Here is a 72,089-nt window from a genome sequence, read left to right on the forward strand (position 1 = left end):
GCCGTATCATTGTGTCGTTCTTACGACCCTCCTTGTTCCACCACAACAATTGGGACTCCTTTTTGTTCTAGAACAAACGCTTCAAATAGGGAATTACAGAGAAATACCACATCACCTTTCTAGGAGGCCCTTTCCTCTTGCTGCCTTCCTCCATGTCGCCACCGTCATTTCTACGCTTGTATCGATGGATTTCACAAATAGGACATTGATCCAAGTCTGCACACTCTCCACGAAATAAGACACAATCCTCCTTACATGCATGTATTTTTTCTACCTCTAATCCCAAAGGACAAACCATCTTCTTCGCATCATAGACGGTCTTGTGCACCTTGTTACCATCTGGTAGCATATCCTTTATCAGATGCAACAATGCTTTGAAGCTCCTATCAGACCAACAATGGGTTGCCTTCAATTACAAAGCGTTAGCACCACAAACAACATCGTGTATTTCTCATTACAGCTAGGATAAAATGGTGTCTTCGAGTCTCGCACCAGTTCCCAGAATTATGCACCATTTGGTCCACATTCTCCATGAAATCCACACAGTCATCATTGAATCCTAATATGTCTGCGTCCCTGAGATAATCATCCATATCACCGGCTAGTGGGAGTCCTTGATCCGTACTATCGTCCGGGAGGACCTGAATCGTGTTTGTTCCAAACGTGATATCTCTCTTTGAATCCACACCTTAACAAGTGATCGTACACATTATCAATATCTGAGAGAAGGAGCAAAAATGTACACTAAGGGGGATAATCCACATATATCAATATCTGAGAGAAGGACAATCCACATATATCAAAATCTGAGAGAAAGAGCAAAATTGTTTATTCCAACTTAAACCCTAGAATCCACCATGCATATATGAGAAAGAGGAGGAGGAGGAGAGGGAGGAGGCAAACCTTCAAAGGATAGGGACAGACACCAACTTCAAATCACCGAGATTTGATTTGGCCTCAATAGAATCACCAAAAAAATCGCCCCTTTACCGAGCAGTCGCGGCAGACAGACACTGTCTGGTCGTGCTGCTCGGGGAATAAAATAACAGTAAACATCACTCATTATTAATGGGTTATAAGGACAACCATCACTAATGAGTGGCCCATTAGTGACTAGTCTTGTAACAATCCGTCACTAATGAGTGGCCCCGACAGGGAGCCGCCAAGGCTACATTTAGTGACGGGTTATAAGAACACCCGTCACTAATGACTTGACATTAGTGACGCGTTATAAGGTCACCCGTCACTAATTATTTAACATTAATGATGGGTGATAAGGATACCCGTCACTAATGACATATTAGTGATGGGTGAAAACTAAAACCCGTCACTAATGACTTCTACAAGAAGAGACCGACTTTCAGAATAGAGGCATGCATACAAACAAAGAGTACTTCAACAGATCCCATTCAACAGAACAGAACTGAACTTTGATGAACAACATCCTAAAGCAATGTCAGGATTTGGCAGCCGTCTTCACATTTAAGAACACAGATATATATCCAAAAACTTGAATTTAACTCAAGTCAATCATACAATATAGTTATACATACATTACGTACTTATCTAAATATCCATACATCATTACACTTGAGCATTTGCCAGAGCACGTAACCTCTGATATTTAACATAGTTGAAATCTACAATATGGTATCCTAGTACTTCATCGATATACATTAATCCATGAATTAGTGCACTCTCTTTCACTTGACATGGACGACCCAATGCTTTACCATATACGATAAATAATGTCTTATTACCTGATTCATTTTCACTTAAATGAAACCTTATATCAGCCTGAAAGTTGCCTTCAGCAGTGAAGTTCACTCCGGACCATAAAAGCTTAACCCAAGTTGCTTCATGACTTGATCTAAGATAGCATGAAAGCTAATTGCCGCAAAGGTGTCACCTAAAATATCCTACAAGCAAAGAAAATAAAATTATGAAAATAATACATGCTAACAGTCATGTATATCAAAACAACCAGATTACGTATTGCTGTACCATGTCATATTCATCAAACTGAGCAAGCCTCTCACTGATTGAAGTCAAATCATCTTCGCCCTCCTCAAGCGCTTTTATTCAAAAATAGTTGTAGTCAAGCAAAAAGAACTCATACTCCTCAAGCACTTTCAGGCACCCTTCAACGACGGTTTTCTCAGAATACAACAAAATCAATGATGCATTGCTATAGGCCCTGATAGTGATATCTCCACTACTTTCCTCCCTTGAACGCATGTCAAAAGAGATAGATAGATTCACAAAATTTCTTCCATCTAGAGTGGATTGCACCAAAGGTACAATACCACCTATCGCAGTGATTACCTCTTTGAGCCATAGGATCGGTTTCAACACCTACATCATAGGATGATATGAATTGAGCCTAATGTACTATAAACTCAATTAAATTGTTGTGTCCTAATGAGTGTTACTACGAACCTAACAATGAGGGAGAAAAAGAAAAGAGGTTACTATGATTGGTCTCGATCGTGGCCGGTGGGGGAACGTCGCTGGGGGAACGCCTAAACGGTAGTGTACGCCTGGTGCGTGAGCCGATGGGGGAGTTGTCGGGATCCATCCAAGTCCGTCACAGTGATGGCAATGACCCCCGCCACTACCTTGATCCATTGCCCTGAGCCTAGCGGGTAGAAGGGGGTGGCGGCGTACGTTGGGATGTGATGGAGGGGGAGGAGGGCGGCAGCGTTGGCGGCGAGGTGCGAATAGTGGCGACGGCGGGAGGAGGAGGTGAGCAGATATGAGCGGAGATGAGAGTGGTCGAGAGAGAGAGAGAGAAATAGGTGGATAAGAGTGGTTGAGCAAATAGGAGTGGTCGATGAAGAAATTAGTGACGGGTGATAGTGACTCCAGTCACTAATGAGTCAGGCATCAGTGTCGGTAACAACTATGACCCATCACTAATTACTTTAATATTAGTGACGGGTCTCAAAATGACCCGTCATTAATGAGTAGACTACATTTAGTGACGTGTGTCCCATATACTTGTCACTAATAACTAAGTTATTAGTGACTGACATTAATGTGACCCGTCACTAGTATTTTTAGTGACAGGTCGTTCACTCGTTGTTACTAATAAACTCTCATTAGTGATGGGTCTTGGTCGGGTCCCAGCCCGGGCCAAACATTAGTGACAGGTTAGTACTGGATACATCACTAATAATGCACTAGTGATGGGTACTGAGTAGCCGTCACTAATAGCGTGTCTCCTTTGTTGGTTTCTTACACAATGTTAACTAAGTTCGCCACCATAATACCATACATGGCCCCTTAGTGTCATACAACAAAGCCCACTTCTCCTTTAGCTTATTCTCAATCCACTCAGTAAAGGTCGTAACAGATGACCTGATCCTCCTCTGCACATCCGTATTGTACGATGATATTTTGGAATATGCAGAGCAAACATGAATGAATAAGTTATATATATATATATATATATATACACACACACACGCGGAGATAATAGAAAATGATGCATAGAAAAAAGAGAAAAGAAAAGAAAAAGAAAATTAAAAAAGAACAGAAGAAGAAAGGAGATATGGGCCAACCCGCATGGGCCTCCCCTCTCCCTCTTCTTCTCTCGGCCACCCAAGCCGGCCCGCATGGGCCTCTCCCCACTCTCACTTTTCCCTTGGCTACTCAGGCCAGACTGCACATGCCTCCCTTCCTAACACGATGCTACTCTATTTGAGGACCGAAGTCCTAGCCACCGCCTCTAGGCTCTATCTTCTATCCCTAACTGTGATTGATTTTCCCCTAATCAAATCCTTTTTCTATCTCTATTCGATTCAAACTGCCTCTAACCGGAAGGGATAAACCCAAATCATTCTCAAATCGTAACCAATCAAGACTTGATCTCTTGATTGGGGCCCCTAGCTGTTACATATATATATGGGGAGGGTCGCTAGCGGGAAGGGAAGATTGGTTTTCTTGGCTGAAGCCTTGCCGCCGCCACAGCTTGATTATGCCATCAATTTGCATCTACGCTCCGCCCCCTTAACCCGCTCTCCTAATCCGCCATCGTGTGATGGGTTTCCAGCGCCGGCCGGACTCGTTGCTCAGCACTGTCGCCATGGTCATCTCTCCGGTTGCGTTGTCACGCATCCTCAACGGTGGGTTCCAATTTGAGTTTTGAGTCTTTATTTTCTTTGTTTCCTTCGTGATGGGTGTTAGCTAGGGTTGCTGCCATCGTGCTGTACTCCGGTGTGCCGGTGTGGTGTGTGCCGCCGTGCTAGCACGACCTGGTGGCCACCCCCGTGCTATGCTTCAATTTGTTGGTGTAGCTTATGGCCTCCCTGGATTGTTGTCAAGTTGAGGGTGGTCTCCGGCGATGTGTTTTCACCGTGCCGCTATATACTTGTTTGACCTTGCGTTGTCGTTGATGTGAACCGCGTGCTAGTTCGGCCTTGGGTCACCTTTGATTTGCTCCTTGTCCTTTTCGCTCTTTTGTCGATATGCCGGTGTTCTCTAACCATCGTTATGTTACTTTTCTGATGTCGTCGAGGTGTGTTCCGACTGGCCATGTTTTCTGGTTCCACTGGCATGCTCCTCCTTTCTGTTGTTAGGTGCACCTGTTCTGCTGCGGTGATGTTTTTGCCCCCTTCTGCTGATGCCCGGCTGATTTAATATGTGTGTGCGATGTTTGGTCATTTACGGGTATCTTGTTGCCAACAGCGTGTTACTCCTCCCTTCTGTCGCCATGGGTGTCATGCGTTGCTACGGTGATGCTGTCACTCCCCCCTTTTCTGTTATCGGTTGTGCCTTGTCATTGATGGGTTTTGTTGTTGCCCTGCTGTCACCGACAGGTGTTGATCATACCGCTATTGTGCATGGCTTCCTGGTCCTGGTGTTCAGTGTCTGCTGGCTGATAATGTCTCTGCCACCCGTTGCCAGATTTTCCTCTATCATCCATTGTCAGATTCAGATCCCCCTCTGTTGTTGCTGCTGTCGGATGGTGTATTCCTGGCCGCGTATTTGATGCTGCTTGATCTGCTATCGGATGGTATTCCTAGCTGCGGGTTTGCTGGTGCATGGCTGCCTTCGCTATTTTCACCTGATGGTGCCAATTGTCATTGGCCGTGTTGTCAATTGGCTTTTTCCCCTCCTGGCTATTTGAGGCCCTATGCTTTGTTGATGCTGGTTGTGCCCTATGTTGCCTCTTTGCTTGTCATTGGCCAATGATGTCTACTGAGGCTGTAGGGATATGTGGGTTGGCTCCCTGTTATCTTGTTGATCTGCTGACAATGCTCGTGTTGCCCTGTTCGTGGAGTTGTTGTCTATTGCAGTGGTGACCTAAGGCATTTAATATCGCCACCCTTCTATTATTGCATTGTGGCTTCCCCTGCATGTGTGGTGTTGGTTTTTGTTGTTGTTTGTCTTCTGTTGCCGGTGGCTTGATGCTTTTCCCTCTATTACTCAGTTGATGAGGTTGATGCCTATTTCCCTATGATACTTTGTTATTGGCGATGCATATTGTTGCCTTTCTATTGCCGGTCGATGATGTTTGTGCCAAGGCTAAAGAGAGGGTTTTGTTGCCTTGTTAATTGTTGATGGATGATGATGCCTTGAAGTCGAAAGGTTGATGATGCTAAGCGTAGTGCCATGCTCCTGGTTATGTGTTTGCTCGTGGTATTGGTGATGCTATGCATTGCGTCGTGCTCCTAGTTCATGGGGTTGCTTCTTATATTGCATGAGGCCAATGATGAGCGATTGAGTATTTCGTGCTGAGGTCAATGATATGAGACCGATGATGCAACACTATATCTATCTTTAATTCAACACGAAGCAGAAAATAATAGGTTTTAAGGAAGTAAAGTATCCTCACGCAGGCTTTGCCATTGAAGAAACTATTGTAAGCAGCCTAACGGATTGGGGTATAATAGATAAATTGTTTACTTTGATCTTAGATAATGCGAGTAATAACACTTCAGAATGTGAGTTGTTGATAGATAATCACAAACATGAATTGTTGTTTGAGGGTGCACATTTGCATGTTAGATGTTATGCACATATCTTAAATATCTTGGTCCAAGACGAAATGAAAAATAATTCATGTGGCAATACAGAAGATATGTGAGATGTTGAAGCATATAGATTCTTCACCATCATGAATTCAAGCTTTCAATTCACTTGCAACTAATGTTGGTCTTTCTTCGAAGCATGGTATTTATCTTGATATACCAAATTGATGGAACTCTACCTTCAAAATGATTTTAGAAGCACTATAATACAAATATGTCCTTAATAGCTATGTTAATCTATATGTTCAAGTTTACCCCAAATGAGCAAGAATGGTTAAAAGTAGAAGCAATTTTTGCATTTCTTAAAGCTTTTGAAGAGGCTACAAATTGTAACAGCCCAATTTCCGGACTTAAGGAAATAAAAACTAATTTACAAAGAAAATAAAACTTTTGCAAAATTAAGATAAAACCTAAGCATATGTATATATGTGAATACATGCATATGTACACATATATAGTTATGTATGTATGAGTATGAACATATATATAAAGGGAAAATTGGTTCTATGACAACGAAAGATCACGAGTTTAGAAATATCCCACTGAACCATTCGGTACACTTTAATACTACTAAAAGATTGTACAACTTAGAAATTTACCATTCTGTCCATTTGAAGCACAAACGGCGTCAATAGTGACATTTTTGCCCCTCTTTCCTCACATCACACCTCGTTCCTTGACAGTTCGATGCCTCAGCTCAACGGCCACCCACTGGTGGGAGGGTTCCCCTGCAGCTTGGCTCACCCTCAAATCCCCATCAAATCCTTTACTCAAATCTGCATTAGATCCAAGCAGTTGTCCATCTCCATAGTGCAGCAACACGACTTGAGACAGCTCGATTCACTCTCGTTCGTCGATTCTTGATTCTTCTTTAAGAAGATGTTGCTCTTGGTCGTTGCTACTTGGACTGAGTGTTTGCTCCATTGTTGTTCTTGGAGGAGAAATAGGACGAGTCGGGTTCAGATGAGGCAGCGTGCTACGTGTACAAGAGCCGCGGCCCTTCGATGCGAAGCTACAGCGGTGTGCAAGCCACACTATCTCGGTGGTGGCATCGAGAGTGGAGGTGCGGTCATTTCCGATGGGCTCCCTCCACGAGGTCATCAGCTATCTCCTCGACATGAACCAGGAGGTAGTCCACATCATGCTACCCAGCAAGCGTAACGTGTGGCAGAGCCTCGACCTGTTCGACCTCGTTGAGGGATACATCGACGGTGACCTCGTTGAGGGATACATCTACGGCAACCTCCACATGCTCGACTTCCTTGCCTTTCTGGATGCCTTGCTTCATAGCACACACGACTCCCGACTCCCCCTCCACCTTGTGCTCCAGCGCCTTCGTGAGCACGACACCAGATGCAATGTCTAATATCTCAACGCCTGGATCCAATGGTGAGCAGCGGTGGAGGTCAAGAAGGGGCGGTCGGAGGGAGGAGGTATGCGAGCTACAAGGTGGGCAAGCGGAGGGGAGGGGTTAGAGAGCGGTGGGGAACGAGACTGGTGAGTGATGAGAAGAGCATGCCACAACGGTGGATGTCCACGAGCCATGCTCCAATGTGGTAGCGGCCATGTGAGGAAGGAGGAGAGAAGCAAAGGTATTTGAGTCTATCTTTCTTACCAGTTTGGAAAATAAAAATGAAATTCAGAAAAACAGTGACGGAAGTGGATGGAGTGGTAAATTTCTAAAAGATGCGCTCTTTCGGTGGTATTAAATTGTACCAGAACGGTTCGATGGTATATTTCTAAACTCGTGATCTTTCGGTGTCACAGAACCAATTTTACCATATATAAATATATATGAGAAAGGCTATTTTTTATATATATGTATATATAAAAATTGTTTGAATTGTTTGATTGCTTTTGTGTGCTTGTATGTGTGTATAGATATTTATATGTTGAGTATATGTGTTGCGTATATGTGTGTATGCATATACATGGAAAATACATAGCAATAAAAAGAAAAAGGATAAAAATAACACAATCGGGCTGAATTCAACGAATCTGGCTCAACCTCTCTTTTCTTCTCTTCTTTTTCGTCTCCATCCATTTCTTCTTTTCTTCTCTTCTCCCCCTGCCCTCTCTCTGCTGGGCCACGCTATCTAGCCCATGTGTGCGCTAGCCTACCAAACCGGCCCTCTTTCCCTTTCTTCTTCCTCCTCCCGTTCCCTTCTCTCTATTGTCGTTTAACAAGAACATGACCGAGATGATCACGCGATGGAGCTGCCGTGTCCAAGCTGAAGATCAAGCCGTAACCCCCAAAACGGATTCGTGAGAGTCTCTAGAAGATATGGGTGGCGCCAATTCTAGCTGAGCCTGAAAAGAACACGAGATAGAGTTTGCCGGCCGCATGGGATTCACCAAATTCGCATGAATTGGAAAGTAATCAGCTAAACACCGAGCAAGCTCATTTGAATTGCGATAGAGGCTGGACCCGATCTGCCGCCGCCAAATCAAGTCCGACTCAATTACGCCTTTCCTCTACCTCCCGTGTATATATAGCGAGCCCTAGAGAATCCCCAGAGCATCGCAAAGCTCGCAAAGCTTTCTCCCATCTAATTGAGGCAAAAGCGCCAACGCAGCCCCTATTCTCGACGAGCTCCAAAGCTCAAGTCCACCGCTCACAGTCGTTAGCCCTACCGGAAGCCCACCTACAATGACCCGTAGCCTAGACGTGTTCGTCGTGAGCACTTGGTCTTGTTCCATCGCTCGTCAGAGCAATTGGAGCACAACAATGAGGTTCTGGTCATCTCCGGTGAATGTGCCACCGCGGGAGCTCTCGGCGTTGCCGTCCCTCATGCTGGGAACAAGCAAGGTGAGATGCCAGCTGTCCGATCTTCTTTATACGATCGCAATTAGATCAGCGTACAAGTTCGGTGAGGTCTGATCTTGACCATTGGATCTCAGCTTGACAATCATGATTTAACGAGTCATAATGGCGCTATCAACAACCCTAACACCTTCCGTTAGCCATGTCAGCCGCCACGTGGTTCAGCATCATCAGCGTCTGCATGCACGTGTCAGCATCGAATTAGGATCACCTGACTTCAGAGGACTTTGAATCATTGTGAGCTGTTCAATCTCAAATAGACGGACAAGATTTAATACTACAATGACCCTATAAACCACGTTGTGAATGTGAATATGCTTGACTATAAATATTGTAGCTCCTCTCACAAAGCATTATGCGCCTCTGACTTCACCCTTATGAAGTTAGACGATCCGTATCCATCAGCACCACGTCAGATCAGTGTGCTCACATGGCAAGCACAATCATCATTTATTTTCTTTATATTTTTATGCTATGATGATGTCATAAATATTATATATTATACAATAAATAGATTTCTAGTATAAAAATAATTCTAAAAATAGGTATGATTTAAAAAATATTTAATACTTTTTATTTAATTCTATTTAATGTTTTTATATAGCCTTATAATTCAAATAAATGTTAGAAAATTCTAGAAAAATCCTAGAAATCCCATAAAATCATAGATAACTCTGAAAAATTCTAGAAAAATCATGATCATATAATTTTATCTAGAGTTCATCTTTTTGGTGTTATTTAATCTTTAGGAAGTTGTAACTTGTTAAACGTAGCTCTATTTTGACCCGTTCTTTCGCTGGATTGTTTGAAAAAGCATGATCTTGTGTGTGACGATATTTGTTGTGTGATATTTGGGTCGTTTTGGATCTTGGTGTTTATGTGTTTTCTTTTAGATTATGTTTGAGAGTAGACGCCAATGTTCCAAATGAGCTAGAAGGACCTCAGGATCTAGAGTTTGCAGGTTTAACTGAGTACAACGAAAACAAGTTGTGTTCTTGAATATATTTATCCTAGTTTTTACTTGTTTTACAAATATGTATGCTAATAATGTTGTTGGGAATCTCAAGAGTTAGGATTTACCCTAGTTTTTCTTTATCATCCTTGTTGCCATGGTTATGGAAGGGTAAATGATGCTTAGCCTTAATTTGGGATGGTTATCATGATAATGACTATGAAATTTGATAATGGTCCTATGCAACTAAAGTAAAAGATGATGGTATAATTTTTAGCAACATGGTGTAGAAATTTGAGCAAGTGGTTGGATGAGACCAGTACAGGATGTACGGTTGGGTTGTAATAGTCTTGCTCCAATATAAGAACCAGTTTATGGAGTGATCTTTTTGAGTAAATAGTACAACCACAAGTCTGGAATGGGACGAGCCTAGCCAATTAATTTGTATACTCTCAACATTGTGTAGATCATCCGGTTGTGTGAAAGGGAAGGGTGTACTTTTAGGGTTCCATTGGAACAAGAGGGTGCTTTCGTTGTTGAGGTGTATTCACATAGCAATGAATCCTTAACGAGTATGCACATGCTAAGAGGGACACTATAAAGGCTTTGTAGTGGTCAACTTAGTGCACACCTCGGAAGTGTGTAAGGTACTGACGGGTACCAGCAACAGAGTATGATCATGACTTGTGGGTAAAGTGTATGACATCTGCAGAGTATAAAACTAGTTAATCAGTTGTACTCACGATTATGAGTGGTAAGAAAAATCTCACATGATTAGAAGTTGATAGTTTGGTCGATTTGGTTAGTCATAGTGGTGGAAACTATGGTTGAGGTGTTGTTCAACCTTGATGGTGGGAACCTTGGTTGATATGTTGAAAGGTTGGTTAAGTCAAGATGGTTGGAATCTTGAGATGGTTGTTTATTTACATTTATTCATTTAATTACTACTACTTTTCAAATGTTTTTACTTAAATGTTGTTTTATGCAAAAGAGCTATATTACCATATTGTTGTCAAGCCGTCATATGCATATTGTTACTCACAACTTGCTGAGTACGACATGTGCTCACTCTTATTATCACCAAACACTCAGTTGGAGAAGGAATTGAAGAGTTCGTTAAGGATGGATCGTTCTAAGTTGCTTTCGACATCAGTTGTGCCTATGGAGTCGTTGTGAAGGATTAGAGTCTACATAGTTCCGCTAAAGCTTATTTGGATCTTAGCCCTCAAAGGTCACTTTTGTAAGACGATTAAGTGAGATATTGTAATGATATTCATCTATGAAGACACTATATATTGTGATTGATTCCTGAGCCCAACATATAGATGAGATTGGTCTTTTCTTTGGACCGATCTCAACAAAAATGTTGTGTTAGCTCAGCGGAAGCCAACTTCACACAAGTTCTTGCCCCTGGTGCTTTATATTCGCCATGCCTTGAATGACACTGCTTGGCAGACTAGTGAGGTGCTCAACGAATTGGCTGCCGCCATGAAGATGAAATTTTATAAGTATTGGGATCCTAATAAAATAAAATGAGTCTAATCCTTGCAAAAAGAAAAAGGATTATGATTTTAACCTTGCAATTGTCATTGCCACAATATTTGATCCAAGATTTGGATTTCTTTTATCATAGTTTTGTAGCAGTGTGGATCAGGTTGATGTATTTGTTAAATTTGTTATACATTGGATGAAGAAATACTGGAGAATATGAACAACTTATAAGGAGAAGCAGTACATACTTGGTGCCAACTTCTATTGAAGGCAAACAATATTGTGGGTTCACCAGTCCTTGGGAAAAAACCACTAAAAGAAGAGTTTGTGAATTTAAAGTCACACCGCAGGATTGCTCATACCCCAAAGTCTGAAATTTATACATACTTGAAAGAGGGTACCCCAAAGTCTGAAATTAATACATACTTGGAAGAAGATACTGAGGAGGATAGTGCAAGTTTTGATGTTTTGGCCTAGTGGAAAACACATGCTGAAAAATTTCCCATGATGTCAACTATGGCCTGAGACCTTGCAATTCTCCTCAGTAACGTGTCTTCAGAATCCACTTTCAGTTGTAGAGGTAGGATACTTGAGGACTTAAGAAGCTTGTTAACTCCGGAGATACTTGAAACTCTTGTTTGTGGGAAAGATTGGCTATTCAATGTCAACACTACAAGTAATGAACTTATACTATCATGATAACTTCAGTGGGTAATGTTAAATTGCACCTCAAAGAACTCTTCTTGTATTTTATTAGACAGATTATCCATATTTTTATCAATTGTGAAGAAGTGTTCCTTAATTCCTCACTGCGGATTAGATAACCGATTGTGATTCAGTACTTCTTCCTGTGAATTATTTTTTACCATGCATATTATGAAGTCCTGATTCTCATGTTGCAGCAGAGATTTCCCCATCCATGAAACTAATGTATCATGCATGCTAGGATACCTGTCATTTCAATCATATTCATCTTTTATGTTTCATGCATGCCGGAATACTTCTCCCATGTACCATGTAAATGCTTTGAATTGTCAACTCGTGGTTCATGCATGCCGGAATACTTCTCCCATGTACCATGTAAATGCTTTGAATTGTCAACTCGTGGCATTGCAGGATGACAGAACGTGAGTTTCATTTGTTGAAGTAGTTTGGATAGAGTGAAATGAAGTGAGTCACCCCTAAAGAACTGAAGGATCTGGATGTGGAAGAATATATTGTTCTATTGACACTAATGTTGCCTCTAAGCAATTTGTCAACTTGGCACAATGATGTTGCTAAACAATTTGTCAACTTGAGACATTGATGTAGCTAATGGCAATTTGTTGGTTAATGCTCACAAAGAAGTCATCAAATTTTTTTATACTTGGATATGATGTAACCGAATTAATGGCAATTTTATGTATGATTTTTTTGGATTTTCCCCATATTTTTGCTTTAAGTATTCTAGTTTCACCTATTTTTCTAAAAAATATGGGTTTTCTATTTTCGTTTTTCATTGTTTTACTTTCCTATTTTTCTATACATCAGTTTTTGAAGTTCCAAAAATAGTGATCTAATTTTTCCCTGCTTTTTTATTTGAGACGATCTGATTTTCTAAGGTACATATCACTTGTGTTGACCTGAAACAGATCCTCCTACGTCCTTATTACTTTAGCACTATAATTTATCTCACTAAACACTACTCAGAGGCGCAGCACATGGTTTGATCCAAAAGAATGGGATCCTCTGACTTCACGGTAGGATGAACCCCATTGTAAGCTTTCAGATAAAAAATGAATGGAACAGATTGTATGCTATAGTAACTGTGAGTAGTGATGCACTACCGTTGCTACACCAGAATTGCTACAGTATTTTATGTCATGGTATTGTTCACCCCTCACAAAGCATTGTTTCTCCATGACTTCAGCCATCCGAAGTTAGAGGATTTTGATCCGATCCTAGAACGTTTGAAACTGGGTTGAACAATCCAGTTGAAACCGAAAGTTTAGTCCGGTTTGGATGGGAAAAAAAGAAGTGGGCTGGATCGGTTTGGGTGGAACAGCGAAGAACGTGGGTTGGGTTGGTTTCAAAAGTTGGTTGAACTTTGAATAGGTTGGGATGGATTTGGCTGAGTTTTCACACCATTAGCAGCCCTAAGTCACTCCTCCAACTACCATAGCTATTACACACCCAACTCTAACGTGAATACCGTTGTCCCTTAGTGCAGTTGGCTGTGCCAGGCAGTGCCACCGTTGACTTGTCTTGATTTTTCCTCCTCTTAATTTGGGGCATTTGATTTTTTGTCACCCTTCCATCTGGTAGAGTGGCAAATTTGTCACTAGATCCGCTGTCATAAACTCAGTAGGACTCAACTGTCATTATCAATGAGAAATTGTCACTCTGGTAGAGTGATAAAAAATTAAATATTCTCTTAATCTGAGGTTCCCCACACCACTACTGTCTGAGATGAGAGAGTGCCAACCGCAAAGCAGAATCTGATGTTGAAATTTGAGCACCCCTATGGTTAGGAAATACTTGTAGTACCTTGTCGGTGACACAGGAACTGGGGGTCCCCGAGTCCCGAGGCCAGAACAGCAGAGTGCCACATGGCGCCCTCCGTCGGGGGTTATCTTCCCGAGGTCCGAGAAGACCAAGTTCTGGGAGAGGGTGCTCGGGGCCATGAACAGTAATCCCCGAGTACCCGAGTTCCCCGATGATCCGAGAAGACCAAGTACCGGGAAAAGAGTGCTTGGGGCCATGCACAGTGGTCCCCAAGCACCCAAGTTCCCCGATGACAAGAAAAGCCAAGTTCCAAGAGAGAGTGCTCGGGGCTGCGAACAGTGGCCCCCGAGCACCCGAGTCCCCCGAGGACCCAAGGGAAGCCAGTTCCGGGAGAGAGTGCTCGGGGCTGTAAACAGTGGCCCCCGAGCACTCGGTTCCCCGAGGACCTGAACTGTCAGTTCCGGGACAGAGTGCTCGGGGCTGCGAACAGTGGCCCCCGAGCACTCACAGTTCCCCGAGGGTCTGAGAAGTCCTTTGCCGGTGGTCCCCACAGAGACTCAGCGGTGAGGTGTCAATTGGTGAGAGGCTCGATGCTGCATTTAAGAGGGCGTGTGGCCTGTCACTTCCAACCACTCCCCCCACGCTTGCTGTCAGTCCCTGCCACGACCTAGCAGGGAGGCGTGGGGACATTTAATGCACGGATCCCATCGCGCGTCATCCGGCACACCTCGGGATAACGTCGCAAGTCTCGAGGCACACCGCCTACCGCCCTGCTGTGTCAGGCCTGCTCTGACCGGGCGGGCACACGGGTTGCTCGGAGGCTACCTGGTGGGCCCTCCCCGTAGCACTCGCCAAAAAGCCGAATGCTGACGAACAAGACCAGACGGGGACGCGTTTTCAACCCTCCCCGTCACCTCGCGCAGCAGCCCATGATGGTTGCTTTCTATTTATGGCGCCTTGGAACTCACGCCATCCTTTCTGGGCACGCTACCACCCCGGCGGGTATATAAGCGGGGCGAGTTCCCCGGAGAAGGGGATCGAGTCCTTCACGAACAACCAGACCAAAGCACGAAACACATCGACGAGTCTCGAAGAATAAGGAGCACGAAGCTCTAGACTTAGATAAATACTCTTATAACACAACAGATCCTCTGAGAGTCATTCTTGGATCATTTATAGCATACACACAGGAGTAGGGTGGTACGCTCAGTGTGGCCCAAACCTGTCTAAAAATCCCCTGAGCATTTACTCCTTCCTGCATCCAATCATTCCACCTCCACCTGCATCTCATTTACTCCCATTTATTTCACCTACGAAGCGGATTCAGAATCATCCCCCCGGCCGAATCTCAAAGGGGGTCCCTCTGGATCCCCGCTTGGGGAGTTCACCCTCCGACATACCTTATTCTGGATTCACCAAAAAAATCATTACATGTAATAAAGTAGTATCCCAGATCACCAAATAACTATATCACACATTCTTCATTGTTGCTAGTCAATTAACAAGAACAAAAGGGGAACAAAAACGAATCGTGCAAAACCGAGAAAAAAAATAGGGTCATAGCATGATTCTGGCTGTAGTATGTCTAGGGCTGCTAATAGGTCGGGTCAGATTTGGTGGAGCAAAACCATGCCCAACCCGATAGCCTCAACTCGACTCAAACCCAACATAGAAAACGAGCGAAAATTGGAAACCGAACCCACACCTATCGGGTTTTCACTCAAATCTAGATCTCTCTCTCAGTAGCCCATCAGGCGGAAACAGGGGCGCGTGGTGGTGGCGACTGTGTGGGGAGGCGCTGGCACCGGTGCGTGGTGGCGCGGGGCGACGGTGCATGGCGATAACTACGCGTGGAAGACTAAGGATCATCGTGGATGTCTTGGAGGATCAGCTACACGAGATGCGTCACCACGCCTCTGAGGGCAACCATGGCCCGCGCTGGCCCTGCTACTGTTCAGTGAGTCGCACAACCCTTACAATCTCCTGGAACAGCAACCCAGGATCACCAACCAACGCAGCTAGCTCTACAAGGCCGACACCCATAGCTTCCCTGACCTCGACGTCCACATCTCGCTCATCAACATCATGGCAGTGCATCCCTGCACCTAATGCTTCGATTGATCACTTGTATCACGTATTTGTATGTGGTTCACTTTTGGTGCAGTGGCCTGACGGAAGTGGATATGGTCATGTGGACGAGGTTGCAGCCAGGGGCAATCAAAAGCTAGGGTTTTTAGCTTACATGGGCTGAGTTGTAATGATATGTTGTGGGCTAGGCTACTACAATACACTGCTACTACCATATTGGGTGACCCACGGGCACCTACGAGTGAAATGTAAAACCCGAGCCTAACCTGATCCTATCTGGGTAACCAACTCGTCAAACCTGTCAGTGAAAATTTAGACCTGAACCTGGACCCGTCGGGAGCAAAACCCGCAGGTATCCGAACTCATGAATCCAATTACCAGCCCTAAGTATGTCACATTGTCACTTCATTTGTTCATCAAATATATCGAGAGATACTATATGAAAAACAGACAAAAAAGAAACTACATAAGTAACAGGTCGTCAAGACCCGTCACTTAAGAGTCATAAGTGACAGATCATGTTACGACATGTTACTTATGTAGCCTCGGGTCGAGGTCGAACTATAACCCATCACTTATGATAAGTCATCAGTGACGAGTCATAAAGTTACCCATCACTGATAACATTAGTGATGGGTAAAATTATGACCTATCACTAATGATCAACTCGTGAGTGAGGAGTCATTCTAGGCTAGTCATCAGTGACAGGTCACGTTACGATCAGTCACTTATGATTTATCATCAGTGATAGGTCTCACTGGGCCAGTCACAAGTGACGAGTGATGTTATAACCTGTCACTGATGACTCAGCTCTGTTATTAGAGTTGGCCAGGTACTGTCTTTTCTTACTTAATTTGTCCAACTAGAAACTAAATGTATCGTACAGATCTGAAAAGATATTATGCAGAAAGGTTATAACCATGCTATAATTGAACATTTACGCATAAAGCCCAAATGTATCAACAAGTTACAACTTATGTTTAGCCTAAGATTTGAACCAAAGAGGTATGAGACTACAAACATTTATAGAACAATGCATCAACAAGTTACTTATGTTTAGCCTATTTCATGAATTTCCATCACGCGTTGAATAAAACTGGTGTAGGGTACTACGACGTAGTAGGCTCAAATATTTTTTTATTTTTTTCTTATTTTTTCTCACCTTAACAGCACTAAAATAGGAATCATTGTACATTTCTGCTCAAGTTCGATGTAATGGGTGGTGGCTATGGACACAAACATATATTTCAAAAACGGTGCAGAAACTTCAATCTTCTAAGCCAATTTTAGCCTAAAAATATTGCCAAACCTGACAAACTCGAGGAGAAATAGATGTAACTTTTTTTTTAGATATCCATAGAGTCAAAAAATATCAAAATCGGAGTCCATATGTAAAAGTTATGTCTGTTTTACCGAAGTTACTCTGGATCATCTATTGGCAAAAACAGTTATTTTTGACAGGTAAGATTACGTCCAGTCACTATTATATAATTATTAGTGACCGATCATGATTATGACTCGTCACTTATGATATTCGATAGAAAAGATTAAAAAGATAAAATATCCGGCTTCATCAAAATACATGCAAGGGTGTTGTGGTAAAGGGGCTGCACGTGCGAGGAGAGGTCGCGGGTTCGATTCTCACAGGCGTAGAGTATAAAAACAGTGTGAAAAATATCAAGTGACCTATGACGGGTGGTAATGGCCACTGCGTTGGATAGCTCAGTTGAAAAAATATATATATATTTTAACTTTTTTTATGTTAAAAAATACGAAAAACTTTCATCAGTTTTTAGTGACGGGATATAGTTACGACCCGTCGTTGATAACCTTCATAAGTGACGGATCACTATTACGATCCATCACTAAAATGATCATCGGTAATTGGTTATCACCCGTCACCAATGACTATCATCAGTAATCAGAGCGTCACCTATAATGGTTTTCACCTGTCACCGCTGACTAGTCATCAGTAATCAAAAGATCACCTATAACGACTTGACGTAATGAGAGCATATATCTCTAACTTCAAGTAATGAGAGCATATATCTCCAACTCCAAATAATTGTACGGGCGGCTGAATTGGTTCTTCATTGGCCACCAAAAAACGAATGTGTGAGTCGAAGCTCCGCTAGAGAATAAAAGGACATGCGAGCTTCCAAATGTGGAATGAGTTACAAGGAATCGAATAGCTCAAGCATTGGCCTCTCCGTGGCTGTGTAAAGCTGTCCCTTAAAAATTGTACGGCTCGGATCTATTAAAAATTGTACGTCCAAAATTGCATTGGCCTCTACTGCCGTTCGGCGAGTTGCACGGCCCTTACAATCTCCTGGAGCAGCAGCCCAGGATCACCAACCAACACAGCTAGCTCTACAAGGCCGACGCCCACAGCTTCCCCGACCTCGACGTCCACATCTCGCTCATCAACATCACGGCGGTGCGTCCCTGCACCTAATGCTTCGATTGATCACTTGCATCACGTATTTGTATGTTGATTCACTTTTGATAGGTGGTTGTGACCGTGCGGCGGCCTGACGGGAGTGGATGTGGTCATGTGGATGAGGTTATGGGTAGGGGCCAATCAAAAGCTAGGGTTTTCAGTTTACACGAGCTGAGTTGTAATAATATGTTATAGGTTAGGATACTGCAATACACTGCTACTACCATATTGGGTGACCCGCGGGCACCTGTGGGTGAAATGTAAAACCTGAGCCTAACCTAATCTCATCCGGGTACCCAACTCGTCAGACTCGTGAGTAAAAATTTAGACTCGAAGCTGACCCGTTGGGCGCAAAACCCGCAGGTTTCTAAACTCATGGGTCCAATTACCAGTCCTAAGTATGTCACATTATCGCTTCATTTGTTCATCAAATACATCGAGAGATACTATGTGAAAAACAGATAAAGAAGACACTATATAAATGATAGGTCGTCAGGATCCGTCATTTAAGAGTTATAAGTGACGGGTTATGTTACGACCCATCACTTATATAGCTTGGGGTCAAGATCGAGAACTATGACCCATCACTTATCACAAGTCATCAGTGATAAGTCATAAAGTTACCTGTCACTGATGACATTAGTGACGGGTGAAGTTATGATCTATCACTAATGATCAACTTATGAGTGACGAGTCATTCTAGGCTAGTCATCAGTGACGGGTCACGTTACAACCCGTCACTTATGACTTGTTATCAGTGATAGGTCTCACTAAGCCAGTCGTAAATGATAGATGATGTTATAACTCGTCACTGATGACTCAGCTCTGTTATTAGAGCTGGTCAAGTACTGTCTTTTCTTACTTAATTTGCCCAACTAGAAACTAAACATCTTGTGCAGATCTGAAAAGATATTATGCAGAAATGTTACAACCATGCTATAACTGAATATTTACACCTAAAAGCACAAATGTAAACACTAAACTTATAACCATGATATAGCTAAGATTCAGACCAAAGAGATACGAGACTACAAACATTTATAGAACAATGCATCAACAAGTTATAACTTATGTTTAGCCTATTTCATGAATTTCCATTCACACGTTGAACAAAACTGGTGTAGGGTATGATGGCGTAGTTGGTAAAAATATTTTTTAATTTTCTCACCTTAGCAAACACTAAAATAGGAATCATTGTACATTTTTCTCAAGTTTGATGTAATGAGTGGCGGCTATGGACACAATACATATTCCAAAAATAATGCAGAAACTTAAAAGAGCAAGAACTCAATCTTCCAAGCCAAATTTAACCAAAAAAATTTGCCAAACCTGACAAATTCGAAGAGAAATAGATGTAACTTTTTTAGATGTTTGTTGAGTCAAAAAATATCGAAATCAGAGTCTGTATGCAAAAGTTATGCCCGTTTTACCAAAGTTACTATGGACTATCTATGGGCAAAAATAGTCATTGATGACGGGTCAAGATTACGATCCATCACTATTGTACAATTATTAGTGACGGGTTATAATTATAACTCATCACTTATGATCTTTCAAAAAAAGGTTAAAAAGATGAAATATCCGGTTTCATCACAATACATGTAGGGGTGTGGTGGTAAGAGGGTTGGACACGTGAGGGAAGGTTGTGGGTTCGATTCTCACCGAACACGAGTATAAAAACAGTGTGAAAACCCATGATGAGTGGTGATAACCCCTACATTGGGATGGCTGGGGTGGAAAAAATATTTTTTGATTTTTTTCATATTAAAAACATGAAAAATGTTCATTAGTCACTAGTGACGTGTCAAAATTATGACCTATCACTTATGACAAGTCATAAGCGACGAGATATGATTATGACCCGTCATTGATAACTTTTATAACTGATGGATCACTATTATAATCCATCACTAAGATGATTATTAGTAACTGGTTATCATTCGTCACTAATGACTAATCATCAATAATACGTTCAAAATATCACCTGCGATGATTATCACTCGTCACTGAAAATCCTTTTTAAGTAATGAGAGCATATATCTCTAACTCCAAGTAACGAGAGCATATATCTCCGACTCCAAATAATTGTACGGGCCGCTGAATTGGTTCTTCATTGGCCACCAAAAAACGAATGTGTGAGTTGAAGCTCCGCTAGAGAATAAAAGGACATGCGAGCTTCCAAATGTGGAATGAGTTGCGAGGAATCGAATAGCTCAACCATTGGCCTCTCCGTGGCTGTGTAAAGCCGTCCCTTAAAAATTGTACGGCTCGGATCTATTACCATTGCTCGACTACTTCCTATCTTAGCGTGCTTTTAGTGTTAGCTTCTCCTCTTCTTCTTCTTCTTCTTTTTCCTCCTTTTCTTCTTCTTTTTTTGCGAGGTAACTTGCTTTTCTTTAATCCACCATATCTCTGTATGATCCAGCCAGGTATCCTTGAGACATCTTAAGGCCGTTTCGAATAAGGGGAGCGGATTTGATTCTGCTCGTCATGAGTCCCTCCCTAAACATTCTTCCCTCAAAAAGTCCCTAACAATTCCTATAGCAACCCCTTCATCTGAACACCTTCAGAAGATGGAAAAAAAAACATTGATCGGAAGCTTGTCATCACTACTAATATGTGGACGAGTTAGAATAAATTAAAAAAAAATCGGAGAATCCGATTTAAGAAGCATTGTTAGGGCTTGGGACGTTGGCAGAGAAGACAACTTTGCAAAAAGAGAAAATGCTCACATATCTCTTTCTTTTCCAAAGAAAAAAAAGAGAGTTAAACATTGACTGTTACAGATTTTATTCTCTTCAAAGTGGATCTGCTTCATCTTTCTCTCTGTCTCTGTTTTTCTTCTCTTCAACCAGCCGATTGATATTGTCAGTTCACCATTGAATCGGAGTCGATGGCCAAGTTGCTGTAGAGATGATTCGGATCGCGAAAGAGAGCGCAGAAAAATAAAGAAGAGGTTCTGTCGCCGCTCAGGTGAGCCCTAGCTGTAGATGAGTAAAGTATACAGATACGTCGTATGTACCCGTAGACTCCGGGAAAATTAGAGTAGCAGCCACACGGCAGACAGAGATTGAGTCCGGAAATGATGTGAAGATGGCGACAAGCATGTGAGTGTTTTGTACTCCATAGGATTTTCTCTACATTCCATCAGAATTATTTGGGAGGAGCAGAGCACCGCAGCTGCTTGCTTGCTCCAAGCCTCCAACAAGAATAGCTGCAGGCACTGCCCATCATTCAGACCAAGCTAGAGACGCTGCATTTGCATGCCAGCTGGTTGGCTGGATGAGCAACAAGTCACATAGTTAGAGAGAGAGAGAGAGAGAGAGAGAGAGAGAGAGGGTCAGGGGCGTGAGTTGTGATTTGCAAGTGAGTTGGCCATGTTAGAACATGTGATGTTCATCTTCAACAATCTGATGACCGCACTACCGAGAGTAGAAGGGAGAGAGGGGGGAGATGGATGGGTTCATATCTGAGACTCCAGTGGTTGGAGTAAGGTTGCTAGAACCCGCCATCTCTGCTTCGTCGGTGGAGCTCTGCGCTAGGGCAGCGACGGTCGGGGCAGAAGGGCTCGCCGGCGTCCGACGATGGTGACGTAGGCGCACGTAGTCCAGGGCGTGACGCAGAGGGCCAGGTGGAGCTTCCCGTCGGCACAGCGCCCCCTCCTCTAGATCGGTTAGGGTTTAGGTGTCGGTGGGGTGACTAGCGGCGCGGTGAACCTCGTACCGAGCGCCCCGGCCCCCACCTCTTTTTATAGCGCTGGCGACGGGGGCCCACCAGCCATAATGGGCTGGACGCCCCCGATCAGGGCGCGGGTCAAGGTTCTAATTAAGCCGTTGGGCTTAATTAGTGAGAGATCAGTCTAACATTCTCCCCCTTGATCTCACTCTACACTTTTACTTTTAAACTTTTACTTTTATCCCATTCCATCACAGATAGTTGCATAGAGCATACTTCATCGTCACGGTCAATCGCCGATAGATTTGGTAGCTACAAGCACGTCTCTGTTTTGAAACAGATTCTTTGACTTTTGGGCCCTAGAAGTCCAGGAATCACAGGCTATCCCTTAACCCCATGCCGGCTACATGTTCCTTGAACACGTTGGGTGGTAAGCCTTTCGTTAGCGGATCCGCGAGCATCCTTGCTGTACTTATATGCTCGAGACTTATGATTTGATCCCGGACTTTATCCTTCACAACGTAATACTTTATGTCAATGTGTTTGGCAGCACCACTTGACTTATTGTTGTGAGCGTACTGTACTGCCGGATAATTATCGCAGTATAACTTTAGTGGTCTATAGATGTCGTCAACCACCTTTAAACCGGGTACGAACTTCTTTAGCCAGTTCACCTGCCCCGTTGCCTCGTAACATGCTACAAACTCGGCATACATTGTGGACGATGTAGTGACGGTTTGTTTGGAGCTTTTCCATGATATTGCTCCTCCTGCGAGAGTAAACACGTACCCTGACGTGGACTTTCTATCATCTCCCGCATAATCAGAATCCGAGTACCCTACTATGTGCAAGGAATCTGATTTTCTGTACGTTAGCATGAGGCCTTTTGTGCCTTGCAAATAACGCAAGACCTTCTTTACCAATTTCCAGTGTTCTGGTCCTGGATTACTTTGAAATCTGCCAAGTAACCCGGTGACAAAAGCTATGTCAGGGCGTGTACAAACTTGCGCATACTGTAAGCTCCCGACAGCTGAAGCATATGGTACCACTTTCATTTGATCGATCTCGTATTGATTCTTTGGGCATTGAAAATCCCCATATCTATCGCCCTTGACTATGGGTGCAGGTGAGGCACTACACTTATGCATACTGAACTTTTTCAAGACCTTTTCTATGTATGCCTTTTGTGACAGTCCTAATACCCCTTTGCTTCTATCTCGGTGTATCTCAATTCCCAGAACATATGCAGCTTCACCGAGATCTTTCATATCAAAGTTCGAGGACAAGAACTTCTTTGTTTCTTTCATTAGGCTGACATCACTACTCGCAAGCAAGATGTCATCCACATATAAGATCAGAAAGATATACTTTCCACTTTTAAACTTTGAATATACACAATTGTCCTCTACATTTTCTTTGAACCCAAACTGTCTTATTGTCTTATCAAACTTCAAGTACCACTGCCTTGAAGCCTGTTTCAACCCATAAATGGATTTCTTTAAGCGGCATCCCAGACGTTCTTTTCCTTTTACGACAAAGCCTTTCGGTTGTGCCATATAGACACTCTCGTCTAAATCCCCGTTAAGGAATGCTGTCTTTACATCCATTTGATGCAAGTCTAAATCATAGTGGGCTACCAGCGCCATTATGATTCTGAAGGAATCTTTACATGAGACTGGAGAAAAGGTCTCATTGTAATCAATCCCTTCTCTTTGCGTAAAGCCTTTTGCCACAAGTCGCGCTTTATACTTTTCTATATTCCCTTGGGAGTCATATTTTATTTTGTAGACCCATTTGCAGCCCACTGTTTTGGCTCCTTTAGGAATTACCTCTAAGTCCCAAACCTTGTTGGCACTCATTGATCGTATCTCATCTTCCATGGCCTCAAGCCACTTGGATGAGTGTTCGCTTCTCATGGCTTCTTCAAACGAGGTAGGATCACCTTCCATTTGAAACTCTTCAATGTTATACACTTTATAATCGTCAGGGATAGCTGATCTTCTCACTCTTTGAGACCTTCTAGGAGCCTCTACATTTGGAACATTTTCAAGTTGAGGCTGTTGTTGCTCCCCTTGATCTGTGGCAATAGCTTCCATGGGTTCCTGAAGCACAGGTTCCACATCTTCATTCGTTGTTGCCACAGGAGGGACAACCACAGGTGCTTGCATCACAGTGTCTTCCACTGTCGGTGCAGCTACAACGGGTAGTGAGAAGAATGGCTCATGAGTCAACGGAGTGGGCACATATTCCCGCTTCTCCTCAAGGTCAAACTCTCGAGCTACCACGCTCCCCCTCATCATCTCATCTTCTAGGAAGATTGCGTGTCTCGTTTCCACAAACTTTGTATGTCTTTCAGGGCAGTAGAAACGATAACCTTTCGATCTTTCAGGATAGCCAATGAAATGGCAACTAACTGTTTTGGGATCTAGCTTCCCAATGTTTGGGTTAAACACCTTGGCCTCAGCTGGGCTCCCCCACACACGTAAATGCTTTAGTGAGGGTACTCTCCCTGTCCACAACTCATACGGTGTCTTGGGCACCGATTTACTTGGTACTCTATTGAGAATATGGATTGCTGTCTTTAATGCTTCTATCCATAGACCCAATGGTAGGGATGAGTAACTCATCATACTACGCACCATATCCATCAGGGTACGGTTACGCCTTTCAGCTACTCCATTTTGCTGAGGCTCGCCCGGTGTCGAATACTGGGCTACTATTCCATTTTCTTGTAAGAACCTTGCAAAAGGTCCAGGAATCTGTCCATACGGGGTATGACGACCGTAGTACTCCCCTCCACAGTCAGATCTGACTATCTTAATCTTTAAACTGTGTTGGTTCTCAACTTCTGCTTTGAATATCTTAAATTTATCCAATGCTTCTGTTCTTTCTTTAATTGGATAAATATAGCCAAAACGGGAGTAATCATCTGTGAATGTTATGAACGAGTCAAAACCATCCACACTTTTCACAGGAAATGGACCACATATGTCTGTGTGGATTATTTCTAATATTCCTGTGCTTCGTTTGGCATTTTTCTTAATTTTCTTTACATATTTTCCTTTTATGCAATCTCTGCATTGCTCTAAGTCTGCGAACTCTAATGGAGGAAGAATATCATTCTTTACTAGTCTCTCTATTCTCCCCCTCGAAATATGGCCTAAACGACAGTGCCATAATTTCGACGACGCATCTTGAGTTCGCTTTCGTTTTCTGTTTACATCCGCAGACGAGGATACGTTTTCACTATCACATATAACATTTACTTCATCACGTAGTGATAACAAATATAACTCATTTTGTAAGATAGCAATCCCAACACATGCATTATTGAATGTTATCTTACATTTGCCATTTCCAAAATGGCAATCATATCCATCATTGTCCAAACATGAAACACTAATCAAATTCCTCTGTAAAGAGGGAACATAAAGCACATCTCTAAGAATTAATGTGAATCCATCAGCAAGCTCCAGAGGAAGGTCGCCAATGGCTTCAACATCTGCTTGGACTCCATTTGCGACTTTAACGTGTCTTTCGCTTCTTTGCGTAGTCCTCGTCGAACGGAATCCCTGTAATGAGTTTGCAACATGAACAGTTGCTCCTGAGTCAATCCACCATGTAGATTTCGAATAACTCACATACAGGATTTCATTTATGAACGTAATAATGTTCTCACCTTTCTTTGCCATTATCATTTTCAAGAATTCGGGACAGTCTTTCTTGTAATGCCCCGTCTTCTTGCAATGAAGACACTGATCTTTCTCCACTGTGAATTTCTTTTGTTGATGCTGCATGGGGCCTTTGCCCTTGCCCTTTGGAGAGTTGGCATCGAAATTCTTTTTCTTGTTATTCTCTTTCACATAGTTGATGAAACCACCATGTGAAGCTTTTATCCTTTCCTCTTCTTGCACACACATAGCAATGAGCTTCTCTAAATCCCACTTCTCGGGCTGTATGTTGTAGTTTACAACAAATGTATCAAACTCTTTTGGCAAAGAAGCAAAAATCAAATGGATAAGGAACTCATCCTTTAGAGCCAGATCCATTGGTTTGAGCTTGGATGCCAAGTTGCTCATCCTCAGTATGTGCTCTCTTATGCCACTGCCTCCACCTGAGTATCTTTCTGTTACCAGCTGCTTTATCAGCTAGGTAGCATAAGTCTTTGAAGAGCCAGTAAACTGACTCTTTATTCTGTTCAGGTACTCAGTGACAGTGTCACACTCTGAGATCGAACCCACAATAGCAGGCTCAATCGTGTTCTTTATCACTGCCAAACATTTCTTGTTGGCAGTGACCCACTTCCTATGCTCAAGGTCATAGGCCATCTTTTGGGATTGATAATCCCTATCTCTGGTTGCCCAAGCGGCATCAGCCTCGTTTGTCTCCCTCACCGGTGCCACAGGATCTGTAGGACACGGTGTGGTGACTACCCAATCAACCTCAGCCAAGATGAAGGCTAGGTCGATTTTCTTTTTCCACTCTGAATAGTTGTCACCTTTCAGAGTTGGAATCTCATTGATACAACCCATCAAGTTGTACCCTCCTGAAAATACAATTCAAATAATGTGAGAACATGAAATGACACCACAATTGCATGCCTTGATTGCAACGTTGGTTAAAATCAAAACATACAACTGTTCCCTGCACTAATTCTATATCACCGTTGGGCAAAATAGAATTAATACATGAGATTATACATTAATATTATTATAATATTGCTATTAATCAACGTTGGTCAGAATAATAACAAAATTATAATAATAATCATCATTTTCATTTCCAGAATTAAATTCTCCCGTTGGTTTGAATTTAATAATGAAAATACGCAGCGGAAAACAATTTTAAATACTTTATACTATTTTTCCAGAATTATTTCTAGACTTTATAATTTTCTGGGCAAAATTATCGTTGGATAATTTTTTTTGCATAAAAATCACACCAATAATTCAATTTAAATACTTTCTGGAAAATGCTAAACAGTATAGATACTTTTATACTGTTGAAAACGCCATTTCGGCCTTGACAGCCCATCCATTTCACTTTCGGCCCGTTACTGTTGGGCCCAGCCGGAGATTTGGCCCGCTAGCGGCCCGCGGCGGACGCGCCCGCGACGGCCGACGCGCGCCCAGGCCGCAACCTGGGCCTGGGTCGCCAATTCGGCCCATCAGCGCGCCCCCCCGCCCGCCCGCGTCGATCTCAGCCATTCATTTGGATCGGACGGCGCAGCGGCGATCTCGGCCGAACAAAACCCGACGTCGCCGCGCCCCTCGCCCTAACCCTAACCTATTCAATCTCCTCTCTCTCTCTCGCGAGACCGAGCGGCGACACGGTGGCCGGGGCGCTCCGCGGCGACCGGCGCCGGAGAGGAGAGACGGTGCCGCCGCGAGGCTCCTCGCCGGCGTGCGCGCTCCCCTAGGGGTGAGCGCGCCGCCGTCGAGTGGCTTCACGGTGGTGCCTGACCCCTTGAGCCCGCGGAGGAGGCGCTCGGGGCTCGCCGGCGTCCGACGATGGTGACGTAGGCGCACGTAGTCCAGGGCGTGACGCAGAGGGTCAGGTGGAGCTTCCCGTCGGCACAGCGCCCCCTCCTCTAGATCGGTTAGGGTTTAGGTGTCGGTGGGGTGACTAGCGGCGCGGTGAACCTCGTACCGAGCGCCCCGGCCCCCACCTCTTTTTATAGCGCTGGCGACGGGGGCCCACCAGCCATAATGGGCTGGACGCCCCCGATCAGGGCGCGGGTCAAGGTTCTAATTAAGCCGTTGAGCTTAATTAGTGAGAGATCAGTCTAACAGGCCAGTGGGAGAGGGAGCTCAGCAGCCACATGCCCTGCTTGGCCGTTTCCTCTCCTGCCTGCCACTCGCTCCCGAGGGGTCACAAGCAGCAAGCCAGCAAGGGATGGGGGGGGGGGGGGCAAAAGACGTGGCCACGATTTGCAGGATCTGTTTCGTGGCCAGGCCTGCTCGATCTGCGGATGTGGCCAGGATCGATAAACCTGGAGCTAGACTAGCGTGAGGTCTACAACTTTGTCAAATAGATAGTTTTCTTTTCCACGCAAAATCAAAAGATGGACTTCTTTAAATAAAATAAAATCCATAGATAGACTATGCGAGCACATCCGTACAGGACAATTAGAAATATCCCAAGTTCATTTTGAAAAATTATCCCAACTTCATTTTGATTATCTGAGAATCAGGAATGGTCCGCGTATGAACAACTGACCACGCAGCTCACACTTTTGTTGTCGACATCAGAAAACAAAACATGGTCAAACTAAGAACCTCACCCATGCTGCTGGAGGTCAAAATAATTAAATTAATTCATTGCATCAAGTACTTATTTGTGTGTATAATAATTGAGCTTTTTATGGTCCTTGAGAGGTATCACTAAATTATACCTTCGAAGGTACAAAAATTTAGTTCCTATGTACCAAACCAAGTTATATTTTTTGTTTTTTTTACCTCCAAAGATGGTTAAACACTAGTAATAATTAGTTAGTCGGCATGAGTACTTTTCTATCGCATTTCTTATTGTTGTAGTGGGCAAAAGTCCCTTTCCTAATATAAACTTCCAGCATTAATTTAATGTCATTTTCCGGCATTGACTCCATGCTTCATTTCACTATCACTCTTCTCTCGATGAAATGAAATTACTGCAAGATCAAAACGGTAGCTTGCTAGCACTTTCTAATTTCAAGCACCTTTTCGGTACATTTTATATATCCTATATAGTCCAAAATATATTGGTTTAAGTGAATTCTTTTAGACACCCTTTGCCACCTCCTTTTGCCGCGTCATAGACGATTCGGTGTCAAGATTTTTTTTCCTGGAAATAAACTATGGAGGGGGTTTATTTATAGTATATTGTCAGCAGAAGGATGAAACACCTAAATTTATAACTTCAAAAGATTAGCTCATTTGCTAGGGCTGACTTTATTTTTGTTTTTGGTTAAGACTTCTCCACGGATAGCAAAAGAGGTAACTGGAACAAAATTTCACAGTACGACTTGCAGATAACAAGGCAACAAATTCTCAGTCAATTTGTCAGACTCCATGAAATATAATTATCCTGTACTGGATATGTTGCTTTCTTGTAGACCCTACGACGTTGACAGAAATGAAACTAAACGGTTCCTTTTCCCTTCTACTGTAATGCAAATTAGTAGGTTGGTCACATATGCATGCAAATTAGTAGGCTGCCCCTGGATTTAGCTTGTTAAATTTTGCTATAATGTTGTGCGAATATCTTGGACATGACATTTAACTTATAAAATTAGTAGGTTATATTGCTTCCGAGCAGTTCGAGTTATGGCGTCCAATACGATGATATTTATGTTAACGAGGACCTACGTACACGAATTTGTGATTGGGTGATAACCTATACTTCCTCCATTCTCTTCTGTGCAAAAAAGAAAAACAAACTTCTAGAACTTTCATCACTAATACATATAAAATTGTTTGGATTTTGATGATAGATAATATAAAACTACCGTATCTAGACACCATAAGGTTTTTCTACATTTCTGAGGTATATCTCTGTCACCGGAAAATGAATCTCTAGATGTATGAAAACTACTCGTAAATACGTAGGATATCTCGTAAATATAGAAGTTTATCTTTAAGAATGATAAGGAAAGACTTTAGAAATCATATGATGGCCTCATATATATACATAGCCAGGGAAACCTGCGAAGGACAAACCAATTGAACTCCACTGGAAGAAAAATGATTTATACAGATGGTTCGGAAACCTATGCGAGACTTTTTTGAATCGTCTGTGAAAAAGAGTCTGTACAAATCAGATTTATATAAACGATTTTTAAACCGTCTGTACAAATCATTTGTTCAGATGGCTTGTTATTGAAATCGTTTGTACTAAATTTTCTAAAGCTAAAAGAATCTAAAAATATATTTTTCATACCACACCAACCCCCTATATTATTATATAGGCGCGGTCGCAAGTCACACAATTTTTCACATAAAATACCACGAATGCATTTTCTAGGAGTCGAACTCGCAACCTCTAATCTCGAGTGAACATTTTCTTACCGTCTCACATATTGTTTATTGCTGACCATTGTATAAAAATAATATATATATAATATATGCTCAAAACAAGTGGGACACTATTAGTACAGATGGTTGTAAACTTAGAACAGTCAGAACTGTCTGTATTGTTCCTTTTTGTACAGACGGTTCTAATTTAAAATCGTTTGTACTATTACTACCAATAGTATATACGGTTCTAGTTTAGAACCGTTTGTAATGTTCCTTCTTATATAGATGATTCTAATTTGGAACCATATGTACTATAGTTGCCAATAGTACAGATGGTTCTAGTTTGGAACCGTATGTACTGTTCTTTTTTTTCAGACAGTTCTAATTTAAAACCGTCTATACTATTTGTTCAGATGGTTGTAGTTTGTAACTGTTTGTACTATAGCGTCCCGCTTTATTGCAACTGCTCATTGCTATTTTCTCAGACGGTTCTAGTTTAGAGCCGTTTATGGTACCATTTGTACAGCTGGCTCCATAGATTCGTTTGTATATGGGCGTCCTACTAAATAGATTCTGTAGTAGTGCTATCTACAAGTCCATTGAAGTCATTCAAGCTTACAGGAGCTCTGAACCCTCGAGCCTTCTATAACTTAGATCTGTATTACCATCTCTTCCCGACTACTCACAAGGAGCCCTCCGTTTAGATCCATCCCCTTGTAAACAGTCTTAGAGATTAATACAAGGCCAACATGATGTAGAGCTCTTAACCTAAGGGAGGCCTGAACTTGTATAAAATCCTATGTGTGCTATGTGTTTCGTCTAGTGGAAGCATCCCCTACTATTTTGACAAGTTCGTAAGATTGGTTCATCAATCGTTGACAGCTGGCACCGTCCATGGGGATCATGACAAAAGGTGTTGAAACTTCTACACAGACATGCTGACGGCTTCAGCCAAACCTGCACTGAGGATCAGCTTCTCGGACGAGGGGTGATGACTCCAGCGATGACGCTAGTGACGAGGTAAGTCACTTTATAGATCAGTACACCAAAGATTAGAGCATTGAGTTGGAACCACTTTGTTGCCAAGAATATTGCGAGAGTGACGTTCGCCGCTGCTTCCGACGACATGGATTCCAATGAATCTATCCAAAGAACTCCTATGATGACAAAAACACGATGGATCTAGACTCCATCTCCAGTGGAGGTTACCCTCGGGAAGTCTTCGCCATAGGAGATGGGGATGCTGGTCTAGTCAATCATTATGACAATGATCCCACAAACATGCGAGTCCCTGTCGCTTCGGCTGCGCGAGACAACGGGCAACCTTCGCTGGTGACAACTCCTCATATCTCAAACCCTAACGGAGTCTAGGCGCTACAAATCTGCAACGGTGCAGGGGGCTCATCGCTACATATCTTCAACGACGTAGAGGCTCCTCCTTCTGCAGGAGGCCCTCATGTGACCCCCTACAACAGGTCTGATTACCTCCGATGGCATGGGCTAGATCAACTCGATGATTGGTATGGCAAATGAAGCTATCATCTAGGCAAAAAACTCTCATCTAGCCATCACCGCGAATAGCTCTAATTATAGGAAGTCTCAGTCGATCCTTCTCGTGGTGACTCAGATTCACAGAGATGCAACCCCCAGAACAAGATGGTCTGGGAAGATAACCGAGTGCCTAGACACCGCATGACCTCACTGATCAGAGATCATCCCATCAATGATTTGTGCGAGGTTATCAATCGGTGAAGACGCTCGAAGACCCCTGAGGAGGAATCAACTGCGGCTCACCAGTCTAACTAGAGGACGTCTTGATGCCGCTCGAGTAGAAATCGAGGCATATCTCCGACCCTCATGGGTAGAACGCACGTGGCTACTTGGACTGAGAAGGGCACCATCAACGGGTGCCAGACCTTTTCTCCAGAACTACGAAGGATGAACTGGCCGGCTCGGTTCCACCTCAAGTCAATCGATAAGTACAACAGGAATACAAATTCTGTTGAGTTCCTCCAGATCTAAACTACGACCATCCAAGTGGGTGGCGGAGATGAAAAGGTAATGGAAAATTACCTCCCCATAGTCCTTGAAGGGGCAGCCAGGATCTGGCTCACCAATCTACCGTCAGGGACCATCTACTCGTGGGAGTAGCTCTTTGATCTATTTGGAGCCAACTTCCAAGGTATGTACATTTGCCTCGGCACAAAAAACAATCTCTTCTGTTGCAAGATGACGGAGAAAGAAACATTACGCAAGTTCATACGCCTCTTTAGCAACTCATGGAAAACCATCCCTAAGATAAATGACCATGATGTCATCCAAGAATTTACTCGAGGGGTTAGGAGCTAACAATACGTTGAAGATGTTGCCAGGAAGGAGCCCGAGACGGTCACAGAACTCATTAAGATCATCGATAAGGCAGCCAAGGCTAAAAGAAGCACTCTTGTTCGTTAAGGAGAGGGACCAGGGCATCAAACGCCCTTAACCTAGACTCGACAACGATGTGGCAAAGAGTACGTGCAATAAGAACTCCAAGAAAGGTTTGGGCAATAAAACCAAAACTGATGAAGTTTTTGCATATTTGCCAAACACCTGTCTTGACAAGTGCTCCAGCTCATCCTGGGCAAGAATTACAAACTAGGCACTGGTGAACGTTATGGCAAGCCTTGGTGCGACTTCTACCAAACCGACAACCACAGCCTCCACCAATGCCGCCTCTGGTAGAAACTGATCAAGGCCGAGATCAACAAGGCTAAGGGGAAGAAGACCTAGGTCATAACCCAAAGTAAGGACTCCAGCCCCGGATGTAGTGAGGATGACTCAGACACAATGTCCTATCAGCTAGAAGAGAGGACCATTGATCACATATTCGATGGCTCTGCATCATACGAGTTCAAGCGGCAGTACAAGACGATGGCCCGTGAAGTCGTAGCCGTTATCCCCAAGGGTCACCAGGCTATCAAATGATCCGACATTGAGATCTCCTTCGGCTAGGATGACTTCCCTGAGAACTTCATACGGCCAGGCTATTTCCCGATAGTGGTCGATCCTACGATCAACAACTGCAAGGTCTCTCTAGTGCTTATCAATGGAGGGAATTCTCTGAACATCCTTTTCACAGGTGCACTTGAAGAGATATAGATCTCCTGATCTGTCATCAAGCTAGTTATGCAAGGCTTCCATGGCATAGTACCTAGATCTTCGGCCACACCCATCGGCTAGATATTGCTTCCCGTTACCTTCAGGAAGCAAGACAACTTCCGGATAGAAAAGATTTTGTTCGACATGGTTGACTTCGAGATGACATATAATGCCATCTTGGGATGACCAAGCTTAGCCAAGTTCATAGTTGTCGCGCACTACACCTACCATTGCATAAAGATCCTAGGACCCGAGGGAGTTATCAACGTCTGGGATTTCCCCAAGGTAGGTCTTCGCTTCGACAAGCGGAGTCTTGACATGAAGATGTAGCACCAACCCGATAAGGAGACAAAGAACTCGAGGCCTAAATTAAGCACAAATTATATATTCAGCCTAATGCAAAGCCGATCAAACAAAAGCTTTACAGTTCGCACCTGACCGGAAAGAAGGAATCAAGTAGGAAATTGAGAGGCTTACAAAGGTAGGATTCATTAGAGAGATGGACCATCTCTAGTGGCTTGCCAATCCCATCATGGTTAAAAAATCAAATGGAAAGTGGCGTAAGTGTGTGGACTTCACCGACCTCAACAAATCTTGCTCGAAGGATGTCTTCCCCCTACCGCGCATAGATCAGATAGTCGACTCCACCTCTGGGTGCGACTATCTAAGCCTTCTCAATGCTTACTCCCGTTATCACAAGATCAATATGCATCTAAAGGATGAAGAGAAAACCTCGTTTATAACTCCTTTCAGAGTATATTGTTATGTCAAGATGCTCTTTGGATTGAAGAATGCTGGCACCACATACCAATGAGGTATGCAGATAACTCCCCATGACCAGATTGGCCAAAACATCAAGGCTTATGTCGACGATCTCGTCGTCAAGACTAGAAAGAAGGCAGCTCTCATCTCTGACCTGCAAGAAACCTTCGATAACCTACGCAAGAACCAAGGCATGCTTAGCCCAAAGAAGTGTACATTTGGAGTCGACGCAGGAAAATTGCTTGGATACCTAGTGTCGTTCTAGGGAATCGAAGTTAATAACAAAAAGATCAAAGCCATCGAATAAATACAAACCCCCAGGTTAGTACGAGAAGTTCAAAGATTAACTGGGTGCATGGTGGTTCTTGGTCATTTCATATCCCGACTTAGAGGATTTCCTTTCTTCAAATTGCTTCATCAACACAACAAGTTTGAATGGACCAAAGAGGTAGATGTGGCGTTCAAAAATCTAAAGAGGTGTCTTTCGCTCCTGACCCAAACGAAGATCTTCTATTGTATATAGTGGCTGGACCACGTACTGTAAGCGGGGTATTGATGGTGGAAATGGAATTGCCCGACAAGCAAGAGAAGTGCCAGTGACTGGTATACTATGTCAGCGAAGTACTCCACGGTCCTAAGGAGCGCTACCCGCAAGTACAGAAGGTACTATACACAGTGTTGGTGGCCTCTCGCAAGCTAAGGCACCATTTTCAGGCTTATAAGATCATCATACCATCAATATTCCCACTCGAAGAGATCTTCCACAATAGAGACACCATTGGAAGAATCGCTAAGTGGGTTGTCAAACTTGGGGAATTTGATGTTCGCTTCATACCTCAGACAATGATTAAGTTGCAAGTGCTCGCTGACTTCATTGCTGAATGGAAATATCACGATTAACCCAGGAAAGTCGCAGCGACGTGTCAGATGTATGGTCACTTTTCTTCAATGGGTTGCTTATGTTTCAAGGCGTGGGAGCTAGAATCATACTTAGCTCTCCCAGAGGAGAAAGCCTGTAATATGCTTTTCAGATCGAATTTTTAGTCACAAATAACGTAGCCGAGTATGAGGGTCTGCTCACCGATCTCTGAGTAGTTTCTGCTCTTGGTATCCGCCACCTTCTCCTGAAAGAAGATTCACCAAGTTAGGTAGGAGTATTAAACCTCGGATAATACCATGACAGATTACCTCACGGAGGTGAGGAAGTTAGAAAAGAAATTCATCAGACTCGATGTCAAATATAGTCTAAGGAAGGATAATTGCATCGCTAATAGTCTTGCCCGTCTCACCTCCTCACGATCTTTAGGACAAATTGAGATTTTCATAGAAAAACTCTTGAAGCCGTCCGTGAAATCAATAGATGACACGACCAAAGGAATGATGGTCTACGAGACCTATAACCAGCTCGGGAGGTCACCAGGAATCGACGCTCCAAAAGGAGTCGTGGGGGAACTCATGGTTCCTCTTGAATACAAAGGTTCGAGGATGGATCCAATCCTTAAGTTCCTTCAAGATCGAGTTGTACCTAAAGATGATGCACTATTCAAGCAAATATCTCGTTGATCCAGGATGTACACCCTGGTGGACGGTGTTCTGTATCAACGAGGTGCCCATGGTGTACTCATGAAGTGCATCTCTCAGAAGCAGGGTAGAAAACTACTCGAAGAAATCCATGAAGGGGTGTGTGGAGCTCATGCTTCCTTCTGAACCTTGCTTAGAAAGGTATTCAGACAAGGTTTCTAATAGCCTACAACTCTCCATGATGCGAGCGAGTTGGTAAAGGAATGTACTAGCCGTCAATTCCGTAGTAAGCACAGACACCAACTCATCGAAGACTTATAGTCGATCCTCTTGTCATGGCCATTCCTGAATTGGGGGCTAGATACTCTAGGGCCCTTCCCGATAGCACCCGAGGGCTTCAAGATGCTATTCATCGCAATTGATACCTTGACCAAGTGGATTAAAGCTAAGGCAGTCAATAAAATCACCTCGATCGCAGCCAAGAAGTTCATAATGAAAATCGTCATGACAAGATTTGGCATCCCAAATAGGATCATCACCGATAAATGGTACTTAGTTCTCAAGCGTGGCGTTTATCGATTACTGCAAAGGACTAGACACTACGGTCTGCTTCACATCCATGGCTTATCTAGAAAGCAACAGAAAAGTTGAGCAAACCAACGGTCTAGTGCTCAGGGAATCAAGACTCGCGTCTTTAACCACTTATCCACCCATGCTAAAGCCTAGGCTGCCGAATTGCCTAACGTACTTTGGGCACTTTGGATAACATCCACTAGGGCGATGTGTGAAACACCTTTCTTCCTAGTCTATGAGGCTGAGGCCATGCTACCTTGTGAACTAAAGGTCAAGTCTCTCCACGTCAAACTCTACACTGACAAGGATGAAATCCCAAGAAGACAAGACAATATCAATGTTGATGACGAAAAAAGGGATCAAGTGCTAACACGATCGACACAATATCATCAAGCTCTCCGACACTAACATGACCAGAACATCCAAAAGAGATCCTTCCAACCTAGAGATTTGGTTCTAAGACTCGTAAGGAGCCAAAAAAAAAAAAATAGCAACAAGCTATCTCTGAATTGGGAGGGTCCTTATAGAGTGGTCGAATCCAATCGTCTAAGGTCGTATAGGTTAGCAACGGATGATGGTCAAGTCCTTAAAACTTTTCGAATATCGACCAGCTTCGTAAGTTCTATATGTAAGTACCTAGAATATATTTTGTAATATTAGTTGTCATATTACTAAAATGATCAATATAACTTGTCACTTTCTTTTCAATGTTGCAATCCAATGCCTTAAGTTGAGATAAGCTGCTATTCGGGTGCCTATGCCCAAGAGCGTGCTTGAAGATATGGACTATCTATTCGGGAACTAATCCATGATAACCAGTCAAGGGCTTCATATGTATTCGGTGCCAATGGCTACAAATACTTGTCGTGTGCACCACAAAATGCTTTCTCACGAAAAGGGATCTAAAACCACTTTTTTAGGGACCGTGAAGATCCTTATAGAGTCCTCGAGTGCCTGAAAGCTATTACGCTTTTTCACTCAAGTCTGACCTAAGGCAATCCATAATGTACATCCCGATAAGTGGATGTGAAATTCCCAAACTAATTGAAAGAAATGTTTCAAAGGCTAAACACATGTTTGCCATTTCTCGCATTCGTGAAGACCCACATTCATACTCAGGCATTGCGGTAGAAAGTAGGATTTTCATTTAACAAGATTTTGAGGACTTTTTACAAATATGCTAAAGAGAATGAACATCCAAAAAAAGATCTAAAAGAAGCCCTACGTTCTAGCTCGATGCCAGGCAGGAAGAGGAAGAAGAGAAGAATTAGGTAGGCCTCTCCCTCCTTCATTTTCTCCTTAACCGCTGTCGTCATCGTTAGTGTTGCTTGGGGATGAGTACAAAGTGGAAGCATTGGACTCCTCCTCAACCGTCATTGTTGGTGTTTCTCGATGACGAAGGCGAAGAGGGAGCTTCAATGGCGACACTGCAAGCCACTGCCTCCTCCTCCTCCTCCTTAGATGTCACCTCCTCTTCCCGTATCTCATCCTGAAAGTGCATCTAAGCCCCTATGTGGTTGGATAATTGATGACAAAAAAAAATTAAGGGACTAATGAGTTTATCAAAGTTATGAACAGGTTTTAGTCCTATCAAAGAAGTTAAATGACGTTGGCGTCACTCAAAAAGAAAAGAGAAGTAGCATGTAGTTACTCAATAGATTTAAATTGATTTTATTTTTGAACTTAAGTATAGGTATGCCATTCTACCAAGGGGGATGCATATAGATTGACTTGAAGATATCTCAGTGCTCAAAGTACCCATCTAGACCAAAGAAGAGAGACACAAATGACCCCACGAACACCGGGAAGTTAAATGTCTTAGTCTGGACCCAGAGTCTCCGGGTTGACCCGAATACTCCGGATTCTAGTGTGTCAGCCGCAGTCTCCAAGTTTAGCTTCGACAAGAGTGCTCTGCTAGTTTTTTTTACCCAGATTCTCTGGGTGAACCCGGATACTCCAGGTTCTATCTATCATCCAGACCCTCCGAGTTGAGTTTCGGATATGGCTCTCAGTTATGTATTTAAGTGCCAACCCAGAGTCTCTGGGTATAACCTAGATACTCCGAGTTAGTATAAAAATCAATATAATGGCTAGTTTTTTAGGGGAGAGTATGTATACCCCGTCACCCTCTTCTTTAATATGTTGCTGTTGCTGAACAACCTCGAGACAAACACATTCATAGCCATTCAATAACTCTCCTAACTCATCTAGTGCATCAAATCTTGCAAGATTTTAGAGTTAGGTTGGGAAAGTGAGACTGAGTGCTAGTGAGCATAAATTCATCCTTTGAGCACTTGAGTTCGTCATCAAGCCATCGATTCGCGTTTGTTACCCTTGGAGCTTGGAGCTCTCAGACGGCTAGGTGTCACCCGGAGAGCATCCAAGCTTATAAAGTATCCTGGGATATTTGTGAAGGTCATACTGGCCTCCGCAAGGGAAGAGGAAGCTTTGAGTAAGCCCAAACTCGATCTTCGTGGTCACTTGGTGAGGATAAGGGTTGAAAGAGACCCGGCTCTTTGTGAGCACCTCAACGGAGATGTAGGATCGTTTGATCTGAACTTTAGGAAACAAATCCTTGTCTCCTTTTATTTCTTGTATACTTTCTCGTTCTAGTTGATCTTTAGGGTAATTTGTCCAATCTATTTGTTTATGAGTTTGAAGCTGTAGGTGGTTGGTGAAAATGTCTTTAGGCTTCCTTTGAAACTTGTGGTGACCCTTAGATTCAATTAGAGTTGCTTAGGTGTTCTTAGTTTTTGTTTTCCTATTCCATCCGGACTATCTGGGTTGAGCTCGAAACCTCCGGACCCCGGAGTCTCTGGATTGACCCAAAGTATCTGGAATCAGTAATCTGCTGTGAAGTTTTAATATTCAAGAAATACCTATTCACCCCTTTAGGCAATATCACGTACATTCAATTAGTATCAGGGCCTAATATTCTACAAGGCTTCACCGCTTGGAGAGTTAAAAATGTCAACATCCGGGGAGAAGAGTCTAAAAGGTCCAGGCATCAAATCTTGCAAGATTTGAGAGTTGGGTTGGGAAAGTGAGATTGAGTGCCAGTGAGCATAAATTCATCCTTTGAGCACTTGAGTTCGTCATCAAGCTGTTGATTCGCGTTCGTTATTTTTGAAGCTTGGAGCTCCTAAATGGCTAGATATCACACAGATTTATATACAATGATTACCTGAGGAGAGGAGTGATATATGGGGCATTGCCCCTATGCTGCCTAAACTTCACATGTGTACACAAAACTATAATGTACAATTCAATACAACTTTGAGTCTAATGCTCTTAATGATTTATATATTAGTTCTTTCACCCACTGAAAATTTTATGGTGTTGCCCTTGTTTATGTCTCGATATATTTGACTTTTAAAGTATTAGAAACAAACATAGTAAGGTACTTTGTCAAGACATGATTGACTTAGATACGGTCATGCGGTCAATAAAACACAACTCTGGCTACTAATTCTTGTTATCTATATTTTTATAAAATATACGAGTTATGACAGATCTGATCGATCTCCACCGTCCATCTGAGTTGATTAAACAGTTACCGTGTAAAGCTAGAGCATATTCCTCCTCCCAAAAATATATTTAATCTCCTATTATTTTTCTTTCATATCTAGAAGTCTAATATTTATCTTCCATACATTTCAAAAATACATTAAATCTTTCATTATTTGCCTTCAAAACCTAGACACCTAATATTTATCTTCTATACTTAGATACCCAATATTTGATTCTACATATGTGAAACATGTGTGCATTTGATAGCAATATATGTGTAAACCACATAATCATACAATTATAAAACTATTTTTTAAAATAAATTTACTCACACCACTTTTAAACGTTCAATCTCAATATATGCAAATTTCCACAAGTTAATTGCACGCAACTTAAAATATATATTTTTTACTTCAGCGAGTATTACTATACATTTGGCTTTTATCGGATTTTGGGCTAGCGCTCGGTAAAGTCCTGTACTGATAAATTAAGTCCCCTTTAGAACCCGGGAATTTTGGGCATTCAACTGTTTCATATGAGATTTTTGCGTGAAACAGATGTTTAAGCAAAATGGACATTGGTCCTGAGTAATCGTATAACTGAGTGTTCTTACCCACTTTGATCCATCCAAACTCTGGAAGAGTGACGTACGCGTAATCATTGCATGGCGAAAAATTCCTTCTGTTTTAATTCCAAACTAATCTGCTCAAAGTGAGGTTACTCGCATATATACCCCTCTTGCAGTTTTGCTCCCGTATAAAACGACAGAGGAACTAGGAGAAGTAGACTTTCTCTGAAACGAACGGGCGCCCACTGTCATGGAGACGCGAGAAAGATCAGTGCGACACCTAACGTGGGGTACGCGGTGCCACTGCCACCTCCTCAGCAGTCAACAACTGAAGCTGACTTCTCTCTCCTCCAACCATCAGCAACGAAGCACCGGCAGACGGCAGTGCAAGCCGTCGCAGACACGGTACGCATGCACGCCGGCAGTTCCGGCGGCGGCCAGTAGCAGCTACGTTTCACCGCGTGCGCTAGGCAGGTAGGTTGCTCGAAATGGGAAAACGCAGGGGACACGTGGCCTCCTGCGCCATGCACAAAACGGCATGCATGCAGTCGCGTTGCCCCTCAGCTCAACACATGTCGCCGCCGCTGCTCTGCTCTGCAAGTGCGGCCACCAGGCCCCTTGCTCGATCGATTCTCGCCTAATCATTCGCCCCCGCTCGTCCGGGTCCCTACCTCCTCCCCATCTGTTCTCTCTCTCTCCCCCCCCCCCCCCATCACTCTCCATCTCTTTCTCCGCTTCCCTCTCTCTGCGTCTCTGTCCGCAGGAATCCAGTTCAATTCAGCCACACGGCAATGCTGTTCAACAGCTGTTTAAAAGCAACAGCGGGCGCCCAGGCGCCCCTTGCCTCCTCTTCATCCTCACAGGTCGAGCTTCTAGCTAGAGAGAGAGATACACAGCAGAAAGGCAGAGAGAGAGAGATGCAGAGTGTGAGGCTGTGCTCCCTTCAAGCAGGATTGGAAGCTTTGGAGAAGTAGAAGGAAAATATATCTGGGTACCAAATCTTGGAACCAGAAAGGTCACTTCTTCCTTCTTGATCCTTCGTTGCTCTTCCTTTTTTTTTGTTTTCATTAAAACTGCTTGCGTTTAGTTTTCTAGCTAGCTCGTTCTGTCCTACCCTGTGTGGACATGCTTGTTTTTTACTGATCCTTTTTCTTCTGAACGATCTGTTATGAATCTTTCAACCTCATCCGTTCAATTTTCACAGTATAATATTAATTTTACTCTTCAGAATGTTCTTTTAAAAAAAAATAAAGGATCTGATCTCTAGTATTCTTGCTAGAAAGATTTGTTGCTCTTCAGAAAAGGCCTTTTCTGTTGTATGCCTATTCATTGTGTTTGATTGCTGCTCTTCAGTAGGTGGTTCCCCCCTTGCAGGTTCTTTGCATGGTGTCCACATATATTTTTTCTTTTTTTTCCTTCCCTCTTTATCCTTCACTGTACATCTTTCTAACACTCAACAATTCATATATTTTGCTTTTCCAAATTCATGTACCCTGTTTGGGCCTGGCAATTTATCATATTTCAATTTTTTTTGTTGGCCACTAGCCAATAGCATGTATAGAACAATAATTTCCTTTTTTAGCTCTGTCTGATGTTCACATGCTTTCTTGCTTGCTCCATTTGAAGCCAAAGCAGGATTTGCTGCAATATCCTGGACAGGTTACGTCATTGTTTACAGTTTTTTCCCTTTGACAGTTGCATAATAAATTGCTAATAGAAGATCAAGCTTGTCTTTCTTCAAGTTCCCATGCATTCTCCTCTGATTATTGCTGCTCATGTTCTTTTGCCCTCCTTTCATTTCAGTGTATACTCTCGTCGAACTGAGAGGGAATCGTCATCGATGGTTGCGGTGATCTGAGCGATGAACCAGTTCGTCCATGATTGGAGCAACATGGGAGACACCTCCAGGCCACTCGGGTGCGTACTTTGATTCATTGCTCGACTCGTCGAAATTATGAAGCAGAGATATCTCAACCGATTCATCTGGTCTCTATGTGTGAGAGGGAGACTGAAGATTCTGCTGTTTGTTGCGCGGTTTTGCGTTCTTGCAGCGAAGACGATGACCTCATTGAGCTACTCTGGTGCAACGGCCATGTCGTCATGCAGAGCCAGACTCACCGGAAGCTGCCACCGAGGCCCGAGAAGCCGGAAGGATCGGCGGCTCCAGCCCCCGCGGTGGCGGCGCAAGAAGACGACGCGGGCCTGTTGTTCCCGTTCGCGCTGGCCGAGTCGCTCGACAAGGACATCTTCTCCGAGTTCTTCTGCGAAACACCGATGGCGGCGCCTGTGGCCTCCAGCAACGGCGTCGAAGCCAGAAAACCATGCAGGGACGGCCCGATTCGGAACGACAGGCACAGCGGGGCATGCGCGGTGTCCGAGGCCCCGTGCGACCTGATGCCGCCGCCGAAGTCGACGCACATGTCCTGCTCCAGGAAGCAGACGATGAGCCTGGCGGATGGCGACAACGCCGGCGACCTGTCGGAGCTCGTCCGGACCGGGACTGCGGGCAGAGCGGGGAAGGCGGCGATGGATGCGGGCGCATCGTCGATGCTGAGCACGATCGGGTCGAGCATCTGCGGGAGCAACCAGGTGCTGGTGCAACGCGCGGTGAGCGCGCGGGGGCGCACGTCCGACACCGCCCTCGGCGGCTCCGGCAGCGCGCTGCCGTCGGCGATGGGGAGCGCCAACGCGAACGCCAGTGGCAGGGGCCATGAGGCCACCGTCGCGTCCTCGTCGGGGCGGTCCAACTGCTGCTTCGGCACCACCACCACCACCACCACCGAGCCGACGAGCACCAGCAACCGGAGCAGCAAGCGCAAGCGGCTCGACACTGAGGACTCGGAGAGCCCCAGCGAGGTCTCTTTTGCACATGTAAACGATGTTTTGTTGATCCATTGTTTTGTTTAGGAAGAACGAACTGTGACGGCAATGTGATGCAGGACGCTGAGTCGGAGTCCGCCGCCGCGGCGCGCAAGCCACCGCAGAAGCTGACGACGGCGCGGAGGACCCGCGCCGCCGAAGTGCACAACCTCTCGGAGAGGGTTCGGGATTCTTGCCATCTCGTTGGCTCATGTTGGTTCGTCTTCCTTGTCTCTGACATGGTTGTTTGTTCCCAATGCAGAGGAGACGAGACAGGATTAACGAGAAGATGAGAGCCCTGCAAGATCTCATACCTCACTGTAACAAGGTACTCCACTACTCTATCAGATACGCGCTAAACCAAACCATTAATCATCACATCATAATCTGCGGAAATTGTGTTACGAATCTGCTCCGATTCCATGGGCAGACGGACAAGGCGTCGATGCTGGATGAGGCCATCGAGTACCTCAAGTCGCTGCAGCTGCAAGTGCAGGTCAGTGGCCGTGCAACCAGCTCTATCTAGGCAATAGCAGTGGCCGCAAAACGCGAGTACACGACTGACCAAATGTTTCGATGTTCTGGGGTGGTGCAGATGATGTGGATGGGCAGCGGCATCGCGGCGCCACCGGTGATGTTCCCCGGCATGCACCAGTACCTGCAGCGGATGGGCGCCGCGCCGATGCCGTCCATGCCGCGGATGCCGTTCATGGCCCCGCAGCCGGCGGTGCCCAACGCCCCCGTGAACACGGTGCCAGGCTACCGGAGCCACATGCCGGCGGTGGGCATCACGGAGCCCTACGCGCACTACCTCGGCGTCAACCACCTGCAGCCGACGCCGTCCCAGGTCCGTCGCAAGCAGCTCATTTTGAAACATATAATTTTTTTCTAGAATTTCTGGCATTCACTATTCCTGTGTTCCAATTTGATATTCGCATTTTGTTAAAAGAAACATACGTATATTTCTTTGCTGTGTTTCTGAGATGTTTGGGCAGCATTACGCGCAGGGTGTGAGCTACTACCCGCTGGGCCCGAATGCCATGCCGCAGAATCCTGCCGCTGCCGCCGCCGCCGCCGCCGCCGCACCCGGAGTGTTGCCCCCTGAAAGCGCTCCAAACGGAGGACCAGGTATTGCTATTGCCACTCTTCTATAAAACAGGGTGACCAGTGGCTTCACTCTTCTTTTGCTACGTTTAGTATTATAGCATGGATTGGATTGATGGATGTGTGTTTTGAGTCTTGAGTGTACTACAAATTACAACTATTATAACCCTCCATTATCTGCTACTATATTGCATTGCATTGCCCAGTCTTCCGTATTGAAATGAATCTTTAAAGCTACGTGTAGAATGGGGAAAGAAAGAAAAGGAACTTGGCTTTTCAGAGTTGAAGCCCAATGATTGGTAGCACAATGGACAGGAAGGTTCTGTGATGAGATTCTGTAAAGCAAACAGCGCACTTTCTTTCTGGACCTAACAAATCCTGGAAAGAGATTCTTAAGCACGTACACTCAGTTTATTAACTGTCTAGCTTGTAATTTCATATGCAAGCAATATAAAATGGACGTTAGCTGTCTAATGTTCATCGTCCGTCAGCCAAATAAACATTTTCAGGCTCAGTGGTGTCATGTGAAAACTACGTACCGTCATGATACTTTTGCAAACAAAATTTCGTAAAGAAAAGAAAATCTGATGCGATTGGACAATATAAGGTCGGATGCTACAGTAGGGTAATTTTCTACTTATTCCTCCATTAAAAAATAAAAAAAGAACTTGGATGGTGAGACACTATTTTATTTTGCAAACAATATTTCAGGAAATTTTTCGCATAAGCCAAAAGTTAGGTCTTTCTAGCTTTATATGCAGCTGGCCTGGCATGTCAAATTGTATTGCACCCAGCTTAACGTGTCGCCATCAGCATACTAGTCAATTGGTTTATACATACATAGATATGTCGTGGAGTTTATCTAATTTCTTCTTCTTGGCAGGGTAACTAACAAGAAAAGGACAAACTACATGGCTGCGGAGTTCGACAGAATACTAGCATGAATTGAAGAACACTGATTTTGACAAGTACAAAAAATAAGAAAAATGAACTGCACAGCAGGATGAAGCAGACGAAAAGCTGATGAGACAACAATGGGGTAGTTTCTCTATTACCCCATTTTGAGAACTGTGCGGAAGTTTCAGCAAGCCCTGCGGATTGATCTCTTAGGGCAGCTCCATTCCAGTATCCGTAAAGAGCTCCAGCAGAATCGTTATCCATCAGTACATGGTTGCTGCAGTGATGAGGACGTGAGCGAAACGGCATATTTGCAGTACACCTGGAGCTGCATGTATCATTGTTTGCAGTGGATGCATGTGGGATCGAATGGAAAATAAGAGTAATAAAAGGTAGGAAATAAGATAGCTGTCGAAAATAAAAAATAGGGATGTTGTAATAGTGTTAAGGAATGCTATAATAGTGTTATAAGGAATAAATTTTTAAATATCTGTTGAAGATGACCTTAACAAATTATATTATTAATACAGCATGGTTTTTTTTAGTTGTTACTACTTGGGATTGTAACCTATTAATTTGGGTAGATAGTCTCCCTGCCCATTCTAATCATTAGTTTACCTTCTCACTTTTTAATTTTAGAATAGTTGAGACGGTTAAGATGCGGTGCTTCTATTTTGCTATTTAGATTAAAGCAAATGAGGAGTTTTCAAGAGCTTCAAAACACCGGAAATAATTGTAATTGCTGGTGTTTTGTGCTTTGTGCGGAATAGAAGTGCTCACAGAGTAAATATTTTGTTGTTGCACTACTTCTGCAGAAAATTTTGTTTCTCCATTATCTATTTAGAGGTACCTAATAACATGATGCGTATTTACTTCTGTTTCTTCGTACTGTCCTTGTAGTATTATTATAACAGTTTGGTATAATTCAAAGATATACAAATTGCAATATTTAACCCTTCTATAATTATCAATTAATGTTCAATAGGAATACACCTGATGGAATATAAAACACTTTTAGGTTTAATCTAATTTATAAATAATTCATAAGCAGAAACTGATAAACTGATATAATCATATCATCAGAGCATAATCTAGATATGTGTGTGAAATCACTGCATATGACTAGATCTAATATACTCAAAATTAGGAACTACAGGAAATAAAGTACGAGAAACATAATTTTTACGTATTGGTCCTGTGTGATGAAGGTTGCTGAAGATGCTGGTTGTACCGTGTTGATGGCACGATCGATCTTGCTGATGACGTGTCGAAATTGTTGACAATGATAGCGGCAGCGCCCAAGCGACCAGGAAGACGAGCAGTGGTGAAGAACTTGAGCAGTCACGCGGAGTGCTTCCCAAAAACCTTATTCGCCCTCTCCCGGTGCAAGATCTCAAGAGCGAGAGTTTCGGAGACCTGCTCTTCTAATTACCGGTGCACGCCAACACCGGGAGTAGACTACAGCAGCAACACAATAGAGAAAGAGGTAAAACCCTAACTCTTGTATAGACTCACTACATAAGAGCATTCCCAATTTTAAGGCTACTCTCAATTAGCAGTCTATGTTGCATGTCTTCCCAAAGAGGTGAGGGTCCTTGCATATATATAGAGGGAAAACCCCCCACCTCCACCTTCATTAGCAATATAGTACTAATAAAGGGTGGGCCTCAACATAGGTCACATCTCCATAATATGGACCTTTGAGATTTATTAAAAATTATTACATGGGCTGGCCTCAATAATTCTAACAATCCCCCATCAGATCTTAAAGTCCCATAGATAATTACTAGTTTCCCATTGTTGTTTGATATTCCAGTGTTTCAGTGGAGACTGTTAAGTTGAACATCCATCTAGAACATCAAGCTACACTTATTCACAATTTGAACAATAGACTATGCTTTGAATTGCAAGTTTTGTGCAAACAAGTTTCACTTAAAGTCATAACTGATACTTGGCTGCCAGTAGACTACCCCGCGAGTGTAGCATATAAGTCCTACTCCATGATCTCTTCATGAGTTTACTAGAGATCACCCAAATCTCATAGACTGCGACCAATTGTCAAACTCATATATGTGTGTTCTTTCAAGAATTCCCTGTAGGTCAGCATCTTTGTTACTTAAAGCCAACATAACACATTAAGACATTAGCCAACCTGCCTTACAGATATCTAAGAGTATTGCATCTTCACTCGAGTGGGTCAAACAACAAAGGTACTCTCCTCTAGTTAGACCAATAGCTTATTCTTCATAGGTCCTAATTCACGGGATCTCCGATCACATGGGTTGGGTTACCACTATGGTATAACTCACATGGGTCTCATACCCATCTCCTTCGATGCATTATCTATTACACTCCGTGATAGTCCTTTTGTAAAGGGATCTGTCAAGTTCTTAGGCGTTTGGATATAAGCAAGGTTATCACTCCGAAGTTTCTCAATTTCCTGACAGACTTTAATCATCTCTTTACGTGCCTTGAGGACTTGTCATTATCCTTAGAACTGTTTACTTTGATAATAACCGTATGTTTATCACAGTTTATAAGGATAGCCGATATCGATTTCTAAACCATAGGTAAGTCCATCAACAACTCACACAACCATTCTGCCTCAACAGTCGCTGTGTCTAATGCAATGAGTTCTGCTTCCATAGTTGACCTCGTCAAGATAGTCTGTTTGCAAGACCTCCATGACACAGCAGCACCACCTAGAGTGAATACATATCCACTTGTGGTATAAATCTCATCAGCATCAGATATCCAGTTTGAATCACTATAACCCTCTAGTACCGATGGGTACCCGGAATAGTGAAGACCATAACTCATAGTATCAAGCAAATAGCGCATCACTCGTTCAAGCGCACACCAATATTCATCACCCGGGTTAGAAGTAAAGCGACTCAATTTACTCATAGCAAATGAGATGTCAGGCCTTGTAGCACCAGCTAGGTACATGAGTAATCCAATAATCTGAGAGTATCTCAGTTGATCCCTGCCACTTTTCTTATTCTTTCGAAGTATCACACTAGGATCATAAGGTGTTAGAGAAGACTTGTTGTCCTAGTAACCAAAGCGGCTCAAGACCTTCTCAACATAATGAGGTTGTGTAAGAGTAATCACATTCTCTCCTTTGATTAACTTGATGTTTAAGATTACATCAGCCTCACCCACATCTTTCATATCAAAACTTTGAGATAAGAAAGACTTTGACCTTATTAACCACGTCAAGATTTGTCCCAAATATCAGTATGTCATCAACATAGAAGCACAATAAAACTCTCTCACTCACACCATGACGATAGTACACACATTTATCTGCCTCATTGACCGAAAAACCTATAGATGTTAAAGTTCTGTCGAACTTCTCATGCCATTGTTTAGGAGCTTGTTTAAGGCCATACAAGAACTTCAACAACTTACACACCATATCTCCTTGACCTTTTACTACAAACCCATCAAGTTGTTCCATATAAATTTTCTCGTTCAACTCTCCATTAAGGAAAGCTGTCTTAACGTCCATCTGATGAACGATGAGACCATGTGAGGCAGTCAAGGAAAGTAGCACTCGGATAGTAGTCAATATTGCAACAGTTGAATAAGTGTCAAAAAAGTCTTCATCTTCCTTTTGGGTATAACCCTTGGTCACAAGTCGAGCCTTGTACTTTTCAATAGTACCGTTGGGCCTAAGCTTCTTCTTGAACACCCACTTGCAACCCACATGTTTGCATCCATAGGGTTGTTCTGTGACCTCCCAAGTTCCATTTGCGAGCATGTAATTCATTTCGCTCCGTACAACCTCCTTCTAGTAGTCTGCATCTGGAGATGCAAACGCTTCTGAAATAGACTTCGGAGTGTCATCCACAAGGTACACAGTGAAATCATCACCAAAAGACTTTGCAATCCTTTGTCTCTTACTCCTCTTAGGAGTTTCACTGTCATCCTCCTCAGAATCTTGCTCATGTACTTGTTCAATAATCTCAAGAGATGGAGTAGGTTCAGAAATTATCTCAGAAGATAGTCTAGACATGTTATGTAAATATTTCATAGGAAATATGGGCTCAAAAAACGTTGCATCACGAGACTCCATCATTGTATCGACATGCACGTCAGGTACCTCAGATTTAACCACTATAAGCAATGCTCTGATGAGCATATCCCATAAAGACACAATCCACTATTTTAGGTCTGAGCATGCACTTTTTAGTTATTGGTACATTGACTTTCGCCAAGCATCCCTAAGTGCGCAAATAAGAAAGTAATGGCTTTCTCCCTTCCCATTCTTCATATGGGGTTTTCTCCTTATCTTTGAGAGGAACTCTATTCAGGATATGACATTAAGTCAACAAGGTCTCCCCCACCATGCCTTAGATAATTCCGTAGTGTCTAACATGGCATTAACCAAGTCAGTCAATATGCGGTTCATTCTTTCGGCAACCCCATTTGATTGGGGTGAATAGGGAGGTGTCATATCATGAATAATCCCATATTTCTCACATAATAAATTAAAATCACTAGAGAAATACTCTCCACTACAATCTGTCCTAATTCTTTTGATCTTTCTATCTAGTTGATTCTTAACTTCTACCTTATAGATTTTAAAGTGATCTAGAGCCTCATCTTTCATTTTCAACAAATAAACATAGCAATATCTAGCAATATCCAGCTTCGCCAATAGTCACCACATTAGCAATCTTTGAGTTTTGCTTTTGTGAAGCCTTTCTTCCTTTGCGGTTTGGACAATCCTTGGTGAAATGTCCAATCTCACCGCACACAAAGCAAGACAGTTTTGCTGTGTTCATCTTCTTCTTCACGAAGGTGGTAATTTTATTTGGCTTATTATCTTTCCCTTTGTTCTTGTTGTGGAAGGGCTTTTGCACCATATTGGCGCTAGTCCGTCCCTCGCCTCCTTTTAGACTCACATCCTTAGCCCGAGCTTTCTCCTCAACATCAAGAGACGCGATCAAACTCTCAACAGTAATATCTTGTCTCTTGTGCTTTAGAACAGTGACAAAGTGTCTCCACGAAGGAGGTAACTTGGCAACGATGCCTCCAGCCATAAACTTGTCAGGTACATTGATCTTGAGGAGTTTGAGTTCCTTCACGATGCACTGAACCTCATGAGCCTGCTCGACTACAGAGCGATTTTTAACTATCTTGTAGTCATGATACTGTTCCATAATATACAATTCACTTCCTGCATCTGATGCACCGAATTTAGCATTCAGTGTATCTCACAACTCCTTCGCACTTTGTATGTGCATATACACATCTCAAACACGATCACTAAGAACGCTAAGAATGCATCCTACAAAGAATGCATTGGCATCGTAAACGCCTTTTTCTGCTCAGCATTAAGGGTTCCTTCCTACTTGCTATTAGCCACCCAGTAGACTTTTATAGTCGTTAGCCACATAGTGACCTTGACTTGCTATCTTTTAAAGTGCACATCAGAAAACTTGTCTAGCCTTAGTGCATCGACAAAACCACCCATTGATAAACCTAAATGCCTACAATAAGGTTTTTGGATTGATGGAATATAAGGCACTTTTAGGTTTAATTTAATCTATAAATAATTCATAAGTAGAAACTGATAAATTGATATGATCATATCATCAGAGCATAATCTAGACATGTGTACGAAATCACTACATATGACTAGATCTATTATACTCAAAATTAGGAACTGCAGGAAATAAAGTACGAGAAACATGAATTTTACGTACAGGTCCTGCATGGTGAAGGTTGCTGAAGATGCTGGTTGTACTGTGTTGATGGCATGATCGATCCTGCTGACAACGCGCCGAAATTATTGACGATGACAACGGGTAGTGCCCAAGTGACCAGGAAGACGAGTCGTGGTGAAGAACTTGAGCAATCGCGCGGAGCGCTTCTTAAAAACCTTATTCGTCCTCTCCTAGTGCAAGATCTCAAGAGTGAGGGTTTCGGAGACCTGCTCTTCCGGTTGCCGATGCACGCCGACGCCGGGATGGACTAGACTACAACGGCAAAATAATAGAAAAAGCGACAAAACCCTAACTCTTATATAAACTCATTAAAGGAGAGCGTTCCCAATTTAAATGCTACTCTCAATTAGCAATCTATGTTGTACGTCTTCTCAAAGAGGTGGAGGTCATTGCATATATATAGGGAAAACCCTCCACTTCCACCTCCATTAGCAATATGATACTAATAAAAGGTGGGTCTAAACATGTACTACCTCTCCACAATATAGGCCTTTAAAATTTATTAGGAATTATTACATAAACCGGCCCCAATAATTCTAACACACCCGGTCCGGTTAAAAGATATGTGGCGTATTATCATGCGTGGAGAAAAGTTTAAATTTGGCATATGAAAATAGTATCTATGTATTTCTCTCAATAAGCGCTTTCATAAAGTTACAATTTTCTATGTTTCTAAATATATTACAGTATGAACTGCAATAATGCATTTCAGATATCATATTGATTTCCAAAACATAAATTAACTGTGACATAATGAGTCTCCGTGGATAAAATCTTGCATTTATATTGCTTGCAAACCAAACCTAATTTTTTTCGATTTTTTATTCTTTGTCATATTCCATTGCATAAAAATGTGGGGTTGAACTTGGTGCTCAACGGATTGCAACTTTCCCAACTTTTCGCTGTGGGCGGTGGTAAATAGATTCTGTATATATTTTTCGCGACCAGGAACAAATATTGTTCCAGGCAATTGGAACGAAAAAAAGCCGGTACTGGGGAATCTTCTCATCCTATCTCCTTGCTGTTTGAGCGCGACCTGATGGCGAGACGGGGAAGCAGCTCGGCTAATCGCAGTTAGCTTATGTATGAATCTATATCTATATTTTTATAAAATATATGAGTTATAACAGATTTGATATATTTCTATTATCTATATGAGTTAATCAAATAGTTATCGTATAAAATTGGATCACGTTACTCCTTCAAATAATACATTTAATCTCTCATTATTTGTATTACATACCTAGACATCTAATACTTACCTTCCATATACTTAAAAAATACATTTAATCTCATATTATTTATCTTCTATACGTAGACGTCCAATGTTTACATTTTATATATCGGGTTTCTGCAAATGGTGCACCACCTCCTGCACTTCATCTATAACGTCGGGTTTTTCAGAGTGTACGTCACTCCCACACTTCGCCTACAACGTCATGTTTTCCTATTTTTTATGCTATATTTTTACCTTTTTAAATTGTTATATCATATTAATTACACGTGCGTGAAACATATACGCAATTATTAGTCTGTTCTAATTATCGAGGACACCAAGCTTTTTTTTTTTTGGTTTCTTTGGTTGATTAACTCTTCAAGATATAGCACCAACGTTATTCAACGAGCACTTGCAAATATTTACGAATAATTTTAGTCATTTTTGTGCTGTAAAAAATAGATTATACAGACCTTTTGCATATTAAAATTTTCTTTTGTTTTGATAATATTGAGCATTTGGTTATATTTTTGTACAACTTTTGCAAACACACAAGTTTCAACATGTTTGACACGTATGTTTCTTTAAGAACTTTTAGAATTGCAAAATATGCATGTGACCATGATTTTAAAGAAGTGAACCGACCACCTATCCAGGATCCACCTTTTAAAACTATGTGTAGAAGCACCAAATAAAGTTGGAGGGAAAATAAATCACAAAAATATTATGAAAATATATTTAAACTCGTAAATATTTTAAAAATTGTATCTGTGGATTTTTCATAATTTGGAGTGTATTTGAAAATGTGTCAAACTTATTCAATTTTTGTGAGTAAAAATAAATTGAAAAACCCGTTGAACAGTTCTAGCCCTGAAACGACCCCAGCGCATCTCTGTCAGACTGTCACTCCCCCACCTGGATCTCCTCGACACGCGCTAGCAGCCCACATCGGCAGCACGGCCACTTGCACACCGCCTGACAACGGCCCCAGCGACGTGACTGATGCTACTGAGATTCTGTTTGTAGGGCTTCAGGACCCAATTTCACCTGCTCACGGAGTTCTTTCTCTGGGCATCTTTTGGTAGATGCAAGTTGTGTTACACCATCTCTAACTATATTCTTTTTATTTTATTTTTTTCTCGATTCTCTTCTCTGTTTTTATTTTTTTTATTTTCTCTTATCTCTAACAGCTTCTTTTCGAGAGGAATCGTGAAGGGAAAGGAGAGAGAATTCCGTCCTGAAAAGAATGACTCTAAAAATTCCTTCGTAACGCGAACCGTGAAAGGAAACCGTTGAAACGCTGAAGAGAACGAAAATATCTTCACGACAGGATTTCCACCCGCGACGAGAATCCCTTGAGCATAGTCTTACGGAGGAATCTGTTGACCATCTCCTTCAATCCTGTCTTGGAGGTAATGCTCTATTCTTCAATATCCATCGAGTTGGTGATAGAATTTTCAGGTTCTCTATTTCATCAAAGCAAGTGGGGATTTTCATCTTTCATCAACAATGGTACGAGTGTGACAACTTCCAGGTTTTCTTTCACCTTTGGCGTGAGGGAGGTGGCCGTTGGGCCAAAGAATCCTCGGATTGGCAACGTGAGCAACAATCTGAATGGACTGAAGTTACAAGGAAGAAGTCAAATAAAAAAATATCTTACGCAAATGTGGTCAGAAGGAAGCTGTCTGGTGATCGCCATGGTTTATCTGCACTCTCGGCCAATGAAGGTACGCCCAAATCCAAGATTCTTACAGGGGCAAATGCAATTTTTCTAGCCCCTCGTTCTGGGAATCTTCAATCTGCCCATGTTGGTGATGAACCTCCCTTCAATGCTCACAATGCTTCTAACAATCTCAAGGTTTCTCTTCCTCAACGCACATCTGCCTTCGATCGCTTGATGTTTCCTTGAAAATCTGTGTTTGATAGATTGAATCAGCCTGAGGGCAACAATGAGGAGGTTGCTAATCAGAATGCCCCAAATCTTGGGATAACTGACCTCAATCTCCCTGTGGAGGAAGAAGAACATGAACATCCTAAAGCTGATGCTGCAGATGTTGAGGAAGAAATTGTTGAAGATAACCCTGACTAGCCTGAACTTTCTCCACCACTAAATGTTGCTCAAATCAGCCTCTCTCTCAATTATGTTCCTCAACATCTGCAGGGAGCTTTGTTCACTTTCTGGGCTCTCTCTCTCTCTCTCTCTCTCTCTCTCTCTCTCTCTCTCTCTCTCTCTCTCTCTCTCTCTGGAAACTCTCTGGGCTCTATCTCTTCAGGGAGCTTTGTTCACTTTGTTCCTAACCTCAACCTTGACCTTGCTCCAGAAGTTGTCCTTGGATTGGCAGCTCATGTTCCTAACCCAGAACCAGATGTCTTTCTACCACATGAAATTCAGCATAATGAGCTAATGGGTGGTCCTGTTGTGGATTTAAATGTCCAAGTGCCAGAAGCCAATCCCCAATGAACTAGGACAACAGAATAATGTGGAGTTTTTTTTTTTGCCTAGGGTGATGGCATGAACCTGCAGATTGTCTTTATGCGCCATTTGAGAGATCAAGTAGCTGACCTTGTTTTTTAGCCTTTTTGGCAACAAGACAAGTGGTCAACTACCCCTAAGACATGCAGAAGCTCACAACCTGTGGACCAAATATTTTAGCCCCTTGAGTGCTCATGTTACTGTGTCCATCGTATCACCTGGGCTGCCTTCTTCACAAAATTGTTCCTCTCATCAACACATTTTGAATGGGCAAAAACAATTTTAAGCTCGAAAGCCTGGCAAATCATAGCTCCTCAGACTGAAGAAACTACACCTTTGCAGTTCCTCCTCCCTCTGAATGTCCCAAAAATGTTAAGCTGGCCTGCACTCAGGAGCTCAACAAAGAGAAAGAAATGGAGGTTGATCTTGAGAAGGACTCTCCGTCAAATACTTCTACACCTAGACTCCCAGGAAGCTTATGACAGGTGATAGCTCACTCCCAGTGGTGGACACTGAAGTCAAGAGAAGTCTAAGAAACAAAGAAAAATGGTGGCTACAAGAGTAACATATCTAAGGACAAGCAATGTCTAGCTTGTAATGCCAAACCACCTGTCATCCCTAGCAAAATCATCAAAAACCTAGGGCAATCCTTTTGTCTGATGAGGCATGAGAGATGCTCTCAGACTCAAACTTGGCAGCAAATCATACTTTGAAGAAGGTGGTGAGCCAAGAGAAAGCCCAAGTCACGCAAAAAGCTGCCAAACCCAAGACAAACAGTAAGCCCAATAATGATGAAAAGCCCAACAAGAAGGCCGAGAAGTGTCTGTCCAGAGAAGATTGGGAAGCTCAGCTGTGACATGCTACTTCGGCTCTTTTTGGAAGTTAATAGATTTGAGTTGCTATCTTTTAATTCCACTAGATGGAGATGTAACTTGTGATGAACTCACTGTTTTCTGGAACTACTCTCTCTGGATGTCTATCTGCCAGCTTCATTATCATATCCACTTCTTTTATTGTATGATATGGATGTCTTCTCTTAAGCTTATGGGTACACATCAAAATATTATTTGGGTGAATTAGACTTTTTTTACTCATATCTTATGGCTACACATCAAAACATTATTTTTGGCGAATGGAAAATCTTATATAGGAATATTAGAGGGGTTAATGTAGAAAAGAATTGGGATGCAGTTAGAAGTAAAATCATTGAGTCAGGTTGTAATATTCTATGTTTACAAGAGACTAAAAGATCCACTTTTGACAGCAGCTATATCAAAAAAATTTGCCCCCCACAATTTGATGGTTTTGAATTTTTACCCTCTAATGGTGCATCTAGTAGGATCCTCAAAGCCTGGAAAAGTAAAAAATTCACAGGTCACCTTGCCTTTCATAATGACTTCTCATTCTTTATGGATTTTCTTTCAGTCGCCTCTGGGGCCATGTGGGTTCTAACCAATGTATATGGCCCATGCACACCAGATAGCAAACTCGTTTTTATTGAATGGCTAAAAGGGATTGAAATGGCTGATGAGGTTGACTGGCTATAATTTTAGGGGATTTCAATCTAATTCGTTCTCCCTTTGACAGAAACAAACTTGGAGCAGATGTCAATGAGATGAGGGCAGATCCAATGAGATGTTCATGTTTAATGAAGCCATTAGCAAGCTGAGATTAGTAGAACTACCTCTAAAGGGCAGATCCAATGAGATGTTCATGTTTAATGAAGCCATTAGCAAGCTGAGATTAGTAGAACTACCTCTAAAGGGCAGATCCTTTACTTGATCAAATAAACAGCACAATTCATGTAGACGGAGAGTCCTTGATCAAATAACCAGTCTGATTTTACTAAAGAAGAAATTGACAAAGTAGTTGCAAACCTCCCATCATACAAATCGCCAGGACCATATGGTTTTTACAAAGTTTTCTTAAAGAAATGATAGCCAATCATTGCTTAGGACTTCTACGATTTATGTCACACATTATGTGATGTAAATGTCTCCCAGAGCATCAATGGTTTATATATCACCCTAGTTCCTAAGATGGATGCTCCAATCTTGGTGGGTGATTTCAGATCTATCTCACTGCTTAACTGCACCATCAAAATCATAACCAAAATATTGCAGAAAGACTACAACAGGTCACTTTACTCCTTGTGCACCAAAACAAATATGGATTCATAATAAAGAGAACTATTTAGGATTGTCTTGCTTGGTCCATTGAATATTTGCACATCTGTCGCAGGACAAAAAGGGAATTTATTATCCTTAAACTGGACTTTGCAAAAGCATTTTATATCATTGAACATCAAGTTATCCTAGCTATTCTTCAACACAAATGTTTTGGGCACAAGTGGCTTCAATGGATTCAATCAATTATGAATGATGGTACTTCACCTATTCTTCTTAACGGTGTCTCAGGGAATGTATGTCATTGTTGCAGATGTGTCACAAAAGGAGATCCATTATCCCCTCTTCTATTTGTGCTTGCTGTAGACCTACTCCAAACAATGCTTAACAAAGCCAAGGATCAAGGACTCTTATCACTGCCCATACCAAGAGCTAGGAATGACTTTCCAAACATTCAACATGCATATGGCACCTTAGTGATCATGGAAGTCCGCCCAAGATAGCTCTTTATTCTAAAGGCCCTATTAAACACTTTTGCTAATTCTACAGGTCTGAAGGATAATTATAACAAACCGTGCATGTCTCGCAGCAATGTAGATTCAACAAGAATGAATCTGCTCTCCAATACTTTCAGTTGCAGAATGGACTCTATGCCGTTTACCTACCTTGGTCTTCCCCTTGGGCTCACAAAACCAAAATTTGATGACTTCATCCCTTTGGTTTAGAGAATTGAAAGACAGCCGGTTAGTTGCTCCTCCTTTCTTACACAAGGTGGTAAGCTAGTGGTTAATTCCTTTTTGTCTTTGTTGCCCACCTTTTACATGTGCACAGTCAAATTGCCTTCAACTGTGATCAAGCAAATAAGCAACCACTTGCAAGTTGGAATATGGTTTACATGCCTAAAAGTGAAGGAGGACTTGGTATAATCAAGCTTAGTGTACAAAATGAGATTCTTCTTCTGAAAAATTTAGATAAACTCTTCAACCATCAAGACCTCCCTTGAGTTAGACTGGTTTGGGATAACTATTATACAAATGGAAAACTTCCAGGTATGAGCAAAAAGGGATCTTTTTGGTGGAAAAGCATTACTCATCTTCTGGATACTTCCAAAGGACTTGCTGTTGCACAGATAGGAGATGGGAGCATAATTCATTTCTGGCAGGACATATGGGGAGGATTGCTCCTGCTACAATCATTCCCTGAGCTCTGCTCCTTCACTAAGATAAAAAAACATTTCCCTAAATTTAGCTCTAAGCAGGCATAATTTGCATGATTTATTTCACCTACTAATGAGGACATTATTCCTTCGGATATGTGAAACACTACTCCTCAAGAGATACAAAAACTAATTACAAGACTACGTGCGTGATAATTAAAACATCAGGTGAACTTGTTCCTCGTTGCTCATACTTTCTTGGACACCTCTTTCCATAGCTACACAACCCTAGGTTTACCTCCTCACATCCCCTATATATATACAGTAGTCATCGTAGTTTAGGCTTAGATTTTGCTTAGATTATTCTGTTTTTAGATAATTTTGGTTCTTGTTCAGTTTGTAGAACCCCAACTCAAATACTTCATTAGTAATTAGCAATATTCTGATTGCATCTACCTGTTCTTTCTTATGTTCTCGATTCTCTTGTAGGAAAAGCTTTCTTGGTGAGGTCAACCGTGTCTTGGCATGGTTGATAACCACAGAGTAGTGATTGCGAGGGTTCTCGGTCTGTTCTGATCGGAGCATTTGGATCATCAACGTCGGAACTCCACCAATCGACTTATTATAGTACCTTCGGAAGATCGGGTATACTCTCACCCATCATTACTCTCACCAATCATATTTTTATTACCCTTATACCCCTGCTCTCCAGGAAAATTTTGTGACCCACTCACCTCACTGGACCCAGAAAAGGTAGTAGAAGAGTTTTGAGTTTGTGCCACATTCATAAAAAAAGAGAGAGATAAAAGAAAGAAAAAAGCAAAGAGTGCCAAAGAAGTAGCAAAAAAATCAAAAAAAAAAGAGGAAGAAGAAAGAAAATTCAGTTTGCATTGCGCATTTAATTTGTTCAATTGTGCTTGTATCTATCCTATCTTTTCAGCTTGCTTGGGTTAGTTCTAAGAACACGTACGAGCTAGCAACAATGATGAGTACCGTGGATTTTTATTCATCTTTCCTAATCTAATTTCATTTATTGTTATTCTTTACTACTAAATATTGCCTGTCCAAGCTCCACCTTCTCTCGATTAGAACTATTCTCCCCTTACAACCGCCTCACTCGCACCCGATAAGGTGTCACGAACCAGACACCGATTGTGCCACCTGTTGTTATTGCTAAGAGCACTTCCAAGAGTGTGGTAAGATGCTTGAGAGTGTGTGATCCCACATCCACTACCTAGTAGTTGATAGGGATATTTGTTGTCTCTTGTTTGCTACTAAGTATGGCAGGTGAAGCATCAGATGCGCAAGAAGAACTCTCGATGGTGTTGGATGAGCACCGCCAAACTATCAATGATGGAATGTATAAGAACCTTGCGGAAACAAATAATATATTGCAGTGACTCAATGATAATATTGTAATGCTCAATGCACGTTTTGATAGGTTGACCAATCAGGCACCAAACAACATGCATGTGGATCCTCATTGTGCATCCCATGAACATGAGGAGTCCATCACGGATGATGAAATTTTGAGGTAAGAACACGACGCCTTTGATGCATGACAAAGGAACCGATTGAACTTCAACCGTCAAGATATGAGAGGTAATCATTTTTAGCAACATACTACACGTGTTAATGATGATCTATTTGCTAAAGTTAAGTTTACCACACCATCTTTTACAGATGTTTATGGTGCTGAAATGTATTTAGATTGGGAGATGATGGTAGAACAAAAATTTAATTCTCACTTAGTTCCTGAAGTGCATAGAGTTAGACAAGTCACTAGTGAATGCAAAGATTTTGAAATTACCTTGTGGAAAAGGGTATGCAACGATGTGTTAGCACCTACAACATGAGATGCTTTGAAGATTTCTATGTATAATAGATTTGTTCCACCTTTTTTAAATGTGATTTGCATAAGAAATTGAAGTACCTAAACCAAGGTAATAGATCTGTAGAAGAATATTATTAGGAGCTACAAATTAGTATGCTGCGTTGTGATATTATTGATTACAAAGAATATGATAATGTTCCTTGATTGTTCCAACTTGTATGTTTGGCAGAAAAAGAATTGCAAGGACGACAACAGAGGCTAAGGAACAATTTTGGAAGCACGACTACACCAAGATCAACTCTGGGACAAGTCAAAACAACCCCACCTTCCGCTACACGATTTGCTGCCCCTTTCTCGAGTAGGGCACGTTCAGCAACACCTCTGACACCATCACAAGCACCCAAGGTAAGCAAATCTACTAGTGTGCAGGCTCCAACCAAGAGCTCTTATTCGGTTGCTTCTACGGGCTGTACAACAGGGATTGTATGCCACCGTTGAAACGGAATATGTCATATCATAAAGGATTTCCTAAGTCAGCGAGCGTACATTGCAATAGAAGACAGTGGCTATGTAAGTACTAGTGATGTCGATGATGATTAGTCTCTTGCAGCTAACCATGCAAGTGATGAGGACGAACAAGAGATGAATAGCGATCATGGGGAAGAATTGAGGGCCACTGCTATGGAGGATTATATGACCCTCATTGTGCAGCGAGTGTTAAGCACTCAAATGGAGAAAGCGGGACAGATAAAATGCCACAATTTATTTTAGATGTTCCTCATAGTCAAGGATTGCCATGTTCGTGTCATTATTGATGGAGGGAGTTGTAACAATTTGGTAAGTTCAAATTTGATCAAGAAGCTTGCCTTATTGACAAGAACATATCCTCATCCATACCACATTCAGTGGTTCAACAACAGTGGTAAGATGAAGGTAATACAAACAGTTAGGGTGTATTTTTTAATCGGTTCATATCATGATTGTGCTAATTTTGATGTAGTGCACATTCAAGCATTCTCACTTTTGTTAGGTTAACCATAGGAGTTTGATACTAATGTCACACATCAAGATAGAAGTAATAAGTAAACTCATGCATAAAGAAAAAAATAATTTTTCTACCTTTAACCCCTGCTAAAATTGTAAAATATGAAAAAAAGATAGCTAAAAATAAGAGAAAAGAGCGTGAGCATGAATATGAAAATCAACAAGTAGCAAAACATATTTTTCCACAAAAAAGGAGAAAACAACGACAACTTCTAAATCTGATAGAATTAAATTGAAAGGATGTGTTATACTTGTCATTAAGTATGATCTTGTTGAAGTTTATAATAATGAACTTCCATGTTATGCATTGATATGCAAAGATACCTTAGTTTAACTTGAGGATATATCTAGCTTTTTGTTTCCTACTGTTGCTAACCTTTTGCAAGAGTTGTGGATGTATGTCTAGCTGAGGTACCGCGGGATTACCACCTATTCAAGGGATAGAACATCAAATTGATTAGATTCCAAGAACAACCTTACTAAACTGTGCTGCATATAGGACTAACCCGGAGGAGACTAAGGAAATTTAGCGACAAGTTCAAGACCTTTTGGATCATGAGTACGTACGAGAAAATCTTAGTCCTTGTGATGTTCTCGTTCTTTTGGTTCCTAAGAAAGACGGTAGTTGGCGTATGTGTATTGATTGCAAAGCCATCAATAATATTACAATGAAATATCAGCATTCTATCCTTAGGCTAGATAACATGCTTGATGAGTTGAGTGGTTCTATAATTTTCACTAAAATTAACTTGCAAAGTAGCTACCACCAGATTAGAATGAAGCTTAGTGACGAATGGAAAATTGCATTTAAAACCATTGGACGAGCTGAAAAAGAAGGGAGTGGCTTTCAAATGAGGACCTATACAAGAAAAATCATTCAAGTTGTTGAAAGAGAAGCTCACCCACGCCCCATTTCTCCAACTCCTAGATTTTGGTAAGAATTTTGAGCTAGAATGTGATGCTAGCGGGATTGAAATTGAAAGTGTGCTAATTTAATAAGGTAAACCTATTGCTTATTTCAGCGAGAAATTAAGTGGGCTAAGTCTAAACTATTCTACTTATGATAAAGAACTATATGCTTTAGTTCGTGTGCTTGAAACTTGGCAACATTATATATGGCCCGAATTTGTTATACATTATGGTCATGAATCATTGAAATATATTAGGAGTCAAGCTAAACTAAATAAATAACATGCTAAATGGGTAGAATTTATTGAGTCATTTCCATATGTAATAAATTATATGAAAGGTAAGGAAAATGTGATTGTTGATGCGCTTGCTAGCCGTTATACCATGTTATCTCAACTTGATCATAAGATTTTTGATTTAGGGACCATTAATAATTTATATGATACTGATTTAGAATTTAAAGAATTGCTTGAATATTGTAAAGAAGGGAAAACATGGAATAAATATGAGTTGAATGATGGTTTGCTCTATCATGCTAACAAGTTATGCATTCCAGCTAGCTCTGTTCGTCTTTTGTTGTTGCAGGAGGTGCATAGAGGAGGTTTGATGGTATATTTTGGAGTAAAGAAGACTGAAGATATACTGGTCGTCCACTTCTTTTGGCCAAAGATGAGACACGATGTCATGTGCTACGTGTCACGTTGGACTATTTGCAATAAAGCTAAGTCCCGCTTAAATTCAAATGGTCTTTTGTATACCTTGGAAGGATATTTCTATGAATTTTGTTTTAGGGTTGCCTAGTACAAAGAGGGGGAGAAATAGCATATTTGTAGTTATGGATCATATTTCTAAAATGACATATTTTATACCTTGTCACAAGAGTGATGATTCTACAAACATAGCTGATTTGGTTTTTAGGGAAATCATTTGCCTAGATGGAGTGCTAAATACTGTTATCTCAAATCGTGATACAAAGCTTTTTAGTCACTTTTGGAGATCATTTTGGAACAAATTGGAGATGAAGCTACTATTTCTACTACGTGTCATCCCTAAACAGATGGACAAACAGAGGTTGTTAATCGCACATTATCCACCATGTTGTGGACTGTTTAAAGAAAAATTTAAAGATGTGGGAAGAGTGTTTACCGCATATTGAATTTACTTATAATAGGTCGGTATACTCCACCACTAAGGTAAACCCGTTTTAGGTAGTGTATGGACTTAATCCCGATGCTCCTATTGATTTACTACCTTTGTCTACTTCCGAAAAACTTAGTTTGGATGCTAAGAAGTATGTTGAATTTATTCTTAAGTTGCATGAAATAACTAAAGAGAATATAGAGCACATGACTGAAAAATATAGGTCTGCTGGAAGTAAAGGTAGGAAAATAATAAAATTTGAACCAGGTGATTTACTTTGGTTGCATTTAATAAATGATAGGTTTCCAGAATGAAGAAAATCAAAGTTGATGCTTAGAGCTGATGGTCCATTTAAGATAATTGAGAAAATAAATGATAATGCCTACAAATTGGACCTACTTTCAGATTTTGGGGTTAATCCTTCATTTAACATTTTAGATTTTAAGCCATACTTGGGAGAAGAAGATATGCTTGAATCGAGGATGACTCCAATTCAAGAGGGGGAAGATGATGAGAACATCATTCATTCGGATACGTGCAATACTACTCCTCAAAAGATATAATGACCAATTACAAGAGCATGTGTGCGACAATTAAACCTCACCAGGTGAACTCATTCCTCGTTGTTCATACTTTCTTGGATGGACTGCTACTAAATTCTTGTGATATTTTGTTGCTTAGGAATATGGGAGAAGCATCACAAGCTCACCTGGACATCATCCTTCAAAGGCAAAGTCTACTTGAGTTGAGCTCTAGTCGGACTTTAAAGTCTACTCGAGTCGAGGTCTAGTCGAACTCCAAAGTCTACTCGAGTCGAGTTCTAGTCAGACTCCAAAGTCTACTTGGAGTCACAGGACATCATGTCAATAAAACATGCATAACTTTTGCATACGGAGTCCAATTAAGATGGTTGGACTTGCTAGAAAGCTTATGATGAGTCCTTTCCAATGGATCTGGTCTCACCCTTAGACTCGTTAGGAATTAATCAGAGTCATTGAAATAATATGTTGCATCACTGTTGTGGCTTTGTCGAGTCTTGTAAGCATGTCGGGGTCAAAGTCCAATTTGTGTACACCTCTTTCCATCGATGCACATCCCTAGGTTGACCTCCTCATGTCCCCCCATATATATACAGTAGTCATCATAGTTTATGCTCGGGTTTTGCTTAAAAATGTCTGTTTTAGACAGTTTCGCCACTTGTTCGGTTTGTAAAACCCTAACTCGAGTACTTCATTGGTAATTAGCAATATTCATATTGCATATGCTTGTTATTGCTTGTGTTCTCAATTTGCTTGCACGAAAAGCCTTTTTGGTAAGGTCAATCGCGTATTGGAACAGTTGATAACCATGGAGTAGTGGTGTTGTGGTTGTGAGAGTTCTCGATCTGTTCTGGTCGAAGCCTTTGGATCATCAATGTCAAAACTCCACCGATCGACTTATCATATTAACTTCAGAAGATCAGGCATGCTCCCATCATCTACCTCTTTCAACCCAAGCCTATTGTTAGTTCCAAACCCTGCAAAGCAATATCGACACTTGGAAATACATATGGGGCAATACTCACTTTTCCTCAAAAAAAAAAGGCCTATAAAATTCTAATGGGCTACACACCAATTCATCCTGCATTTAGATGGATTTGGATATCCTCTTGCTAGAAAAGTCATAAAGTATTTTTTTTGTTGCTTCTCAAAGATAGGTTGAACTCGAGAGGTATGTTGCGAAGAAGAAAAATGATCTTGGATGACTACAATTGTGAACTCTGCATTTGGCAGAGAGAAGAGGCAACTACTCACATGTTCCTGAGGTGTAAATTCACAAGAGCATGTTGGTCTTCAATTGGCATTCCCCTACCACATCAAATTCAACTCGGGAGAATTTGGCCTTACATAAAAAAGAAAATTACACCTTTTTTAATGGAGATAATTATCCTGCTGTGCTGGAGCATCTGGACTCTTCGAAATGATTGACTTTTCACGATCATTGATCCTTCAATTGAGAGATGCAAGACCAAATTCCTGCATGAGTTAAGTTTGGTAACTCATAGGGCCAAAAGAAAGTATCTTGTACAACTCTCCCAATGGATAGACTCCATATTGTATTTTCTTGACTTCATTTTGTTTTTTACCCTCCCTAATTCTCCTGACTTGCATTTTCTCTCTTTTATATAAATATATATAACGTATAGGGACTCAGTCCCTCCAATTTTCCCAAAAAATCAGTTAGCACAGATTTGAGCTTGAAGAAGCACCGAGTTCTCACCTCTTCACCCAGCTTTTGGGTGACGTACGTCTACCTGTCCTCACCCACCCACATCCCCGCTCATCGGATTGTCATCCTATATCACCTCACCTCCTTGCCGGCAAACTGGTCTGCCGTTTCACCGCCAATTTCACCCGGAGCCACCATAATATTTTTCTTGATTTGTGCAGGGTGAAATGACCGACGTGTCATGGGTAGACATGTTTAAATGCCAAGCTAGGTTGGGTTTTGGGCCGGGCTTTGAAAAGCCTAGCTTCAAAACCTCAAGCTCGAGCTTGGCCCAAGCATGATGTTGAATAAATTTTGCATGCCCAAGCCTAGCCCAATGCAAAAAGGCTAAGCCTGAGGCCCAGCGTGAAGCCTAAAATAGCCAAGCAAAAATGCATTCATATACAGAGAAAATTAAGCATAATGTATTTGTTTCAAGTTGACATGGTTCAAATAGCCTCCAAGACTCACAAAGTTCAAAAAAATCAAACAAACTTCACCTGTCAGCCTATCACTTACACATGGCGTCGTACCAATATTATCTCTGTATAGACATTGAAGAAGAAACCGAACTTTCATTTAAAAAAAGAATAAACCAAACTGAGATTATGTCCATGTATCTAATAGAACAAAAACATCAATTCTTTATAGGATATTTTATATGGCGACCCGTCGCACTGCGCGCAACCCTGCGCCGATGTCGGAGATGAAGATGAAGCTGGCCACCATGGTTAGGGTTCCAAGCTAGGGTGAGGGTACAGGGGGCGCACTCTCCCCTAGACCTAGATTCCTCAACGGGAGGCAAATGATGGGAGTTTGGCACGATCTTTTGAGAGGTAGTGATAAATCAATTGGTGGAGACTTGACATTGAAGATTCAAGACTTCCAATTAGAACTAAACACAACCCTCACAATCGCTAAAGTATAGCCCTGTTGGTTAGCAACCACGCCAAGACACGGTTGACCACACCAAGACACTAGCACAAAACTATTTTTCAGTCTGCTTGTAACGTTTTTCCTAGTTGGGTTTGAACTATCAGCAAGAAGGGGACTATAAAGATGAGCAACTACTCCAATTGGCTATAAAAACTGATACTATAATCTTTCTTACATGCATGCGAATTGGGAACACAAGCTAGAACATGATAGATGCAATCTGAATATTGCTAATTATCAATAAGCATATGATAAAGTGGGTTTCGACACACCAAAGTAACAACCTAGTTGGTCCGGTACAAAGGCGATATCTCAAAAACAAAGTGTGTAGACTTAACCTAAGAAAAACCCAAGTCTAAAAGTGGCGGCAACAATTGTTATAAGAGAATGGAAGACGGTAGCCATGGATGTGGCTGCCAAGGGGGTGGACATCCTAGGGCACCCCTTGGGTGGGGGCACACACCAACTTGGTCCTAGGTTCCAAACGACATTACAAGGCTCAAGGCCCGATAAAAAGGTGATATAACATCTAATAGAAAACAACAATGACTTGTAACGACATTTTGAAGGCCTTTCTGGACGAATTTTGATGTGTGACTAGATCCATTGGAAAGATCATAAAATAAGCTTTCAAGTACTCATACGCCTCCATCAACTCCGGATGAAATAATTATGGCTTTCGGAAGGTGGTGCTGTTAGGCTATCCCAAACTGGTTGCGGTTGTGTCAATATAAGAAAGTAAAGGTAGGCTTGGCCATGTAATGAAAGTAGTTGTACATGTTAGAGTAGTCATATTCATAGCTCGTGCAACACATTATTATGATCACCATGAAGTAGGGGAATTAGTGGCATGTTATTGTTCATCCTCGCAATAACCTTATCATCATGTAAACCTAAAAAATCACGCACACAAAAATATACTTGTTGCAAAGGAGCTGTATGAATTGTCTAGCTGTGGTTGCATCCATGATGAACGTGGTATCATCCTCTTCCCTTTCTTGACAACAAACCGTCCCTCAGTTTGAACCGATGTGTATATCATGACAATTTAATCTTCTTTTTTGATGTACGTTTAGTGGTTCTAGTGTATGGCAACAACCAAAAATGCTCCCATGTTTGTGACTGATTTTGTTGCTTGAAAACAAAGCTAGGGGAACTCGATGTGACATGATTAGTGCTATTGCAATTTTCTAGTTGATCACATTGTTGCACAACAAAAGGAGGTTTCAAATTTGAACAAATATAAGCTCGATACACCAACATGATATGTATTCCTAGATAACCTTGGCAAATCAGAGTATACAAAAAAGACTCGCCTCTAAACTACTTAGGCCACACAAAATATCAAATTCAATATAACCCAAAGTTTTTAAAGAAGATAACAATTTCAGCCCATCTTTTTCACTAGCAATGTGAAGAACATGTCTACTTTCAGCTAAAGTGTTTGGTCCCAAAACAAAATTAACATGTTCATTCACTAGTTGTGGTATAGATACAAGTGATGTATTATCACACAACTCTTCTTTATCATAAGGAACAACAAGCAAGTCATTCTTGTGATAAAGGTAAATTAGTTTGTTGTCCACTAAATGTTGCTCCAACATAGCATGAGTAGTGGTCAATTGCAGTACACCAAAATAATTATTACCTTGTGTGAGTGTCACCATTTTCATGGCCTTTGTTATCTTTCTCATCTAATATAGGTGCATTATCATTTGTGCCTTCTTGAAGCAAACATGGTTCAATAGAAAACATTGCTTTGTCTTTCTTATCCTCATTTCCTTGGTAGATTTGATACTCCTGCAAAATGTCATGTACAGGAGGAGGTGCAGCAAGGACCTCCTGAAAAGATTGCATTTATTTGTGAAGTCTAATATAATCTTCAAACTCACAAGCAAGAGTAAACAAATTAGAGAAAGAATCATATTTGTTGTCAACAAGTATGTCCTGAATTTTCTTATCAAGGCCATAAAAAAATCTAATCTCCTTAGCTTCATCGGTTTCTTCTAAACCACAACATGTCAATGATTAGTAAATCAACTGCTAAATAATTATTTGTTAAATAGGGATACAAGTTGGCCATAGAATCGTACCGAAGATAGAGACATAGATTTTTCTACAGGTCCAGGCCTCCATTAGGATAATAGCCCTACGTCATGTCTTGCCTCGATTAATCTCAAGAGTAGGTATTCCAATTGGGGCGGGGGGGGGGGATTATGTGAGTCTTGTCCCAAGGATCTAGGTGGATTTCTCCCTGTTATAAGTCCTAAAAGCCCAAGCCAGGTGACTCTATTATGTCATAGATCTTTGCTGGTTGTCTCTAATTTCTACCCGACTAGACTTGCTCTGAACTTTCGCGACTTCGAAGTTCTCAAAAGCGCGAGTTGGCTTGCGTATTGATGAATGTTGAAAAGCTTGTAAGGTGCTTGTTCTGTTTTACCCTGGATGTACCTCCTCCCCGTCCTCTTATAGTTGGGGAGAGGTAGTTGTACCCTACTTGGACTCATATGAGCGTAATCTTCCCAAATTGTGATTTTCCCGAAAATCTAGGAGAACTTTACCAAATATGGGGTTAGTTCCTTGTCGGATACGATTATGTACCAAAATTTTTGCCATATGCCTTAATTATTTTATGGTAGCTACGAACCATACCAAAACGAGTAATGCAAACATGGACCGTGGATACCCTATCCAGATATTATATATTTATGATGATATATAATAAATAATTATATATCCTTATCACAACACAAGAAGTACATTTATAATTCCTGATAGTATTCTTTTACCATGTTATTATCCTGTTCTATATGTTGTAGTTTATTGAGCAAAAAATCAACATGGGATTTAGTGACAAATCTATCTCTCATAAGCCTTTTTGTGTCTCTCAAAATTCAAGGTAACTCATTATAAGCACACAAATTCTTCCACCAAATTGATGCAATTATAGTTAAAGCACTAGCGACATTCCTAATCTTCCGTTTTTCACACATACGACATTATGCAAAAAAATTGTCCATCACTATTTCCCAACCAATATACTTACATCACCAAGTTCATCACAACAAGAAAAAGATGAAAGGATATAATGCGAGCCAGTGGGAGGAAATGCAATAACGGTGGTGTGGCTGTCATGCAACTTTATTGTCTTATAACCCTATGGATTAAAATTTTGGTGAAATTTTGTGAATTTCAAGAATTTTGGAGGGGAATGAAATATCTAATTATGGAATTTTCTTTCACTGACATGTGGGACCCACAGAGCATAGGACAAAAAATGACCGAAATTTTGGTGAAATTTCGTAAATTTTGATCTTTTCGCAGGTGAACGAAATTTTTTTTGTAAAACAAAATTGAAATCCTTGGCATTGTTAATAGCAAACAAGAAAATACACAGGTGTATATTTTCCTATCATCTACTAGGATTTGATCATAGAATAAAGTCACACTCTCTCGAGCTACTCCTAATCGCCATAGTTAAATTGGCCCAACCTTGGTATCTATCTAAACTATAAATCCACAAATGTGTTTAGTGTTGAGCACCTCATCCAACACCTCTAGATCGAATTCAACACCTCCAACGCCTCCTTGTACATTTTTCCTAATTTGCGTCATGTCTTCCTGCCTGTTCGCATATTGAAATAATGATCATGTTTGCGTATGGATACGTGTACTAGATCGGAAAATATTAGGGAATTAATCATGGTTGAAATCCACAACTCACCCTATTCTATTCATCCCAGATGTACCAAGATGTTCACATATCTGAGGGCCAAATATTGGTGGTTAGGAATGAAGGTAGACATAGCATGATTTGTCGCTTGATGTGACATCTGTCAAAGGGTCAAAGTAGAGCACCAAAGACTTGCAAGATTACTACAACCATTACAGATCCCAACATGGAAGTGGGATAAAATTGGTATGGATTTTATAGTTGGACTACCAAGAACTAAAAAGGGTAACAACTCTATATGGGTTTTAGTGAATCTCTTGACTAAAGTAGCACACTTCATACCCATTAAGACGACCTATAGCGGAGACAAATTGGCAGACTTATATGTTGGAAATATTTTGAGGCTGCACGGAGTCCCTAGTAGGATCATCTCTGATCAAGGACCCCAGTTCACAGTAAGGTTTTGTAAAAGACTACATACTACCCTGGGAACTAAACTAGATTTTAGTTATGCTTACCACTCGCAGACTGATGGAGAGCCGAAAAGAGTGAACCAAGTTCTGGAAGATCTTCTAAGAGCTTGTGTGTTAACCTACGGGAAAGTTGAGGAGAAAAGTCTAGCATATGTAGAGTTCTCTTACAATAACAGTTTTCAAGCTAGCCTGAAAATATCGCCATTTGAGGCATTGTATGGATGAAAATGAAGAACACCTCTACTATGGTCAGAAGTAGAATAGCGTTCACTCTTCGGACCCACGATAATAAACAATGCAGAAGAACCAATTGCCAAGATAAGAGAGAATCTGAGAGCGGACCTCCAGGCCACCTCTACACAGTGCGGTTGAGCAGGCTGTGTGTCACTACCCATTGGCAAGGACAGCCGGCCACTCCCACCAGTGAACTATCGATATTGGTGGGCCGACCCATCCCCCTTAGCCCATGAGCCAATTGGCCCGAGGCCTCCACCATGGGCCGCCTCGATACACTGCAGCCTAGGCCCAAGCCCAAGCCTAGCTCAAGACCAGACTCGACCTAGATCCAATTCAACCCTAGCCCAATATTGTTTAGTGGGATCACCTATGGGCCTCACCCATGAATAGTAACTTTTTGGAATTTCTTGATTTAATTTTAGATTAATCTTTCAGGAGTCATACACTTCTCCGTTCGGACTCCGATTTCGGTGATTCTTTGTCCTAAATTCATATAAATTTGAGTTATATCTTTCTGCCATAGTGTGATATCTATTAGGACTTATTTAGTTTTCCATTTGGTGTTATTGATTCTTCTAGCGTATGCCTTCATTAATTAATTGTGCTTTCCAGAACTAGAAAATTTCACAGAGAACCTAGAGGATCTTGATTTCGACCAAGGACTAGAAGAAGACTTCGGAGAAGGTAAATCCTATCTCCTTGATCATTTTTAACCTAAGTTTCAATAATATAGTTGATCAACTTAAAACTTGACTTATCATCGCATGTGTTGTATATTGTGCTATTTCAAACTGCTTGCAGTAGTTAAAACCTATCAAACTATTGCCGTGACATAAATGTCATTATCCTAAATCCATGTCACTCTAGTATTACATTTCATTATCTATATTAACATCCAACGATGCCATGATATCTAGCATGCGTAGGATTGAATACATCTCTTCGGAGATGTCTCTTATGGAATACATCTCTTCAGAGATGTTGCTTCATTGAATATCACTTCATCTCATATGCCATGAATCCTTTATGATTGTAGAATCCTTGATATTGTGTGGGATATGGCGGGTGGTGTGTAAAATGGGTGAAATCGTTTTGGTTGGGGCATGTAGAGTAGTCCTTCGGTGAAGATGCTCTTCGGGGCTTGAGTTACCTACATGGTACTAATTACTAATGTTGAAGATGCCTTCCTCGGTCGTATAAGTACTAAATCATTTTGCCGTCATGCTAAGCTACTCCAGTTCAACAAGGCATCCTATTATGGGCATGACTTGACTTTTCGATATCCCGACCAAGCTGGACATTTTACTAGGAAGCTAGGGGAGCAACAAGAACCCTATCGTTTTTCAGGTGGTCGTGGGGATGTTTATTGAACTAGACTCTTTACGAAGGTCCAGGTGGTACCTTGGCATCTCTTACATAGTCTTGGAGCACTTGGAGTGTCTTGTAGTGTAGTCCGACAAAGGGAGGTGATAGAAGTGTCTCGTTATGATTCGTACCTTCGCATGAAGTAGTTGGAGTCTGACCCTATAGTAAAGAACTAGGTCTGATGAATCAATTTTCTTGTAATTCTCTAATCTACTCCTATTCTTCCAGTTCATTGACTGTCATTCTATAAAGTCTCTGAGCAATCAGGGTGGTTCCAAGTAAGTGATCAATGATGAACTCTATTTCGCGATCTAGTGGCATAATAAGTAATTCCTTCGGGAATACATCTGGTATTCATAAATAATTGGCACATCTTCTATTGACTTGGCAGATACGTTACATACCAAAAGGTCCAATTTGGGTCCTTTAGGTTCAAACTATACTTTGATTCCTTCATGATTGACTAGGGTAACCTTTCTACTAGAACAAGCTATATTTCTCTCATACTTGGTTAATCAATCCATATCAAGGATGACATCTATTCCATCCGAATTCAGTGCCACTAGGTTCTCTAGGAACTCTACCCCACTTAAAAGGAGTTTGA

The 72,089-nt window shown here is 41.8% G+C and overlaps 2 protein-coding genes and 1 long non-coding RNA gene across 5 annotated transcripts; 2 read left to right on the forward strand and 1 right to left on the reverse strand.

The window, feature by feature from the left end:
* Positions 1–24,799: 24,799 nt before the first annotated feature.
* Positions 24,800–26,129, reverse strand: LOC133915812 (uncharacterized). The gene is made up of 2 exons (XM_062359140.1): positions 25,669–26,129; positions 24,800–25,561 (listed from the first exon to the last, which is right to left on the reverse strand). The coding sequence occupies exons 1-2, from the start codon at positions 26,066–26,068 to the stop codon at positions 25,515–25,517; spliced, it is 447 nt and encodes a 148-aa protein (XP_062215124.1). The 5' UTR covers positions 26,069–26,129; the 3' UTR covers positions 24,800–25,514.
* A 14,650-nt stretch (positions 26,130–40,779) lies between these two features.
* Positions 40,780–45,462, forward strand: LOC133915813 (transcription factor PHYTOCHROME INTERACTING FACTOR-LIKE 13-like). Of its 3 annotated transcripts, XM_062359142.1 has the most exons (10): positions 40,784–41,073; positions 41,694–41,717; positions 41,862–41,975; positions 42,110–42,914; positions 42,998–43,099; positions 43,180–43,245; positions 43,348–43,413; positions 43,513–43,764; positions 43,913–44,045; positions 44,905–45,462. In XM_062359142.1, exons 3-10 carry the CDS (start codon positions 41,920–41,922, stop codon positions 44,907–44,909), a joined length of 1,485 nt encoding a protein of 494 aa, XP_062215126.1. In that variant the 5' UTR covers positions 40,784–41,073; positions 41,694–41,717; positions 41,862–41,919; the 3' UTR covers positions 44,910–45,462. The 3 variants fall into 3 exon arrangements, with proteins under 3 accessions (XP_062215127.1, XP_062215126.1, XP_062215125.1); XM_062359143.1 differs by lacking the exon at positions 41,694–41,717 and having other exon boundaries at positions 40,780–41,073; positions 43,925–44,045; XM_062359141.1 differs by lacking the exon at positions 41,694–41,717.
* A 659-nt stretch (positions 45,463–46,121) lies between these two features.
* LOC133914240 (uncharacterized) lies at positions 46,122–60,276 on the forward strand. Its single transcript, XR_009909202.1, has 3 exons — positions 46,122–46,404; positions 59,069–59,229; positions 59,691–60,276. It is a non-coding gene; the product is annotated as an uncharacterized LOC133914240 (long non-coding RNA).
* Positions 60,277–72,089: the final 11,813 nt, after the last annotated feature.

The sequence above is a fragment of the Phragmites australis genome, chromosome 4, assembly GCF_958298935.1.
Source record: "Phragmites australis chromosome 4, lpPhrAust1.1, whole genome shotgun sequence".
Classification (NCBI taxonomy): domain Eukaryota; kingdom Viridiplantae; phylum Streptophyta; class Magnoliopsida; order Poales; family Poaceae; genus Phragmites; species Phragmites australis.

Coding starts and splice junctions, on each gene's coding strand:
- LOC133915813 (XM_062359142.1), top strand. CDS start 41,920: ATGAACCAGTTCGTCCATGATTGGAGCAACATGGGAGACACCTCCAGG. Junction 41,976..42,109: donor GACACCTCCAGGCCACTCGG/GTGCGTACTTTG, acceptor GCGTTCTTGCAG/CGAAGACGATGACCTCATTG. Junction 43,765..43,912: donor TGCAGCCGACGCCGTCCCAG/GTCCGTCGCAAG, acceptor ATGTTTGGGCAG/CATTACGCGCAGGGTGTGAG.
- LOC133915812 (XM_062359140.1), bottom strand. CDS start 26,068: ATGAGCAACTTGGCATCCAAGCTCAAACCAATGGATCTGGCTCTAAAG. Junction 25,562..25,668: donor AATGATAATGGCAAAGAAAG/GTGAGAACATTA, acceptor AACTCATTACAG/GGATTCCGTTCGACGAGGAC.